The 70349-nt window shown below is 42.8% G+C and overlaps 6 protein-coding genes across 15 annotated transcripts in view; 5 read left to right on the forward strand and 1 right to left on the reverse strand.

Moving 5' to 3' along the window:
- Positions 1-8094: 8094 nt before the first annotated feature.
- crygmxl2 (crystallin, gamma MX, like 2) lies at positions 8095-13034 on the forward strand. 2 transcript variants are annotated; one of them, XM_090202076.1, is made up of 3 exons: positions 8095-8306; positions 12035-12277; positions 12707-13034. In XM_090202076.1, exons 2-3 carry the CDS (start codon positions 12233-12235, stop codon positions 12980-12982), a joined length of 321 nt encoding a protein of 106 aa, XP_090058202.1. In that variant the 5' UTR covers positions 8095-8306; positions 12035-12232; the 3' UTR covers positions 12983-13034. The 2 variants fall into 2 exon arrangements, with proteins under 2 accessions (XP_090058202.1, XP_021423029.1); XM_021567354.3 differs by lacking the exon at positions 8095-8306 and adding an exon at positions 11146-11228.
- A 792-nt stretch (positions 13035-13826) lies between these two features.
- Positions 13827-18364, forward strand: LOC110491464 (gamma-crystallin M2). Of its 2 annotated transcripts, none has more exons than XM_021564934.3 (3): positions 13827-13950; positions 17169-17411; positions 17742-18364. In XM_021564934.3, exons 1-3 carry the CDS (start codon positions 13942-13944, stop codon positions 18015-18017), a joined length of 528 nt encoding a protein of 175 aa, XP_021420609.1. In that variant the 5' UTR covers positions 13827-13941; the 3' UTR covers positions 18018-18364. The 2 variants fall into 2 exon arrangements, with proteins under 2 accessions (XP_021420609.1, XP_021420608.1); XM_021564933.3 differs by having other exon boundaries at positions 13914-14232.
- A 1614-nt stretch (positions 18365-19978) lies between these two features.
- LOC110491465 (delta-1-pyrroline-5-carboxylate synthase) lies at positions 19979-35487 on the reverse strand. 7 transcript variants are annotated; one of them, XM_090202078.1, is made up of 18 exons: positions 35346-35487; positions 35019-35153; positions 33577-33728; positions 33256-33405; positions 32970-33074; positions 32712-32864; positions 32071-32161; positions 31389-31513; positions 28721-28865; positions 27857-27930; positions 26985-27084; positions 26520-26740; positions 24703-24840; positions 24278-24473; positions 23308-23429; positions 22133-22319; positions 21396-21491; positions 19979-21305 (listed from the first exon to the last, which is right to left on the reverse strand). In XM_090202078.1, exons 2-18 carry the CDS (start codon positions 35116-35118, stop codon positions 21100-21102), a joined length of 2361 nt encoding a protein of 786 aa, XP_090058204.1. In that variant the 5' UTR covers positions 35119-35153; positions 35346-35487; the 3' UTR covers positions 19979-21099. The 7 variants fall into 7 exon arrangements, with proteins under 7 accessions (XP_090058204.1, XP_090058203.1, XP_036802240.2 ...); XM_090202077.1 differs by having other exon boundaries at positions 32706-32864; positions 35346-35465; XM_036946345.2 differs by having other exon boundaries at positions 32658-32864; positions 35338-35456.
- A 12819-nt stretch (positions 35488-48306) lies between these two features.
- Positions 48307-60401, forward strand: LOC110491467 (progranulin). Of its 2 annotated transcripts, none has more exons than XM_090202081.1 (15): positions 48307-48689; positions 48892-48951; positions 49802-49942; positions 50091-50228; positions 50408-50521; positions 52570-52705; positions 52922-53031; positions 53548-53677; positions 55268-55365; positions 55633-55884; positions 56196-56417; positions 56728-56997; positions 57807-58040; positions 58169-58426; positions 58812-60401. In XM_090202081.1, the coding sequence occupies exons 2-15, from the start codon at positions 48949-48951 to the stop codon at positions 58959-58961; spliced, it is 2256 nt and encodes a 751-aa protein (XP_090058207.1). In that variant the 5' UTR covers positions 48307-48689; positions 48892-48948; the 3' UTR covers positions 58962-60401. The 2 variants fall into 2 exon arrangements, with proteins under 2 accessions (XP_090058207.1, XP_090058206.1); XM_090202080.1 differs by having other exon boundaries at positions 48381-48689; positions 52919-53031.
- Positions 60402-62091: 1690 nt separating this feature from the next.
- Positions 62092-69196, forward strand: LOC110491468 (mitogen-activated protein kinase kinase kinase 14). Its single transcript, XM_021564938.3, has 13 exons — positions 62092-62491; positions 63656-63928; positions 64565-64640; positions 64889-65846; positions 65954-66088; positions 66257-66515; positions 66812-66916; positions 67020-67186; positions 67272-67422; positions 67598-68119; positions 68232-68474; positions 68571-68671; positions 68772-69196. Exons 2-13 carry the CDS (start codon positions 63685-63687, stop codon positions 68934-68936), a joined length of 3126 nt encoding a protein of 1041 aa, XP_021420613.3. The 5' UTR covers positions 62092-62491; positions 63656-63684; the 3' UTR covers positions 68937-69196.
- A 336-nt stretch (positions 69197-69532) lies between these two features.
- The window catches only part of LOC110491469 (ADP-ribosylation factor 1), a 5106-nt gene continuing 4289 nt past the window's right edge, over positions 69533-70349 (forward strand). The window contains exon 1 of the mRNA XM_021564941.3: positions 69533-69652. The gene's annotated coding sequence lies outside the window, so the exon portion shown is untranslated. The remainder of the gene's footprint in view (positions 69653-70349) is intronic.

Genomic DNA, 70349 nt, shown 5'->3' on the forward strand with positions numbered 1-70349 from the left:
AAATTGCCAAGTAAGAGTAAGTTCTCAGGAAGTTGTCAGACTATTCAACAACAGCCGTCTACATATTGTACGTTGTACCACTGGCAATGAGGGGTCTTACAGTAGTTATGCTGTCTCTGGATTGAGCCCAGACAGCCCCTCCTCTCCTCCTCAGCACTGATGGGGCTCAAGGCCCCCCCTGTCATCTCTGACACTCCAACGTAGCTCCCACATTATGTTTACATGTACATCCATCCCCCATGATGTCTATAAAGAGGCTCTGTGTCTTCATCTGCCTGGACCGGCTGACAGGGACAACTTGTTCACCACTAAATCCCCAGCAAACGCCTGATTTAATTCTCAGGGCTGATGTTGGTTGGACTCCCCTCACAGTACAGAACACGTGTAAAGCGTGGGGAGATGGGATGATGTGGCTTAGCTTGACAAGATCAGCAGCACTGGCAAGACTTGATGCAGAAGCAATCATCCAGTCCTTAGCTAGCATTATTCATGCCATACAACCTACCCACTCCACTATTTAATCAAACAACTCCCCAACCAATAAACATGTATGTGTCTATGCCCACTGGTCACAAACGCATACACTATTTAATCTGCCACAATAGCGCGTTCTATTTATGGTTAATGTCCAATTCGCTATGAAATGTTCATTCTAAAAGGTATTTTAAAGTGTACATGGAAGTCTGCTTTGAATGGAATATTATGTCATGTTTTTATTATGAGAATGCCAGTTACATTTGTATAATTTGCCCGTTTTGGTTGCTACACGTGGCCATCCTTGTTGGTATGTTCCAGGGAGTGTCCTCTGGTATGAGCCTGATTTAGGTGAGCAATGTAAATAGATATGGACACTTCTGCACCGGAACCTTCTGCCTCCTGCTGAATCTCTGCCCTTACAAAATTACAATGCATGGCTGTCTTTGGGTGACTTTCTCTATCTTTTTGTAGACAAGTATATATTGAGCAATCAAGTTATGCTTGTTGTTTTGGCCCTCAATTCAATTGTCCAATAATACAAAAATAAAGACCATTGATTGATTATTTCTTAGCATGGGTAAAGTGTCCATCATCATGTTCCTTGAAACTAGCCTTATATTTCTGTTTCCTAGTAACAGCTTTACATCCACAGCCCTTATCAAACTATTCAGCAGTCGCTCATTCTGACTTTAGCTCATATCTACAAAACGAGGTGACTCACTGGGCACGGATGTCATTTCAACGTCTAGTTTTGATTTACATTTTGTTGAGTTGTCAACTAACATGAAATGAGCTGAAATCAAAAAATAATTTCACCATGTCATTGGATTTAGGTAAACATTTGGGTGACAAAAATACGAAACTCCCTTAATTAACATTGAATATTTTTTTGCAAATCCAAACCGTTTTCCACTTAAATATCTACCATTCCTATAAGCAACTCTTGCTGAGATCCGCTTGTGTCCTGGTGAGAGAGCTTCCAAGCAGTATACCATCAAACCAATACTAGATGAACGAAGGGGGGAAATATCAAGTGTATTTCTTAGTCTGCCTGCCTGCCTGCCTTAAGTTTAATCTAATTTGGTCTTTATTGAGCAATGTGTAAGAGCTGTTTTGTTTTATTCAGGCCTATGTGTGTTTTTTCCACCTCTGCTTTTTCCTTTGTTGCTTTTCCCTCAGCTGCCTCTGACAAAGACAGCTAGCCTGCCAAGCCTGGTGCTGCTCTGGGACAAACCTGTCAATCACTCCTGACAACATGTATGTTAAAAATTCAAATGTGACTCAAAGCCGGTGCGTGACAGTCGAGCCTTTGAAAGTGGCTGCAGCGCTTGGCGACAGCCAGAGGAGTAGGAGTGGAAAACAAACTAAGAAAACAACACTGCGGTGAGTTAGAGAGAGAGAGGGAGAGAGAGAGAGAGAGAGAGAGAGAGAGAGAGAGAGAGAGAGAGAGAGAGAGAGAGAGAGTTATAAGCATAAGAGGGGGGATGTGGGTCTTGATGGGAATTGGCATTGGATTCTCTCTCGTTGTTGCATTGCTTTTCTAATTTGGTTGAATGTCCCTAGTGAGTGAGTGGAGTGGTGGGTCTTCCAGGGATTGTGTTGAGGACCTCTATCCGCTGTAGGGATGGGAAGCGCTACTTTTAACTCCTCTGAGACCTCTCTCTCGCATGATATAATCAGGCTTCTCACGCATCTCACTACCATATCCACCGACACAAAATAACTGCACACAAAAATGTTAATAGCAAACTGCTTGATTCCATCTAGCTTTCTTAAGGCACAACAATTGATTCCCACCTGAAAACACATGCAAATATCAATTTAATGTGCCTCTTTTTTAGGGGATGTACAGAAAACGCTATACAAGAGAACAGAGATGTGCATTTTCAATACATCATAAGGGAACATGGAAGACTTCATTCAGATTCATCATGCGGTCCTAAATGACTATCACCCCGTAGCACTCACTTCTGTCATCATGAAGTGCTTTGAGAGGCTAGTTAATGATCATATCACCTCCACCTTACCTAACACTCTAGACCCACTACAATTTGCATACCGCCCCAACAGATCCACGGATTACGCAATCGCCATATCCCATCTGGACAAGAGGAATAGTGTTAATCTGATCTTCATCTAAGTCACAACAATAGACAAACATAGTGTGCTTAAACTAATAGCACACAAATTATTGTGTTTTTCTTGTCTGTATTGAATACATCATTTAAACATTCACAGTGTAGGTTGGAAAAAGTATGTGAATAGGAGAGAGATGTTGTTTAGAGCATTCTTGCCCTTTAAAATACACTCACGAAATTTGAGTTTGCTATTCACAAGAAGCATTGCCTGATGTGTTACGTTCTGACCTTAGTTCTGTTATTATATCTTTGTTTTATTATGGTCAGGGCGTGAGTTGGGTGGGCATTCTATGTTTGTTTTTCTATGTTGGTTGTTGAGTTCGGCCTAGTATGGTTCTCAATCAGAGTCTAGGATAAGTAAAACACTAAACAAGAATGGTGTTCATGGGAGGACACCACGGAAGAAGGCACTGCTGTCCATAAAAAACATTGCTGCACGTCTGAAGTTTGCAAAAGTGCACCTGGATGTTCCACAGCGCTACAGGCAAAGTATTCTGTGGACAGATGAAACTACAGTTGAGTTGTTTGGAAGGTACACACACAGCACACCAACATCAAAACCTCATCCCAACTGTAAAGTATGGTGGAGGGAGCATCATGGTTTGGGACTGCTTTGCTGCCTCAGGGCCTGGACAGCTTGCTATCATCGACGGAAAAATGAATTTGCAATTTTATCAAGACATTTTTCAGGAGAGTGTTAGGTTATCTGTCCACCAATTGAAGCTCAACAGAAGTTGGGTGATGCAACAGGACAACAACCCAAAACACAGAAGTAAATCTACAACAGAATGGCTTCAACAGAATATAATACACCTTCTGGAGTGGCCCAGTCAGAGTCCTGACCTCAACCCAATTGAGATGCTGTGGTATGACCTCAAGAGACCAGTTCACACCAGACATCCCAAGAATATTGCTGAATATAAACAGTTTTGTGAAGAAGAATGGTCAAAAATTCCTCCTGACCGCTGTGCAGGTCTGATCCACAACTACAGAAAACATTTGGTTGAGGTTATCGCTGTCAAAGGAGGGTCAACCTGTTATTAAATCCAAGGGTTCACATACTTTTCCCACCCTGCACTGTGAATGTTTACACGGTGTGTTCAATAAAGACATGAACAATTATAATTGTTTGTGTGTTATTAGTTTAAGCAGACTGTGTTTGTCTATTGTTGTGACCTAGATGAAGATCAAGTCAAATTTTATGAACAATTTATGCAGAAATCCAGGTATTTCCAAAGGGTTCACATACTTTTTCTTGCCAATGTATGTGTACACAACCAATAACATTTTATTTCATTTGAATGAGGTAGTAGAGTATACTAGCTACCCAGCTATTCCACATAAAACAAATTGATTGAAAGCATATGGCACACAGTTTAAATGGCATGCTATGAGGACAGATAGACTGGTTTGAGGACATACTTTTGAATGATCAATTGGTCACACTGGTGCATTTGAGAGAGCAAAGCTAAATGAATAGAGTGACTGGTCAACAGAACAAAAGACCTGGACAGAGCCCCTCCCAATGGGAGAACTGGCATCTCTGCAGTCCTGCAGGTATTCCACTCATCTCTCAGTCAGCATCCACATCCACTGAGCTACAAACTGGTACAAAGCCAACTGCCCATTGTTGTGTGTGTGTGTGTGTGTGTGTGTGTGCGTGCGTGTGTGCGTGCGTGCGTGTGTGTGTGTGTGCTTGTGTGTGTGTGTGCGTGCGTGTGTCACAATGGTATGTCAATGTAGATATGTGAGCATGTACCATAGATAAACTCATTCTCGTGGCAGCCTGTTTGACATCAGCAGTACATGTATGTTTGTTATATTCTGTGTGACCGGTCACCTCTCTCTCAGTGGCTGCTTAAACGACTTGGTGCCGCCTCCACTGGGCAAAACCCTGTGTCTGCACACACTGATAGGATTCAGTGCAGAGAGAGGGACCACAGATCCAGTAAACACAGATCTGTGCTGTGTGCCCCTGCATCTCCCCCTCAGCAAATATACATCTGTGACTGTGTCCCAAAGTCTCACTCTCTCTCAATAAACCTCCTCAGAGATACAGCATAAAGGCAGGAGACAGATTATCTGAGAAAGGCCTATGTTTTGGGTTCTAGCGCCCTCTGGCGGTAAAGATTCGCCGTTCTAACACGTTGGAGCCACAGACGTACAACAAAGCATTGGAGTCTTGATAACACATAGATCCCAAATGCATAATGTCATTGAATTCTATCTACAAGGAGCAATAAAACGTTGACCAAAGCACTTCATTATTTTCAACTCATAAAAGAGCAGGTTGCATACAGATGCAGTCGGTAGTGTTTTTACTTAGTGCTGAGTACTGATTGAAACACGTGGTCTGGCTCATCCTTCATGTTCACAAAAAAAAGATAAATCCCAAAAAGCAATGTTATTACAGTATTCACTCGTCCATATAAACGGTTCCTGCTCGACAAATGATAGGAAAAAAAGCAATGAGAGAAAGTGATGCCCACATCACATGGACTTTGAATTATTTAATTGGAGTCTATTCGAATTCAAGAGATTGAATAAATCTCATTAGTAGGAGGGCAATAGGGTCATGGCAAGAAGCGATCCAGCTTGTCAAATTAACGTCAAAAGTTTTTTTTAATACATTTTAGGTAACCCTAACCTTTTTCCTAACCTTAATCTAATTATCCTAACCTGCTACGTTAATTATCCTAATCTGCTACGTTAATTCTCCTAACCTGTTACGATAAATCCCATCTGACAAAAACTGTATCCTTCTAGTAAAAAAACGGTCATCAGCAAGGTAAGAGAATCATCATTATGAAATCCACCTCTATTAAAAGTGATTGTAGCCTATCCTACATATTCAATGTTCCTCTTAAAATGAGACAACAAAAGCATTCTAAATGTTTATGGCGCTTTAAGAGAAAAAGTCTTCATCTAAAGAGACCTTTTTAATATCCTGTGCAATCAGACAATATTAAACTACATTATCGAAACATAAATATCATATTTTGACAGGGCCTATGAAACATATTACTAAATCAATTATAGTAAATTAGCCTATTTGTCTAAAATAATAGTGTGAATTAAAAAGAAACAGGTTTATAATAATAAACCCCAAAATTAAGTCTGTTTGCAACGTTTTCAAGTTTACCTCTTATCAAAACATGACACCTATAGGCCTATACTTATGCTACTATTAGGCTATGTCTATAACGTAGCCTGACTACATTTACTATACTAATATTAGATATAATACAATACAACACAATTCAGTACAATAGTTTATCTGTTCAGCTCACTATGCTACCTGAACTCAAACCTGTGTTCGCAAAAGTTAAAAAAAATGTCTCTCTCTTGGGTTCTGACTATTAAAAACGTGTCTGAAATGATGGCCTCGCTGTAATTAGAACATTTTGAGATAAAAGATTCGTCAGACGAGTAAATCTGGTGTAGTATTTCAGGCTTTTGTTTTTGACGGTTTCTATGAGGAAGAGATCTGAGACTGTTGTTTATAGCACATCCTCGTAAGCACCCGAGTGAGTCTGGACGCAGAATATGCGCACTGTTAATATGCTCTCTATCGTGTATTATTAATGCGGTACACGGGACGGGTTTTCAAACACACTTTCTAAAATAACGTATCAAGGTGGCATGGAGATGTTGCCTACTAAAAAGACAACCCGATGCTCCTGCGGAAATGTAACTTGTTTTCCACTCCCGGATGCACCAATATTATTTATTTCTCGCACATGTTCAAATGTGTTTACCCCCATTAAATTATAGCAACCTATTACTAGAATTCCGTTGTGAGTAACTTTTTTTAATGGAAAGCATTTTCCTTTCATTTCTAATATCGTAGAATCGTTTTCTTGTGACACTGCTCGTTATTTCCCTCCTCTCTTTGTCTAGCTGCTGGTTACGCTACTCAACTTATTTGTAACGGATAGCCTAATTTATTAGGCCTGGGCTACTGTATTCAAAGTAAACGATTAATAATAATTCAAATTCAAATTTAAACAAAATTGAAGGATGAATTGTCACGTGGTATTTCCCGCACATATGGGTCTGTTGGAAATCAGGACATGAGTCCGAAATGAACTATAAATAAAGTCCAAGCTATAGGCCTAAATGACAAACACTAACGCTTGGTTGGCCTATGGATTTTTATCAAGGTAATGTGGATATTCCTTTGAGGCTTTTCAGAATTTGAGCCCAAAATACACCCTTGCATATTACCAATGTGATCTAAATCAGTCTAATATGGATGTTTCCTCTTAACCATGCTTGTGTGTGTGCATGTGTGGCCTATGGGGGAGGGGGAGACACGTCAAAGCTATGATTATCTTGAGTGGCTTGGCCCAGTATTGTTACCTGCTGGGACAGCGACACAGCCCCTCTAAATAAATTGCAAGTGGCCTTGGGCAATAAAGGCCCTCCTTTGATCAGCCACACTAGCAAACGAGAAAAATGTGCAGTCAGTCAATCAAACTCACAAGCCTTCACACAACAATGGGGCCGACCTTGGTTTCTTTTTTTGTTTTTAAATTCATGTATTTCATTAGCCTATAACAATACGTCTGCTGGTTGGTCGGGCGCGACGCGATCAATAATTGATAGCAAGCGCAACGGCTGATTTCCCGCCTCTCCTTTGGCGCGCTTGTCACTTACTGTTGTCAGAACACATTTGCTTTGGTGACACATTTGAGGAAGTAAGAAATGGCATCACATGTGATTATAAATTTACGGATTGGTGAAAGTTAGAGCTCCTTCAAACTGAATTTCCCGTTTGTTCAGGGGCCTCAATTGAAGTCATCTACCGGGCTCTAAATGCACAAGCACGGCTGAGGTGAGGTGTAGCCTATCCTTGTAAGAGGAGATATGAAGAGGATTTGAACTTTTTTTGTCATGTGTCAGTAAACAGAATGAATTGTTTAAAAGGTGCGTGGATCACAGGGTGAAAAGTTGCTCTTTATACTGAAACCTTTGGGGCATGGGAGACATAGAGTTTAAAGATGGGGAAACACTTTGAGACCAAGATCCGTTTCAGATCTAGGCTACTCCCACATGTGAAATTGATGTGAATGTTTGGATAAGAAGAAGTGGGTTTACTATTTAGTAAGTTTAGTTCATGGTGCAAGGTTCAGGCTATGTGTTTAGATTGTGGACTATGGTCTTTTCAAGTAGGCTAAATAGCAGGGTTATTTAATGAAAAATGCCTATAGGCAATTTAGGCATATAGGCTGAATAGGCCTAAACGTAACCTCTGAAAAAGCATATTGGCTAAAATGTCCACCTGTGTGTTGTATGCTGCATTCCTTGTGGGAGGGTGAGGGATTTGTACAAAATTCTAAGGTGAGAAAAGTTTTAAGCAAAGTCACAAATGAGGGAAAAACAACATGTATGAACGGCTTAAAATAAATGACAGCTGCATCATTTGCCCCCCCCCCCCCCCCCCCCCCCTCCATCTCCTCCTCCGTTCTGTTCTTCCAGCACCATTTCCTCTTTTAATTATCCCCAAGCAAAAAGATGGAGCACATCAGACGCATCGCGGTAAATCCCAGCCCTGGCATGAGCTCATAGCAGTTCCCGCGTCTGCGTCTGGCAAACCCGATATAGAGCGCGCGCTGGCAGCGACAGAGAGAGAGGCCGCCTGGAGATTTTTAATGGAAGAATGGGGAGGATGATCTCTGAGCAAAACAGGTATTCACTCTATTCACGTGAGAGGCTTTGGCGAGCACAGAGCGATCACGCCGCGTTTTCAACACCAGATTAGCCAATTCTGAAGAGAAGCCTCCATCGAATTAATATATATATCTATATATATATATATATATATATATATATACATACAAACCCCTTGTTTACACCCCAGAAGAGTCAGCAAGATAGTGTTCTTTAAATGACTGCTTATAATGGGGAACATTGGAGGCCTACTTGGTCCTATCTCTCTGCCTGCAATATTTTGGGGATATATTGTGATGGTTTTTGACAGTGAGTTTAAAGACATGGTTTGGAATTTAAAGCCATTTTCAGTTTTAGTGCAATTCAATGTCTCTTTGTTTTGACTGAAATCTGTTTGCAGGATGTTATAGGCTCAGTTTAATTAGGTAGCCTATCAAATATGTGGTATGCCTCTTTCTTTCCCAAGTGTGTAAAATTTAAAAAAGGTTGAGCGTTTCATCATTTCCTATGTGATTAGCCTACACATATTGCAGGATTGGGTAGGTTACTTTCTAAATGTAATTGGTTACCTATTCGAAATTGTAATCAGTACTGTAACTTTTGGATTACCTAAACTCAGAAACGTAATCTGATTACTCTCAGTTACTATGACACAGAAAGGTGTCATATTGTATTTTTTCCCCCGGCAAACATCCTTTCTGAATTTAGAAGAGTATCCAATAAGTATTTTTTTCTGGCAAACATCCTTTCTAAATTTAAAAGTGATCCAAGAAGTAATCATCTAGTTTTTCCAAAGTATATGTAATCTGATTACAATATTTTTTCTGGTGACATACTGTACGTAACTGATTATAGTTCATTTTTGTAAACAGATTACATGTAACTCCCCTGCACTATGTGTTCCTTGGATGACACAGAGATGGCTGCAATGTACCCCCCCTTTACATTCTCTCTCCCTCGCTCCATCTTTCTCATTCTAAGATGAAGAGTGGAATGCTCCACAGTGGCTGCTTTATTTCTCCTCTGGGGGGGACCAGAGATAACAGGCAGGGGCGTCTGTGATGTTGCTTTCCCTACAGGATGGGAAGGAGATGTCTTGTAGCACTGCTAAAGATGATAATTTGAGAGTTCTGAAATAAGGTTCTCCTTTGCAAAACACAGGGGCACACAGATGCTGCGATCAGATTTAATGAGTGGAAAGGTTGGAAACCATCCCAGAGGGTTAAAATGATGACAACAAAGATGGAGGTTGACTATGCTGTTATGATGAGTATGATAATAAAGATTCAGAACTAGAGTTTCAGCAAAGAACCTGAGATAATGATGAGGAGGAGGATGATGATAATTATGATGATGATGATGAGGAGGAGGATTATGGTGATGATGAGGATGAGGAGGATGATTATGGTGATGATGAGGATGAGGATAGTGGTGTTAATGACAACGATGAATATGCAGTCCAAAAGCTTTAGCAAAAAAAAATAAGATGAGTGCAACTAGAATGATGAAGAGTCTAACGAAGAGTCTGATGAAGACTGAATCCTATTATACACCCAATACCTCAATGTGGTCACATTTTCTACCCCCAAAAAATTCTCACAAGAACCTTTACAGAAGCAGACATCTGATAATTCAGATACAATTATACACTGCACAATGTGATAAAAGGATATCAATTATCTACTTATGTCACCGAAAAGAGAGCTGCTTAAAGAACAGTTGATAAGCTTTCATTTTTTGATAATGGTTGCCTTGAAATTCCCCTAGGCTTCTTTAGGTTTCATGTTTTAACTCACTCTGATAATGAGTCACATTTGGTTAGAAACGTTGCCAGAGTAGCAGGTTTTTGCCCAGGAACAGAATGGCTATTGTGTTTCAGAAGATATAGTCTTTCTACAGACTTGAAGCAGCAAAATGCAGAAGTAGAGAGAGGGAATGGGCTCTTATCCTCATGAAAGGCTAAAGGATGAGACTGAACTTTCTGGCATCAGCTGGGCTTTGGGAACAGAACACACAAGGGCAACTCTTTCTGGCCTTTTCCCTTCCGCTCTGGGGTATGTTTACAAGCCAAAGCACTATTACTTTTCAGATAGACTCAGACACAACTATGCCCTCCCTTTGACACACACACACACACACACACACACACACACACACACACACACACACACACACACACACACACACACACACACACACACACACACACACACACAGTTGTCTGTACATGACATCAGAGTAGGTCTGCAGGCTATGGAAGCAAAAAGAGACCAGATCACTCTAGATTACATCAACACAAGGGCTTGATTCAATCAATAACATCAGAATCACTTACACACACACACACACACACAGGTCTACGAAGGGAACACAACCACGATTCTGTGACCTGAGATCAGAGAGAGGGAAAATATGAACCCACACTGAAATAAACTATGATAATCCGTTTAACATTTTCATAACTTTTTCACATCAAATTTCAATCATTTTTTTTCACATCAACCCCAAGTAGTTGTAGAATATTTGACTTTGTTTCGTTTACTAGAGAGTGCACGAACAGTCTAACCTCCTGCAAACGTTAAAAGCTCGGTTGTTCACACTACATACAGTACCTAAAGGCCTTTTGTGTGATGTTTCAATGGGCGCATCACCATGTCATGGCTGAACAAGGGTCGGTGTAAAGAACACAGAATGAGGTAGGCATATGGGGTGGAGGGGGAGGTTTTGTATTTGTATAGGTAAACTCCAGCACTTGCGGGTAAAGAGTAGCCTATGGTTTCAGAGACAATTGGAATGGTCCCTGACGTCTAAAAAGGTCACTTCTAGTCACTACAATGTAGACACAGGTCTATTTTACTGTCAGTAGAAGAGTATAAAAAAGGGCCTGAGAGTCTGCTGAGGGCTACGGTGCAGACATCAAGCCCTCCAACCATGGGAAAGGTATGAGCTAACAGGTTTAGCTTACTTGTTCGATGATTGCTGATGTAATTAGGGAGATCACCAGATGCTGTTAAGCTTAAGGTATTGGGAAGCTTTTTGGCAAAGTAAGCTAGGCATACAATTTATGAAGCTATGTCAAAGACTTCAGTTGTAAAACTACACTGAGCAGGAATATGAACGCAACATGCAACAATTTCTAGAATTGTACTGAGTTACAGCTCATATAAGGAAAATCTGTCAATTGAAATAAACAAATTAGGCCCTAATCTATGGATTTCACATGACTGGGAATACAGATATGCATTTGAGTTGGTCACAGATACCAAAAAAAAAAAAAAATCGGGGTGTGGATCAGAAAATCAGTCAGTATCTGGGGTGACCACCATTTGTCTCATGCAGCGTTACACATCTCCTTAGAGTTGATCAGGCTGTTGATTGTGGGAGATATCTGGGGTGTGCAGCGACCCTTTACAGACCAAATCAAGCATACATAGGCTTAGGCAGAATGCTTCTTAAGCTTGACCTAGCTTGAGGGAGCTAGCTTGTCGAGGGAGCTAGCTTGTCGAGGGACCTAGCTTGTCGAGGGAGCTAGCTTGTCAAGGGAGCTAGCTTGCCAAGGGAGCTAGCTTCGCCGAGGGAGCTAGCTTGTCGAGGGAGCTAGCTTGTCGAGGGAGCTAGCTTGTTGAGGATCAACACTACGTCCATGAGTACGGCTTTCAGTCAAAAGTCATTTTACTATCATCATCGCCGACTCAGTGTAAATTACTTTCCACATAAACTATTTTATACATTTCTGTTCTTTGTAGATAATCTTTTACGAAGGCCACAACTTCCAGGGTCGACACTATGAGTGCAACAGTGACTGTGCTGACACGTTCAGACACTTCAACTGCTGTAACTCTATCAGGGTGACCGGCGGTCACTGGGTGGCCTACGAGAAGCCCAACTTCAACGGCTACCAGTACATCCTGAACCAGGGAGAGTACCCTGACCACCACCACTGGATGGGCTTCAACAACTGCATCCGTTCCTGCCAGATGTTCCCCCCCGTAAGTCAGTCAAACTGATGGATAGGGTTACTCCTGCCACACATCAAACGACACTTTAGAAATCAGCGTCAATCACCAGCCTTTTGATGTCATTTATAGATACAGAGAGGAGTCAAAGCATCAAAGTCCACAAGGAGATCCAGTCATTTTTTAAAGGAATAGGAACGCACCCCAAAGACTTACCTTCTTCATTTTCATTCTATTCATCATCACTCAGTGTTTTTGGCAGTATTATACTTCTGCTTTGAGAGGTTTCCTCATTTGACTGAATATCTATTTCTAAAGGAAGCAAGTCTCTGGTATTAATCGACGTGTAGAAATTCTTAGATCGCCCAGTGTATAAAACTCTACTGTGACCTCTGTGATCATTTCGCCCCTAATCACTTCTTGTCCTCCCTATTCCCTCCTCTCTGTCTCTTCTACCAACAGTACAGAGGAGCCTACAGAATGAGAATCTACAACAGGCCTGAGATGTCTGGTCACATGATGGAGTTCATGGACGACTGCCCCAACGTGTATGAGCGTTTCCGCCACCGTGACATCTTCTCCTCCAACGTCATGGAAGGCTACTGGGTGTTCTACGAGCACCCCAACTACAGGGGTCGTCAGTACTTCCTCCGCCCCGGGGAGTACAGGGCCTGCAACGACTGGGCCTGCCACAACCCCATGGTGGGCTCCTTCAGGAGAATGAGAAGTGGCCTGTAAGCTTCTCACATCTGGACTGTAACAAAGTGATTAAAGGTGCTGGTTTTTCAAATGTGGCTTCTCTGTGTGATTTTTTTTCCCCCATCTCAAATCAATGGCAAAACAATAGCAAAGCTTTTGTGTAAATAATTAAGTTCCAGCAATTAAGGGAAAGGGAAAGGGGGATACCTAGTCAGTTGTACAACGGAATGCCTTCAACTGAAATGTGTCTTCCGCATTTAACCCAACCCCTCTGAATTAGAGAGGTGCGGGGGGCTGCCTTAATCGACATCCACGTCTTCGGCGCCCGGGGGCATTAGTGTATGGTTATTAGACAGGAGAATTGCTGTGTACAGTATGTATACTATACCATAATCAACCCTAAAAGTTGTCTGCACCCTCGTTAATGATTTATCCAGCTGTATTTCTGTATTTTGAAAGTTATATATCTTGAAAACTTAATAGCTGAGTTTTTAAAGGCCCAAAGAGTTTGGTCTGCTTCCTGTTTTCATTTTTGCCAAGGAAAAAATATTGCTATACTGGTATGTCACAGCCTTAACATTAAGAATATTATTGATTAACTAACTGATTGAATGAATGACCTGCAAATCAGAAACTCATTGCAACAAGTTCAATTCATTATAAAGCTGTTAAGGATGGCTTAGTATTTTTCTCTCTCTCTGGTAGTCTGTCTATACATTGCTAGCCTCAATGCCAATAAAGGCAGAGGTTGCAACTCTTATTGTGTGACTTCGGAAAGTGCCGTTGTACAGTATTTCCCATAGAGATAGAGAGCTTTTGACCGAGACAAAGAGCTGCTGCTGTGGGCCAGCCCTATAGTTTTCTGTAGCCCGTAGAGCACATTGTGCTGACACGACAAAGCTTTGTGTCACATTTACAAAGGCCTGATCCCTGCAGGGTCTATAAAGAGGTCCAGTACCGCTCACTACCCGGTCCGGTCCGAACTAAACACAGTCACAATGAGCAAGGTAAGCATGAACACACCATGAGTTTCATGGGGAAATACAGGAAAGAGGCTCATTTAACAATTGTCTGTGATAAACCGTGATACATCTTTCGTATTTGGATTCACTGGATAGTATTATAAATAACGAAATAGCTTGCAATTTACCTAGAAATGATTGGCCAGTAATGATATTGGAGGGGATTTTAGGAGATGGTGAATAGAATGCGTTAAAGGCTCAAAGCTAATGTGCAAGTATGAATGGACTGGACGGAGAGGAGGGCAGCACCAATGCATAGTCTCAAAGGTAGGTTCTTTTAGCAACACGGGTGTATTTGTTATCTAAAGCAGGGGCATTGGAGCCTGCTGGTTTTCTATTCTACCTTATAATTAATTGGACACACCTGGTGTCCCAGGTCTAAATCAGTCCCTGATTAGAGGAGAACAATTAAAAAAATGCAGTGGAACTGGCCTTGAGCTCGAGTTGAGTTTGAGGGATCTAAAGGATTGTATTATTAAACAGACTAAATAAAAGTCCCCCACAAGTTGTTCCTTTTTTGCCCACATATGGCGCACGTGCAGGACTTTTATTTTGACATGAGGTAAGCAGAGAGGAAGTGGGTCTACAACAGACTCATGTATGAAAAGTCTGTTTAATAATACGATCCTTTAGATATTTTTGTCTCAAATTCACTCTGTATTGGCCTAGGCCTACTACCCACCTTCTGTTCTACTCTCACCCTGGCAACCTCAACCTGTCTCTCTCGTACCGGGCACTTCTGATCCTCAGCAACATGAGCACACTCACAATTGACACAACACATTCCTTTGTCCCATGCCCTAAAGCAGGTATTCCCAAACTGTGGTATGCGCAATGCCGTAGGGGGTACGCCAAATATAAATGTGATTCACATTCTTCACATTTAAAAAATAAAAAAAAAGCCACGGGAGTTTTTTGAGCGAGAATTAAGACGACTTTCGAGTAGTAAGCAACAGATACCATTAATAAGAAGGGGCTAGATCGTCTGATATGGTGAGCTACCGAGTGGCTAAGACAGACAAGTCCATACTATTGTGGAGGACTTAATTCTTCCTGTTGCCGCGGATATGGCTGGGACAATGCTGGGGGAAAAGGCCCAAAAACTATACAGACAATTCCTTCATCAAACAACACTTGACGCATCATTGACATGGCAGGAGATGTTTTGAAACAAATACTGCTTCGCATACAAGCCAGTGAATTATATGTGTTACAGCTGGATGAGTCAACAGACGTGGCGGGCCTGGCACAGCTACTGGTATATGTCCATTACGTTTCTGGGGGGTCTGTTAAGGAAGACATCCTCTTCTGCAAACCACTGGAAACCAGGACAACAGGAGAGGATATTTTGAAAGTACTGGACAATTTTTGTGACATCAAATGGACTTTGATGGTCAAGATGTGTTGGTATCTATACTGATGGCGCAAAAGCCATGACATGGAGACAGTGGAGTGGTAACACGCGTGCAAGCAGTTGCTCCAGACGCCACTTGGGTACACTGCAGCATCCACTGAGAGGCTCTTGCTGCCAAGGGAATGCCTGACAGCTAGAAAGACGTTTTGGACACTACAGTCAAAATGGTTAACTTTGTTAAAGCAAGGCCCCTGAACTCTTGTGTATTTTCTGCAGTATGCAATGATATGGGCAGCGACCATGTAACTCTTTTACAATGTACAGAAGTGCGCTGGTTATCATGGGGCAAAGTATTGACACTTTTTTTTAAAATTGAGAGACAAGCTTAAAGTTTTCTTTACTGACCATCATTTTCACTTGTCTGACCACTTGCATGATGACGAGTTTCTCACACGACTGGCCTATCTGGGTGATGTTTTTTCTTGCCTGAGTGATCTGAATCTAGGATTACAGGGACTCTCTGCAACTATATTCAATGTGCGGGACACGATTGAGGCTATGATTAAGAAGTTGGAGCTCTTCTCTGTCTGCATTAACAAGGACAACACGCAGGTCTTTCCATTATTGTATGATTCTTTTGTGTGCAAATGAACTCAAGCTTACAGACAATGTCAAATGTGATATAGCGAAGCACTTGAGTGAGTTGGGTGCGCAATTATGCAGGTACTTTCCCGAAAAAGATAACACAAATAACTGGATTCTTTATTCCTTTCATGCCCTGCCACCAGTCCACTTACCGATATCTGAACAAGAGAGCCTCATCGAAATTGCAACAAGCGGTTCTGTGAAAATGTAATTTAATCAGAAGCCACTGCCAGGTTTCTGAGTATCCTGCCTTGGCAAATCGCGCTGTTAAGACAATGATGCCCTTTGCAACCACATACCTATGTGAAAGTGGATTTTCGGCCCTCACTAGCATGAAAACTAAATACAGGCACACACTGTGTGTGGAAAATGATTTAAGACTGAGACTCTCTCCAATACAACCCAACATTGCAGAGTTATGTGCATCCTTTCAAGCATACCCTTCTCATTAACCTGTGGTGAGTTATTCACCATTTTTGATCAACAAATAAAGTGTTATATGTAAGATGGCTGGTTGTGCCCTGGTCCTACAAGAGCTCTTTGTCACTTCCCATGAGCCGGGTTGTGACAAAAACTCACACTCATTCTTACGTTTAATAAATGTGTGTGTGGCAGGCTTACAATGATGGCAAAAAAACAACATTTGAGAGTGTGCTGACCTTAGTGCTAGAGGGGGTATGCAGCTGGAGGTTGAATATTTGACAGGGTACTGGACTATAAAAGGTGTAGGAACCACTGCCCTAAAGGATGTGCATGTACCTCAGTGCGGTTTCTGGGATGTGAAAATGAGCCGTGGATCATTTCTTATTGTTCCAATGACACTCTCTTCTTCGACACATGTACTAAAAGTATATATTATAGGTAGGCTTGGCCTATTTCAATTCCATGTCATAAATGGTGTACGTTGGATTGCAGTTCCTGATAATGAAAATGTAATTGTGTTTTTCATTCTGTGCTAGGTTATTTACATTTTTCAGAAGACAGCCAAAACTTTTCCCCAATATCTGTGTTATCATGTGTGCACCCACCCTTAGCGGTGTTGCCAACAACAGGATGCATCTGGCTTTCAGGGATACAGTTCCTTCAACCTAGCTTCCGCTGGAAAGCGGATGTGGAAACTCTGCTCGGGTGTTTCATTTACGTCTGCTACGTTAGCTTATCGTGTGTATCATTTTGATTTGAACTTTCCATCTCTCTTTTCTAGATTATATTCTACGAGGACAAGAACTTCCAGGGCCGTCATTATGAGTGCAGCAGCGACTTTGCTGAGATGCACAACCACTTCAGCCGCTGTAACTCCATAAAGGTGGACAATGGCTGCTGGGTGGCCTACGAGAAACCCAACTACACTGGCTACCAGTACATGCTGAACAAGGGCGAGTACCCCGACTACCAGCGTTGGGCTGGCTTCAACGACTGTATCCGCTCCTGCCGTATGGTGCCCCCTGTGAGTGTACCACATCGTGTGTCCTCAGTCCCACATTGTTTTCAGTCCCTTGAGCTGAGGGCTTCAGTGTCTACTGTTTTTTTTTCTTTCTTAGCATTTATTGTAATTACTTGGCTAGATTCTTACTGACATTTGGCTGAGGCTATGACAAATAGATTCACAAATGCCAACCAACACCTTTTTTTAACACGGTCAATTTCTTCTTCACAAATGTCATGGTTCAAGTTATATTTCATTCTCCTAATAGTACACTTACATTAACGCCTATATACTGTCTGTGTATCATTTAATATATCCATTGTCCATTTTGTCTGTCTTCTTCTTTCCCAGTATCGAGGAAACTACAGGATGAAGATCTACGGGCGCTCTGACTTCAGGGGTCAGAACATGGAGATGATGGAGGACTGCCCCGACCTGCACGAGAGCTTCCACAGCCGCGACATCTCCTCCGCCAACGTCATGGAGGGTTACTGGATCCTCCACGAGCACCCCCACTACAGGGGTCGTCAGTACTTCCTTCGCCCTGGCGAGTACAGGAGGCACAGCGAGTGGGGAAGCTCCAGCCCCACCATCGGCTCCCTGAGACGTGTCACAGAGACCCCCTGAAGGTCAATCGAGACCCCCCTCTTCCTCCCCTAATGCAGCCCAATTCTAAATTCTGTATTGAAGCCCTACCCTCTATTGCTAGCACTGTTTGACTATTGTGTGTCTACTGTGGTCATCTGACCCTGAAATCACATGAATGTGATTGGGGGTTTTGTTCCATTTGGTGTTGGGTCTTCGCTGCTTTGCTTAGACTGGGAAAGTAGACCTCGGTGCTCAGGCGATGCTCGTATGGTAACGGTGATGGTCTCTCTAGCTTTGGTTGCTGCAGAGCAAAATGATGTGCTTTGCCAGTCCCCAACCCCCTGTCCTATAGGAACCAAAATAAATGAAAAGTTGATAAAAGTCAACCAAGGAGCCTTTTGTTTTTATTAACTACTGTCATTATCAAAATAGGTTACGGGAACAGTCTTGTTTTGCGTACTTTTATTAAAGTTCATTATTTGGCATTTTAAACATAAGCCATGGAGTTGGATAGCCATAGACACATACACATCAAGGTCCAACTCTGCAGACTGTTGTGACATCATCATCATCCCCCGATACACAAAGAAAAATGAACACGGAAACATTATTATTTGAAGCCGGTAATTAAAGAACAAAAAAAGGGTATCTGAGGATGGGCATGTAGGAGTCTTTATGAGATCACATGGTGCCGAGCAGGGGCTTTGGGTCCATGAAAGAAGCCCGTATTAGACCCACATCACAGGGCTAGCGCCAACTCAAAGGGGAAGAGTCAATGTGTCCTGGTACTAGCCCCGAGCATCAAGCTCTCTCAGAACAAAAAAACTAAACCAAGTCTGCTTCCCTGCTCATGCATTTTTCAGCAGCCAGTGTGATAAGGAACCCTTTCAGAAATAAACATCAATTATTGAAATTGTTAATTAGAAGCCCATAATTGGTGAAGATACACATGAATAAATAACTTTGACAATTAATTATTGATTAAAAAAATTGAAGCCCAGCTGGGAACACTTTTGAGTCTCTTTAGATCAAACAAAACAAAAAATATAAGTTTTGGCCTTGAGTAATGTTCAATTAAAGAACGGTCGACTTTGCTGTAAAAGTCCAGTGACCTGCCCTGCGTCCTCTGATATATGTGGACTCCAATCCCCACGGTCGTCAGTGAGTCAACAGGGTGAAACATGGGATCTGGCTCTGCCTAAACAGGGAAACGTTCCACAAAAGATTCACAGGGTGCTTGGCGTCTGTCGTAAATGGAAGTTAATGCAGGGGGTCCTGACATGATTCAAATCTAGTATCAACCATGTACGTTATGTTTGTGTGTCTCAGTATGTTTACCTCTGTACACGCTACATGCAGAGAACATGCATACTACAGCGCCCTACTTGGCCGGCCAAAAGCTGCATGATCCCTCATCAATAGACTATTCTAGAACAGCAAAATACCCATGTATCAGACTCTCTACCTCTGCAAGTCATTAATACAATACTTTCCATTACAAATATTAAGCTTCTTCCATAGAAGTACCAAAACAGTGAGATCTGACAATATCCTGTCTTTTCTTCATTTATTCTTCATCAATGTACCCTTTGGACTTGTGGAGGGCTGATTGAAGGGTAAGTAGTGCGTTTTGGAGGCTGAATTCTTTAGCTGAGAGAAGAAGAACCACAGAAGAGCATACTCTGTGATTCCATTATTAGTCTCAGTTCTCTCCCTCTTTCGTTTCATTTCTGATAGCTGGATAATTAAACCTCTGTAGTATTGTCTTCCATCTTCCATGCCCCACTTACGGAAAAGCCTTATTCCCAGATGAGAACCATTAAAAAGTCCCTTTTTTGACGTCTGTTTTCAGATCAGTATTCCTTCTTTGGTGCTAATTTGTTATTTGTGTTAGTAGAAAAGAGCGGTGGAAGGACAGAGACGAACATACATGTAAAGTCATTGGCATTCTTGAGTTATTCATCTCCTAATCAAAGGACCAGAGAAAAATGAAAATCCCATTGTTATTCACCAAAAACTTTTATTCTACAATATGGTCTACAAATTACAACAAAAAAAAACCAAAACTGATCTGTAGTGTGCGTCGCTTGACATCAGATATAAAGCTCATAAGCTGGAATGTAACAGCAGCGCTGTATCTTAAGGCAGTAGTCCCCTGAAGGAGACGGAAAGCAGCTCTTGTATCTGACAGAGGCTCTGGGCACTGTAAAGTCGACGTAAATAGACCGTGTGGGAAAAAAAAGCAAAAGCAGGAGAATAAAGCATTTGCATTCAAAAGGACATAAAAAGTTTTGAGGAAAAGAGGAAAAAAAAAAAAAGGACGTGTTTTCTTCTAGAATTAAATCTAACTTGAATGCTTATGAATAAGATTGGGTCAATAAATGTTTTATTCATCCATATCTATGACAAAACACATTTAAGGTTATTAAATATTGTTTATCCAATGGTTCATCACTGGTCATTTAACTGCATATAAATAAGGATTGTGTTGGTAGAACTGCAAAACGATGCAGTATTAATGTTAATAGCAATTCATACAATTTGTGGCCTTGAGGACCTACAATTCAAGCCCAATTTAAATGACACACCAGTAACTTTCCTAACTTAGGTTGAGCTTTAAACCTAGCATCAACACTGTTTGGTTGTGCATTCATATCACCGAACCAATACTTTGAGGGTAAGGGTCTCATCTGATAGAGCACAGCACAACAGACCAATCAATAGGAACTAAAACCAAGAGGGGAGCCTCTTGATAGAGATAATAACACAGATGTAAACTAGCTTAAGCAAAAATTCCCTTTAAGTGTGGGTCCTGGAGAGCATATTTACCAAACTCATCACTACTGCGCATAAGATCTAGACCAATTCATGTCTAGACCAATGGTGTGAGACCTTCTACAGTCTAACAGGGTCAATGTAACCAATCATGAGTTGATTCACTGAATACTGAGTGAGCTAATCACTGCAATAAAACTTTTGAGAGCTGGTGTAGAATTAATGAAACTCTGATCCAGATCGAATGAATATGACAATGGGATTGTTTCTTTGGTACCAGGGGAAAGCTTTTCTCTCATGAAGTGGTTAAGTGTGTTTAGGTGTGTCTCTAGTTGGAGATCCTCTGTCATTCCTCACTCTGGGCAGCTATCTGTCTGGGCTGTGGCTGTGTGACTGGCAAATTCTCGTGGAGGTACTCCATGGTGCCCTGTTCAGAGAAGTCTGCAGCAGTGTGGCCGTCTCCTCTCAGGACCCACTTAGTGGTGAGGAGACCCTCCAGGCCCACGGGGCCCCGGGCATGGATACGAGCTGTGCTGATGCCCACCTCAGCACCTAGAGGAAGGAGGGAGACAGAATGAGTGAGTGAGTAGGGTAGTTGAACAGTAAGTGAGGTGATAAAAAAAGTAAATAATGAATGCATACCCAGTCCGAAGCGGTATCCGTCTGCGAATCGCGAACTGACGTTCCAGAACACACAAGCACTGTCCAGCTGCTGCAGGAACCGCTCCGCTGTGTCCTCTGTAAGAATCATCATCATCATCCTCATCATCACAACAACTACCATCATCTTCATAGTCAAGTACCATCATTGTCACTGTCATCATCATTATACATCAACATCTCTCTTCAGCTGTATACAGTACATTTCTTCTATTACACAAAATGGAGAAATCAATGTGGTTCTACGTGTTGTACAATCTGTGGCCACTAGATGGTAGAACTGAGGCATAAATGCTCTGTCTGAAGGGAACCGACTAAAAAAACATCTATAACCCAACCTATATTGGATATTGTCAGCAAAGTACTCAATCAAAATGAATTATCAAACTTGAGGGGACATTAACATTTAAGATGACGATAAATCATATAACTAAATATAAATTAATAACACTGTTCCCTTAGCAAAACCTGTTCTACATTCAAATCAGTTCTGTCCCCTTCAAAGTAGTCTCATAGGGAGGTTGTACACTGAGGCAAAAAGTCCTGTCATCACTTTGAGAAAGAAGTGGTAGGAAGATTGAAGGACAGGTCTCTCTTGAAAGAGAGATGTGGTCTCTCTCACCCAGACTAATCTGGGTGAATCAACGTGATAAAAAAAAAATGTAAAAAGATGAAAAAAAGAAACGTCTCACAACAATTACATAGACAGACAGCCCTACCGTTTTCAGTCACAATGACGTCGGTGTGGGAGCTGCCATATCTGTGGATATGGTCTATCGCTTCCTGCATACTGTCCACCACCTCGATGCAGCACTCCAGATCCCCGTACTCTGTCCTCAGAGACTTGACCTCTGATGGGCTGAAGGTCAGGTTGGAGGCAAACCTGGGGCCAGCGTGAATCTTCACCTAGTGGGGGTCACACATGGGAGGGGTCATCATTACATAAAACGAGCGGTCAATTAATCAATCAATCGGGGAGTTAAGATTGACTGATTGCTAAACTGGTTGAGTCAGACAACTTGCTTGGATCTAGGGTTACAAAGGGAGGGTATATTACCAGTAACTTTCAAAGTTTACCAGTAAACTGCTGGAACTTTTTTGAAACATTCAAGGATTTGATGGAATTTTCCTAACATGTAAAATATATAAAACTAATAAAATAAGATTATTCCATTTTTTCCCCTAAATAGAATAACATAGCTGTTCAACATTATGCTAAATATAGCCCATCAACTTTAATACGAGTGTTTCAGCATGGAATGTTCTTTATATGTTTTTACACACATGCATTTATTTTACTATGTCAATATGTCTTACATTACACCAAACTGGTGGCAGTTGTGAAAAAAAGACAGTAGGTTGAAGAGTTGCAGAAATAATTCCAAATTATGTCATTGTTGATTAGATAAATTGTTCCTGTAAAAAAAATATATATATATTTAAAGTTGAAGTATAAAAGACCAAAGTTTCCATAGAGTGCAATAGATTGATCTGCTATTGTGAAACACAACCTAACTTTTAGTGATACTTGGTAGTCTTGTCTTCTTATTATGGTTATCATCAACTGCATAGTAAGCTGTTAAGTGTTCATTTTTGTGAATTTGGTTTTAGGAGCATAAATCATCAACAATGAGACATGATTAATGTGGTTAATCAGCACGTGTAAACCCATCCACCTCACCCCAACACCAGGGAAAGAAAAGGAATATTTGATAATGAGTTGTAGTAAAATGTAACAAACCACATCACCAAACAACCAGTCAGTTAGTCATGATCTTATTTAACCAAGCCTTTGAGTGTTTTCAACCTGTATTTTAGTTGGAGAAAATTAGAATAATATCACTTTATGTCAGTGTGTCTGTACCTGTGTATTTGTTTGTGTGTGTGGTCTTACCTGTTCGGTGCGGAGCATGTCTATGATCTGGTCAAACAGAGGAGTCCTGAGTATGTCCCTGTGAACCAACAGTGTTTCCATAGCATTGCAGGCCGCAGGATAGTCACATTTAGAGTCTCTGACTGGAGAGAGAAAATGTCAATCAATCACTTCCTTCTCCTTCATTGGTAGTAAAACAACCATTCAATTATGTGGGCGTGTCTGTGTCAGACCTGGGTTTAAATACCAGTTAAAAGGTAGTTCAATTACTTTCAAATACATTACATTAAGTATTTAGATATTTTTTCTTAGAAAATACATCAGGTAGTTTAATATTTGGAAAGGTATTGGCATCTCTTTGAAAATACAGACAGGTGTCACGACTTCCGCCGAAGTTGGTCCCTCTCCTTGTTCGGGCGGCATTCGGCGGTCGACGTCACCGGTTTTCTAGCCGCCACCGATCCACTTTCATTTTCCATTTGTTTTGTCTTCATTGTACACACCTGGTTTCCATTCCCATAATTATGTTCCTTATTTAACCCTCTGGTTCCCCCCATGGTTTTGTGCATGTTTGTTCTGTGTTAAGTGGTCGCTTATATTTGTGAGCTGGTATATTTTCCCTGCGTGGAATATTTTGCTGTTTTGTTGAGTAAAGTCCGTTTTTACTCATTCTCTGTGTCCTGCGCCTGACTCCGTCCCACCTGCTGCACATTGACTCTTAACAACAAGTATATTTTCTAATACAAATATTTAAATACTCCCATACATTTGAACCAGGTCTGTTTAGTCATAGGGATACTTGAAATATACTCAAAAACAGTTTCAAATAGTATTTTTTTAAATACTTCGAAGTGGTAGCTGATTTGGCTACTTTATTTGAAAATACTAAAATACGCAGAAAATATATGTTTTTAAAATACAAATAATTAAATAAGCATGTATTCGAATCCAGGTCTGGCCTATGTGCGTCTGTGTGTGTTGTCCCACTGACCGATCTTGATGGCCTTGTCGATGGCGGCCTCCGAGTCGATGTAGACGTGGCAGATGCCTTCACTGTGGCCCAGAACTGGGATGCCCTTGGCTGCGCTCTGAATGTTCTTGACCAGCTGGGACGAGCCTCGAGGGATGATCAGGTCTATCATCTCATCTAGTCTACACAGGTCCTCCACCTCCTCACGGGTACTCACCTGGAACACACATAGAATATGTACACACAGTTACACACACAAAATGTGTATGCATTCCAGAATCACTCACCTTAGTAAATGAGGAATGAAAGGTTGCTTTTGCATGATGTCTGATTGTATTTACTACCGGCAGAATAACACAGAACTCAGATTTTAGCAAAGATTATGTTATTTAAATAACTTCCATGCTGTTTTTCTTAAATGGGATGTTTTTCCAGCTGATACTTACCAGCTGTACAGCCTCTTTGACCCAGTGGATATCCAGTGCTTCCTGAGTCAGCTCATGTAAGATGCGGTTGGTGTTGGCTGCTTCCTTGCCCCCCTTCGCCAGCAGAGCATTGCCGCTGGCTATGGCTAAAGCTGATACCTACACGCAAATGAGAGCAACAGCCTTTTAGCCACAGAATTACAGTAACAGTCAAAAGTTTGGACACACCTACTCATTCAAGAGTTTCTTTATTTGTACTGTTTTCAACATTGTAGAATAACAGCGAAGACATCAAAACTATGAAATAACACACATGGAATCATGTAGTAACCAAAAAAGTGTTAAACAAATCTAAATGTATTCTATATTTGAGATTCTTCAAAGTAGCCACCCTTTGCCTTGTTGACAGCTTTGCACACACTTGGCATTCTCTCAACCAGCTTCATGAGGTAGTCACCTGGAATACATTTCAATTAGCAGGTGTGCCTTGTTAAAAGTTAATTTGTGGAATTTATTTCCTTCTTAAATGCGTTTGAGCCAATCAGTTGTGTTGTGACAAGGTAGGGGTGGTATACAGAAGATAGCCCTATTTGGTAAAATACCAAGTCCATATAATGGCAAGAACAGCTCAAATAAGCAAAGACAAATGGCAGTCCATCATTACTTTAAGACATGAAGGTCAGTCAATCTGGAAAATGTCAAGAACTATAAATGTTCTTCAAGAGCAGTCGCAAAAACCATCAAGCGCTATGATGAAACTGTCTCTCATGAGGACCACCACAGGAAAGGAAGACCCAGAGTTTCCTCTGCTGCAGACGATAAATTCACAAGATTACCAGCCTCAGAATTTGCAGCCCAAATAAATGCTTCACGGTGTTCAAGTAATAGACACATCTCAATGTCAACTGTTCAGATGAGACTGCGTGAATCAGGCCTTCACGGTTGAATTGCTGCAGAGAAACCACTACTAAAGGACACCAATAATAAGAAGAGACTTGCTTGGGCCAAGAAACACAAGCAATAGACAATAGACCGGTGGAAATCTGTCCTTTGGTCTGATGAGTCCAAATTTGATATTTTTGGTTCCAAACGCCGTGTCTTTGTGAGCCGCAGAGTAAGTGAACGGTTGATCTCTGCATGTGTGGTTCCCACCGTGAAACATGGAGGAGGTGTGATGGTGACCAGCATGACTACCACAGCATTCTGCACCCATCTGGTTTGCGCTTAATGGGACTATCATTTGTTTTTCAACAGGACAATGACCCAACACACCTCCAGGCTGTGTAAGGGCTATTTGACCAAGAAGGAGAGTGATGGAGAGCTGCATCAGATGACCTGGCCTCCACAATCACCTGACCTCAACCCAATTGAGATGGCTTGGGATGAGTTGAACCGCAGAGTGAAGGAAAAGCAGCCAACACGTGCTCAGCATATGTCGGAACTCCTTCAAGCCTGTTGGAAAAGCATTCCAGGTGAAGCTGGTTGAGAAAATGCCAAGAGTGTGCAAAGCTGTCATTAAGGCAAAGAAAGGGTGGCTATTTCGAAGAATCTAAAATATATTTTGATTTGTTTAACACTTTTTTGGTTACTACATGATTCCAAGTGTTATTTCATAGTTTTGATATCTTCACTATTATTCTACAATGTAGAAAATAGCAAAACTAAAGAAAAACCCTTAGTAGGTGTGTAAAAAACATTCACAGGTACTGAACATATAGCATGACCCCCAGCACGAACACCCCATCTTACCAAAAAAGGATCAGCAGTGCACAAACAGAACCCCAAACTCTCTCTCAAACACAGATGAGCCCAAACACACAGAAACGCACACAAATTACCTGTGGCAAGCAGTCGGGGCGGGCCTCGAAGATGACCAGCAGTACTCCTATGGGGACAGTGATCTGCTCTAGCTCTAAATTGTGGGCTACTCTGGTCCTACGCAGCACTCTGCCCACGCTGTCCCGAGAGGCCAGGGCTATCTGTCTCAGGCCTATAGCCAGGCTATTCAGCTTGGCCGGGGACAGGCTCAGACGGTTCAGCAAGGCTGACGACAACTGACCTGATAGGGGATGGAGACCACAAAGAATCCAATCCAGCAGAAAACACCGGACGATCACTTTGACTACTCAGTTAGAGCAGCTCGTATATACAGAACGTTTAAATGCAACCACACCCTCTAATTATCCACATCCTCACATAGTCACACAATGGGATGTTGTCAAGTAAATGTCCCTACAAGTATGAGCTGGTTTAACAAATACCATGAACCCATTCAGAGAGATAGACAAGATAGGAATAGTTACCTGCATTGACTGCTATGTCCATGTCCATCTTGTTAGCAGCAAGGATCTCCTCCTTCTTCTCAACCAGCAGGTTTGCCAGGTGACGGATGATCTCACCTCTCTGGGGTGGAGACAATTCAATAAAATTAAACTAACCGCAGTAAGAATAGTGCTACTGACACGCCTGGGATCAGGTATACTGTATACTGTAGAACTGTGTATGAGGGTCTGACTGTATACTGTAGAACTGTGTATGAGGGTCTGACTGTATACTGTAGAACTGTGTATGAGGGTCTGACTGTATACTGTAGAACTGTGTATGAGGGTCTGACTGTATACTGTAGAACTGTGTATAAGGGTCTGACTGTATACTGTAGAACTGTGTATGAGGGCCTGACTGTATACTGTAGAACTGTGTATGAGGGTCTGACTGTATACTGTAGAACTGTGTATGAGGGTCTGACTGTATACTGTAGAACTGTGTATGAGGGTCTGACTGTATACTGTAGAACTGTGTATAAGGGTCTGACTGTATACTGTAGAACTGTGTATGAGGGCCTGACTGTATACTGTAGAACTGTGTATGAGGGTCTGACTGTATACTGTAGAACTGTGTATGAGGGTCTGACTGTATACTGTAGAACTGTGTATGAGGGTCTGACTGTATACTGTAGAACTGTGTATGAGGGTCTGACTGTATACTGTAGAACTGTGTATGAGGGTCTGACTGTATACTGTAGAACTGTGTATGAGGGTCTGACTGTATACTGTAGAACTGTGTATGAGGGTCTGACTGTATACTGTAGAACTGTGTATAAGGGTCTGACTGTATACTGTAGAACTGTGTATGAGGGTCTGACTGTATACTGTAGAACTGTGTATGAGGGTCTGACCTGTTCTGGATGAAGGGCTGCCAGGGTCCTGCCAGAGTTCCGGGCCATCTCAGTCTGCTGCTCCACGGTGGGGCCTGGAGATAGACACTACAGTGATGAACACAGGCAACACAAACCAACAACAAAAGGGACCAACATTCGCATGCATCATCATAACCATAGTCACGTGTAGCCATAGTCTGGATAATGTCGTGCTAGCCCAAACGACTAGAACGGTCGGCTGGATTCCAGAGGATCGGCTACATTTTGATTGGATGTTACATTTCAAGAACCCTCCCCGCACATGCCTATAGAAGGGCAGCACGTGTGTTATGTTCGTCACTGTTTTCCAAGTCGATGAAGGCAATGCTACTCTTCTGCTTGATCACTCAAAAGACATTATCCCATATATACCTGCAGGATATGGTAAATGTTTAGCGTATCAAGTGTGGCCGACTGTCTGCCATTTATTGAAATTAAAAGCCGCGACAAACCCGGCATATATCAACATATTTCGATGGGGTTTTAATCTGCGATTTCCCAGCCATCTTCACACACTTTTGAGCTCCACTCAAGCAAGGCATTTGATTGGTTTGACGCGTTGCGAGGCGTCACTGGTTTCCACCCCTTTGTAGCTACTTTCTGCCATAGACTTCACCAGGCTTTACCGATTAGGGAAGCCTGGTTCTCGATGAGGCTACGGTGACCATAATTATCATCATCATTTAGAATAACAAACATCTTCTTCATCATAAGAACCACCATACTCATCATTGTGATCCTCACCATAATCACTATGCTCATTGTTGTCATGGTGATCATCATCAATCTAATAACCTTCATCATCAGTGTCTGTCACACAGAGATGACCCGGGGTGAACTCACCGGCAGGTTTGACCTCGGAGAAGAAGGTGCCCACTTTCTTGCCCTCCACGATGTCAGTGATGACGTGGCCCGTCACCTTGGGGTGGGTGCCGTTGGCAATGACTACCGACGTGCCCCCCTGTAGGGCCCACAGGGCCGCCTTTACCTGGAAGTAGAGGGGGGGGGAACACTTTGACAATTTTCTATTCCCCACTTGTTTCTCCAATGGCCCCCAATGTAAAGACTTGATTAACAGTGGGTTGAAGCCAAATCTCAGTCTGACACACATTGACTTCAGAAGACTTTCACAAAACCTTATTACAGAGATGTAGACCTAGACACTCTGTAGTCCTCCACTCTTACATGTTTTGATCGACACACTTTCCTATTCTAATCTTCAGGTAACTGCAAAAATAATGGTAACACTTTAGTAAATGATGGATACAAAGTATATTGAAAACAGGTGCTTCCATAAAGGTGTGATTCCTGGGTTAATTAAGCAATTGACATCCCATCATGCTTAGGGTCAATGTATCAAAATGCTGGGCAAGCCACTATTTTGGCTACCATGGCTATCAATGCCCCTATCCACAGGGCACGAGGGGGTCACTGAATGATGAGCATGAAAACGATGGAAACCATATGTCATGACCGTCAAAGTCACCAGATCTCAACCCAATTGAACACTTATGGAAGATTCGGGAGCAGCGCCTGAGGCAGTGTTTTCCACCATCATCAACAAAACACAAAATGATGGAATTATGGACTTAGCATAGATTCTACAAGTTCCATAATAAGGTGCTTGAAGCTGTTCTGGTGGCTCGTTGGTATTTCTGGTGGCTCGTTGGTGTTTCTGGTGGCTCGTTGGTGTTTCTGGTGGCTCGTTGGTGTTTCTGGTGGCTCGTTGGTGTTTCTGGTGGCTCCTTGGTGTTTCTGGTGGCTCCTTGGTGTTTCTGGTGGCTCCTTGGTGTTTCTGGTGGCTCCTTGGTGTTTCTGGTGGCTCCTTGGTGTTTCTGGTGGCTCCTTGGTGTTTCTGGTGGCTCCTTGGTGTTTCTGGTGGCTCGTTGGTGTTTCTGGTGGCTCCTTGGTGTTTCTGGTGGCTCCTTGGTGTTTCTGGTGGCTCCTTGGTGTTTCTGGTGGCTCCTTGGTGTTTCTGGTGGCTCCTTGGTGTTTCTGGTGGCTCCTTGGTGTTTATTTTATTTATAAGGCTACGTATGTTTGCGCACATGGAATTCAGTGATTTATGTTTACTTAGGTTAATGCGGCAATACAAATATGATGTCGTGTCTTTACTATCATTAAATTAAGACTTAGTTTTTATCAGATGACTCTCTGTAATTATTATTATGCAAATTAAACTGATTAATCATGTAACTGTAATTAACTAGGAAGTCAAGAGCACCAAGGAAACTATTCAGATTACAAAGTTATAATTTTCCTAATATAACTTTTCAGATATTTTCATATCTGATTAATAGTCTTCTGATTAATTAATTATTCTTTACCTCACGTTAGTCTCATTCCAAACGTCGTAAATTGTTGGTTATCTGCACGAACCCAGTCTTCACTATGAGTCATCCATACATCAATTGTCTTAAAATCATTTATTTACTAACTAAGTAATATACAGAAATGCATAAACAAACAGTAGATAGTTACAAGGAAATTATAACGGAGTTTCCCCAGTGGGATAAACCGGCATCGCGGCTTGGTGTACAAAAGGGAAGTGGGGGTCGACTGAGTCAAGACAACACACAGTTGATAATTATAACAATTGAAATGCTAATCCTTTGCACATGAACGCTCACTCATTCGGGAACAATTGCAATCAATATATATATTTACGCTCAGTGTGTCGTCGGGGTCACTGTTTAAAAGTTTGTTTCTGTTGGAGAGTTTGTCCGCCCTCTCTGTCGTGGTTAGAATGGATAGTTATGAGTGACATTCATTCATGTCGTTATGGATAGATATTTTGGCGGTTGTCGGTCTTCGCGTTCAATGATACCGAATTCCTAGCTGCAGACTAGTAATTAATATAGTTAATACAGACTAGTAATTAATATCAAAGACTTCTTATTCTGTCGGTATCGATAGTCTAAGAGTTTAACCACATGGGATGGTGAAAGGATTCAGCAGTCTGGTCTCAAACCTTGACCCTCTCGTTATCGAGGTAAGCTGGCCTGCAACCTTTGTCCTCTCGTAATTGAGAGCAATATGGTCTGGTGATAGAAAACCCAGGTGGGGTTTTATTCGGAACATCGAAAAGGGCTGTCTCAACAGTATCATCCTCACTCAATCATCTTATACAAGAATTAGATGTAAACCTCATATCTGAGGCTATTATATAAACTGCGTTATATAATCTTTTATACCTTCTCAGGAACATAAATGTTGTTCAGACCTGTGAAGTGGAAGAAATTCCTTTGTTCTCTATGAAAATTCACTGTCTCTATACTGTGGCCGTGAGGAGATAATCTCCTCCAGGAATGTATGACCTCTCTCTGACCACAGCAGCCTGGGTGTAGGAGACAGGGAGAGGGGGATGGGGCTTGCTGTACCCAAAGAGGGCAACGTCATGACAATGATGTGACTAAAATGAAAGGGTATTTAGTTGACTAAAATGGCCCACTATTTTCATCATTTTGAGAACAACTAGACTAAATCTAAACATTGACATCTGTGTACATACCTTGGCCTCCATGCCTCCTATCCCCACCCTGGATTTTGTGCCGTAGGTGATCGACAGCTGGTCACCAGGGTAGAAGATGTCAATGAGTTTGGCGTCATCCGTTCCAGGAGGGCTGTCGTACAGACCTACGAGAGATGGGAGGTAACTATGGTTACGTGATTGTTTACTTGCACAAAGATTACCTTCCAGTCCAATCCATCAGTGATATTTCAAAATACAACCAGGGTTGTGTTAATTAGGGCACGCAACGGAAAACGTTTTAAAACATTTTGCAATGGAAAATGTTTGTTTCCTATTGTACAAGTCCAGGTGGTCACTTCCTGTTTCAGTCTGTTTTCTTCCATTCTGTGCCTGACAAACACAACCGAAATACCTGTAGTTCTCCCTCTTACATGAATTCTCCTAAATGAGCGTGTGTGGTTTTGACCCAGAGTGCTGGTAGATGGCGTGCTGCCTAACGGCAGGTAGCCTAGTGGTTAGAGCTTTGGGCCATTAACCAAAAGGTTGCTAGATCGAATCCCCGAGCTGATAAGGTAAAAATCTGTTGTTCTGCCCCTGAACACGGCAGTTAACACACTGTTTCTAGGCCGTCATTGTAAATAAGAATTTGTTCTTAACCGACTTGCCAAGTTAAATAAAATGTTAAAAAAATAATAAATGTGTTGCTGTGTTAGCAGCGTACCTTCTACGTCAGAGAGAGCAATGAGGAGGTCTGCCTTCATCTCCACGGCCAGGCGTGCCGCCAGGCTGTCATTGTCCTTTATACTGATGACCTGCAGGGGAGGGAAAAAATGAGTTTATTGGGTCAAGGGTCAATGACCAGACTGTTTCTGATGTTTGTTATCCGTTGAAATTGAGGTCAGTGTATAAGAAAATACAAAGCATTTCATGTTAAGCTATCGTTGATATTAGCTTGTCTACTGTGTGGTTTAGCAAAGCCACTGATACTACAATGTTTAGTCGTTTATTACTAGTAGTAGTGTGTTTTCAGCAGCAGAAGAACTTGTTAGTTCCGCCTGGGCTTGTGAACGGAGTATAGAAACGTGCTTCTACCTCCATTAGTCACCCCCAGACAGCCACACTTCTAGGCCCAGTCCGCCACCATCCAGAAGGTGTGCATGCACCCCTCCCATCTCCTCTAACCCTCCCTGCATGCACATCTTTTTGGGGGAAAGGAGGGGTAGCGGGCGGGTAGAGCAAGGTGAGGCGGTGAAACATAATAGCTGTATGCTAGTATGCTAGCAGCTAACACTACTCCGCTATACACACCTCTCGCCCCTGTTCTTGCCCCTCCGTTCCCCCCGTGCCCTTACCCACGTTTACCCCCTGGAGGTCGCTGTTGGGCTCGGGCGGGGGCACCACGGCATCGTTGGTGTTGATAATGGGTACGATGTTCATGCGGAGCAGCTCCTGCAGCGTGCTGTTCAGGTTCCACCGCTTCTGGTCGTCATGGAAGTCCAGGTTGGTGACCAGGACCTGGGATTACATCAGAGCAAATCCTGTTTCGATAAAACTTTATTGAGAGGTAATTGTGCTGGGTAACACAGTGTGATTTCAAATACATAGAGATAGCGTAGGTACCTGTGCAGTGCATGTGCTGTACTGGGTGAACATGGCCTCATACAGGGCCATCAGACCACTCTGTCCGGCTGCCGCACAGGCCCGCGCCTCGAAAACTGGTACTGACTGAAACCGACAGAGAGAGAGAGAGAGAGAGAAAGAGAGAAAGATTGAGAGAGGGAGGAATGTTTTGAGTTGATTTTATAATAAGTGATATCACCATGTTTTTTTTGCAGGTTGTATAAGACCTGGACTCATTATGTCTTTGCGCTGGTAAGGTTCTATAAGAACTGGACTGTTGTCTCACCATGTCTTTGATCTGGTTCTGTCCAGAGTGCAGGGCCTGTCTGACACTCTGGGACAGCAGGATCTCGTGCCTCAGTCTCTGCTTCCCGAAGGCCACCGCTCCACTGGTGACGATCATCATCTCTCTCCCCTGGTTCTGTAGCATGGCCACCTGCAACACAACACAACAAACGTTCTACCTCATTGAGCCACATCTAAAGCCTTTTAAGTATTCTTGCAACAATGAATAAACTACAATAAGCAGACAGTTGTTAAAAACACAAGCTTCAAGACATCTTGTGTGGAGGTCTTGTTATCCCGTCAGCCTTATGACCTTCCTCACCTGCTCTACTACCGAGGCCAGCCTGCCCAGCGCCAGGCCGCACTCATCACCCCGGGTGACTACGGCGCTGCCCAGCTTGACCACAATCCTCTTGGCCTTGCGGAGCTCCCCGCGGTGGGTGAAGGAGTTACTTTTGGCACGCACCAGGCCCACTGTGAGAAAGAATACACAATTTGGTGCTTTATAGTGTGAGTCTGAAGTGGAGCCGGGCGATATGGGCAAAAATCTATATTGCGCTAAATTACCTGAATTGATGCGATAACGATAAATAGAACGACCATTTACAACATGAATGTGCACCACAGTTGTTTTTCTGATGATCCTTTAAACTACTACTACTAGTTTGATGGTGGTAGCCATCAATTGTCCCGTTAACAATCACGCAGCAAACGTATGACATTTTCAAACGTCACATTTCTCTAGTATAGGCTACTTATCGCAATGAACGACATCAGCAGAATGCTTACGATAAATGATTGGTATGGTCGCTGTCGAGCATTTCTGGTTTATCGTCCTAGCTCTAGTCGGAAGCCCTGTTCAAATGCTTTATATATTATATATTGCCTCCCTCCCTTATTTGGATGAAAGATGAATTAAAGCAAAGCCTAAATGGAGGAAGGAAGATATCAGATAACAGATCAGCTTCATGCACATTTCACATATGCTTACATTGTGCTGTGCACACACACCATGTTAGCTTGAGACAATGTTCATAAACACTGTGCCTAACCAGCACACAACAGTACATCTCCTACCAGTAAGTGTGTGTGTGCTGGGTTCTGTTTTGGTCCATCACTGATTATATAAAGTGTTAGGCTAAGAGCAGCCAGGAACCCCCTTCACCACCCCCCCCCCCTCCTAAATTCCCTGGTATCCATGGAGATGGAAAATGACAGGGTGCAAACTGCCACATCAGCATGGCAACCTCCAAAAGCCAGCGCTGACTGCACACATCTCTCCACTAAAGAGCAGTCAACCGCATGAGCGAGACAGGGAGAGAGGGAGATAGAAACAGAGATGGGAGCAGAAAAAGACTGGGGTGCAGGGGTGAGGGGTAATAACAGAATCAGAGAGATAGATTGAGATGGACAAAAATGGATAGGCCTCCATTATCTTAAAGCTATCAATCTCATGTTAAGAATGGCCCAGGAGGATAAACAAGTATACACAAGTGTGCAAGATGATATCATTGAATGATCTGGACTTGATGAATTTAGGGAACTAGGCTATCCTTCTTGCTTGGGGAAATTATCATGTTATTACTAAAAACTCAAGCTACTGAAATCATTGAAATTGTAATTACTGGAACAATAGCCTAGTATTTTCAACATTTATCCTACAGAGACATCTATACATCTCTTCACTTACTGATGCACGTAGGCCTGCCTATATTATGTGTGCGGGTATGTGAATGTATGTATACGTTTGACCCTCCCACTTGCCTTGTGTCAGTGCTTTGGCTAGACGAGGGAAGATGGTGGTGCGTTGAGTCCTGGGGCTCGGAGGGAGCCCGGCACGAAGAGACAGCCTCTGTAACAGCATGGTCAACTGACCCGAACTTTCAGCCGCTACAACAGCTAGAGGAGAGAGGTACATTAAATCACTGTCAAATCTTCAATGTTCTATCTCCCTTTTCATTTCTTGAACTTGCAGAATTCACATCACAGCTAAACACTTAAAAAAAGTCACAGAAGTTAGTATTCCACGTTTTATTGAATGACATAGTCTTTCGGCACTTGGATAAAGGAAAGAAAAACTCACGGTGATACCTGCTTAGCATCCAAGTCCTGTTTGTGTCTGTTATCCAGCCACGTCTATCAAGCCCATCTCCTTTGAAATGGGCTACTGTCCAACATTCCAGACAGTAAAAACAAGAACTGCCCTCAACCAATGGCAGAGTCGAAGCCGGCCTAAATCACAGAAACTCCTCCCCCTCATGTGTTTATATGAGGTAGCTGATGAAACTGTCCCTACTTGCAGGATCACTTATTACGTGCCCTTTCTTGATTAAAAAAAGCTGCTAATGTTCTCACACGGGCACAGTTTAACCTCTGCAAGTTTAAGCAGTGAGAAGGTTCTACTACACTCTAAAAAGTTAAGGTTCCTTGAGGTATCCTTTAAGGGTTCTTGAAATTGAAACTGTGCAGGGAACCCCTAAAAGTTATTAGAAGAACCCTTGTCTATATTCATTCCATGGACTTGATTAATTTCTGAGAAGATCTGAAAAGATCATTTGCACACATTTGTATGCTAATAGATGTCAGTTTGTATTGACTGCTATGTAGGTTAAATGTACACTTCAAATGCAGCATTTAACCTACCAGTGACTTTAACAGTGACCTTTCTACTAAATTTCAAAGATGGTGGTAAAAAACACTGGTTGGTTTCTTCATTGTATTTTCTTCTACCATATCTATTGTGTTATATTCTCCTACATTCAATTCACATTTACACAAACTTCAAAGCGTTTCTTTTTAAATGGTACCAAGAATATGCATATCCTTGCTTCAGGGTCTGAACTACAGGCAGTTAGATTTGTGTATGTCATTTAGGTGAAGGGGGCTATCCCTAATAAAGAAACATAAACATATTTTTTTAGAAATTTTTTGTAATGTTTAAGAAAATAATGATAATATACAAATAATATCACACAATAACAGAAAAACATCACAGAAAGTTCAGTTTGTTAACAATCATTAAATAATCAAATTCAGATATTTGCATAATAAGATAAAATGACAATAAATCAAATAAAAAAAGACAAATAACATAAACAGATATTGGAAAGCTGCAACATTTAGTCCACTTTTTATGGAAAGTTTTCCAGGTGATACCGTCGCCTGGAACTCAAGCCTAACCTAGTCCTGACAGGCAACGCAGATATAATTGTCACGCCCTGATTTGTTTCACCTGTCCCTGTGATTGTCTTCACCCCCTCCAGGTGTCACTTATTTTCCCGACTGTATTTATCCCTGTGTTTCCTGTCTCTTTGTGCCACTTCATCTTGTATGTTTAGTGAAGTCAACCAGCGTGGTTTTCCCCGTACTCCTTTTCTATTCTCTTTTGCTAGTTCTCCTGGTTCTGACCCCTGCTTGACTCTGGACTACTTTCCTGCCTGCCTGATCATCCTGCCTGCCCTGACCTTGAATCTGCATGCCCTTCAGTTCCTATTGGACTCTGAACTAGTCTTGACCCTTTTGCCTCTACACAACCATTCTCTTGCCTACCCCTTTTTGGATGAATAAACATTGTAAGACTCCAACCATCTGCCTCCTGTGTCTGCGTCTGGGTCTCGCCTTGTGTCTGTTACGACTGTCGGTGGAAGAAGGTGAGGACCAAAGTGCAGCGTGGAAATTGTTCATATTTAATGTTCACAACAACAAGAAAAACACTCAAACAAAATGACAAACGGCGAAAGCGCACAGTTCTGTCAGGGAAACAACCTAAACAGAAAACAATCACCCACCAAACACAGGTGGGAAAAGGCTACCTAAGTATGATTCTCAATCAGAGACAACGAACAACACCTGCCTCTGATTGAGAACCATACCAGACCAAACACAAAACCACAACATAGAAAAAATAACAGACTACCCACCCCAACTCACACCCTGACCAAACTAAAACAAAGACATAACAAAGGAACTAAGGTCAGAACGTGACAGTAGCATGATAATAATCCTCTATTGATGGGATGGTTTTCATACAGGACTGGTGGAACCATCGTGGGCAGCGGTCACAACCAACCTGAAATGTATGATGAAAATTGTTAATATATTTAAAACATTAATTACATTTTCTTGAATTACAATTATTTCATTATCAGACAAAGCGGATGATCCTACCTCTAGAAATATTACTGCCAATACAAATTCGTACTCCTAAAAATTCCTTTAGAAGTGAACAAGCAATTACCCTCATTACTGTCACAGTGGCACAGTTGGCTCAGGTCATCCAGTAAAACATAATGTCACGTAGTCAATATCTTTACATGTATTTTTCTCAGCAAACAGGGAACAAGGGGATAGTATAGGTTTCTTGTAACATAATTATTTAAATACATGTGTTTTAGTGGTCATCTAGTCAGAAGTTGGATCAAAGATAACCTTGAAAGAGCCATATAAATGTGTTTTTTTTAATCTACAATTATATTAAATTAGAAGTTGAATATACCAGTGTTTTGGAGGAGAGTGATTGCTATTTCTTCTCTCATGGTGTTAACAGCTTTGTTCGTATTTGAAAAGACTATCGACTCCTCCTTCAGAACATTAAAAAAAATTGATGAGTATTTCAGTTTTCCGCATACTCTCATACTTACTTTCAAGGCAAAGACCCCACAAGAAGTAACATCTTGTTGGCATGGGTGAGGAAGAGTACCACATGGCCACCTGGAGATACTACACCCCTTCTCTCTCAGGAATGATCTGAACATAAACTAAGGCAAAAAAAGAAACGTCCTCTCACTGTCAACTGCGTTTATTTTCAGCAAACTTAACATGTGTAAATATTTGTATGAACACAATATTCAACAACTGAGACATAAGCGGAACAAGTTCCACAGACATGTGACTAATGAAAATTGAATAATGTGTCCCGGGGGGGGGGGGGGGGGTAACAGTCAGTATCTGATGTGGCTACCAGCTGCATTAAGTACTGCAGTGCATCTTCTCCTCATGGACTGCACCAGATTTGACAGTTCTTGCTGTCAGATGTTACCCCACTCTTCCATCAAGGCACCTGCAAGTTCCCGGACATTTCTGGGGGGAATGGCCTTAGCCCTCACCCTCCGATCCAACAGGTCCCAGATGTACTCAATGATGTACATTGAGATCCGGGCTCTTTGCTGTCCATGGCAGAACACTGACATTCCTGTCTTGCAGGAAATCATGGACACAACGAGAAGTATGGCTGGTGGCATTGACATGCTGGAGGGACATGTCAGGATGAGCCTGCAGGAAGGGTACCACATTAGGGAGGAGGATGTCTTCCCTGTAACGCACAGCGTTGAGATTGCCTGCAATGACAACAAGCTCAGTCCGATGATGCTGTGACACACCGCCACAGACCAAGATGGACCCTCCACCTCCAAATCGATCCCGCTCCAGAGTACAGGCCTCGGTGTAACGCTCATTCCTTCGACGATAAACACGAATCCGACCATCACTTTTTGCCAGTCCTGTCTGGTCCAGCAACGGTAGATTTGTGCCCATAGGCGGCGTTGTTGCCGGTGATGTCTGGTGAGGACCTGCTTTACAACAGGCCTACAAGCCCTCAGTCTAGCATCTCTCAGCCTATTGCGGACAGTCTGAGAACTAATGGAGGGATTGTGCATTCCTGGTGTAACTGGGGCAGTTATTGTTGACATCCTGTACCTGTCCCGCAGGTGTGATGTTCGGATGTACCGATCCTGTGCAGGTGTTGTTACACGTGGTCGGCCACTGTGAGGATGATCAGCTGTCTGTCCTATCTCCCTGTAGCGCCCGCTGTCTTAGGCGTCTCACAGTACAGAAATGGCAATTTATTGCCCTGGCCACATCTGTAGTCCTCAAGCCTCCTTGCAGCATGCCTAAGGCAAGTTCACACAGATGAACAGGGAACCTGGGCATCTTTCTTTTGGTGTTTTTCAGAGTCAGTAGAAAGGCCTCTTTAGTGTCCTAAGTTTTCATAACTGTGACCTTAATTGTCTACCGTCTGTAAGCTGTTAGTGTTTTAACGACCGTTCCACAGGTGCATGTTGATTAATTGTTTATGGTGCATTTAGCAAGCATGGGAAACAGTGTTTAAACCCTTTACAGGGAAGATCTGTGAAGTTATTAGGATTTTAATGAATTATCTTTGAAAGACAGGGTCATGAAAAAGGGACGTTTCTGAGAATGCAGGGATTCCAGCAGGGTGTGAGTTGAAGTAGTCAAATCTGGAGCTGACAAGGGCCGGAATGTAAATGACATGTGATCATCTCGGATTATCTAACATCTGAGAATGGGCAGGCATTCCCTCGGATGAAGAGCATCTCCGTCTTGCTGATTATGTGCTGTCATCCACGTGGAAATGTCACCTGCATATCTGATGTAGGAAAGGAGATAGGAGATAAGTTGAGTTTCCTGTGAATATGTTTATGTATATGTACTGTACATGTGTGTGTATGTGTATGTATATCTTGGTATATATATATTTTATTTTCTATTATTATTATCATTATTGTGTTTTGTGGTTGAGGGGTGGGGGGTGGGGGCGGGGGGAGGTTGATGGGGGTGTCCTATTGAGGGCGATGGGACCTATTGGGGAGAGGATTCTTCATGGAGGCACATTCAGTCATAGTTTTGTTTGTTATATTATTATGCATTTTTTCTTATTTTGTTTCTATTATTATAACAGTTTTCTGTGATTATGGATATGCACTCATGTTGACTTATATATTTTAACTTTCTTTTTCGCCCAGAGTACACATTTTTGGATTTATTACTGTTAATATTATTGTTATTATTACTAATGTACCTACATTCTTAAAAGCTAAATCAGAAAAAGTTAAAAAAAAATGTAGGAAAAGCCATGAGGGAAAAGCACGATGGGATGGGGGATTGAGGAATGGGTAGAGAGAACAGTAGAGGGCTCTGAAAACGATTATTGTTGAAATAACCACTTCCTTTTGTGATTAGAGTCTAATACCTCCTGTGGCACACATCAGAGGGCATGATAGGTCACCAAAAACTATTCTGAAGTGTGCCAGGCCCTGCAATTCCAAGAGAGAAGGGGGTGGGGTGGGGGGTGGGGGGGTCAGCAGGCAAGAAAATAGCCTTGCCGAAATCCTCCCCCCTTCAAATTTCCTCAATTTTGAGTCAAAAACTTTGTGGCACACACTACTGGTCAACATGAGCTACCAAAATGATTCTGAAGTGTGCAATTCCAAGGCCTGGCACAGGCCCCCACCTGTGAACCCCACCTCCTAAGAAGTTCTTTGAAGAACCTTTTGGGGCTGTTTTTCATTGCCAAGAACCCTAAGGTTCTTCGGGGATCTTTGAGGATCTTAGAAGAACTCCAGTTGAACCCCTAATTTTTAGAGTGTAGCTAACATATGACATTATTTTAAGATGGTTGGGTCATTTAGCTATTTGATTTTGAATTGTAGGACTCCTTTAGGTACTGTATATACATTTTTGGGGATAATATTTCAATTTAGCCCATAGAAACGCATTGAATAACCCATTCATAAATGGAGAAAAAAAGACAGTCAAAATGAAAAAGGTTTTGAAGTGTCTGTCTTATATCTAGGATATACACTGCTCAAAAAATAAAGGGAACACTTAAACAACACAATGTAACTCCAAGTCAATCACACTTCTGTGAAATCAAACTGTCCACTTAGGAAGCAACACTGATTGACAATAAATTTCACATGCTGTTATGCAAATGGTAGAGACATCAGGTGGAAATTATAGGCAATTAGCAAGACACCCCCAATAAAGGAGTGGTTCTGCAGGTGGTGACCACAGACCACTTCTCAGTTCCTATGCTTCCTGGCTGATGTTTTGGTCACTTTTGAATGCTGGCGGTGCTTTCACTCTAGTGGTAGTATGAGACGGAGTCTACAACCCACACAAGTGGCTCAGGTAGTGCAGCTCATCCAGGATGGCACATCAATGCGAGCTGTGGCAAGAAGGTTTGCTGTGTCTGTCAGCGTAGTGTCCAGAGCATGGAGGTGCTACCAGGAGACAGGCCAGTACATCAGGAGACGTGGAGGAGGTCGTAGGAGGGCAACAACCCAGCAGCAGGACCGCTACCTCCGCCTTTGTGCAAGGAGGAGCAGGAGGAGCACTGCCAGAGCCCTGCAAAATGACCTCCAGCAGGCCACAAATGTGCATTTGTCTGCTCAAACGGTCAGAAACAGACTCCATGAGGGTGGTATGAGGGCCCTACGTCCACAGGTGGGGGTTGTGCTTACAGCCCAACACCGTGCAGGACATTTGGCATTTGCCAGAGAACACCAAGATCGGCAAATTCGCCACTGTGCTCTTCACAGATGAAAGCAGGTTCACACTAAGCACATGTGACAGACGTGACAGAGTCTGGAGACGCCGTGGAGAACGTTCTGCTGCCTGCAACATCGTCCAGCATGACCGGTTTGGCGGTGGGTCAGTCATGGTGTGGGGTGGCATTTCTTTGGGGGGCCGCACAGCCCTCCACGTGCTCGCCAGAGGTAGCCTGACTGCCATTAGGTACTGAGATGAGATCCTCAGACCCCTTGTGAGACCATATGCTGGTGCGGTTGGCCTTGGGTTCCTCCTAATGTAAGACAATGCTAGACCTCATGTGGCTGGAGTGTGTCAGCAGTTCCTGCAAGAGGAAGGCATTGATTGCTATGGACTGGCCCGCCCGTTCCCCAGACCTGAATCCAATTGAGCACATCTGGGACATCATGTCTCGCTCCATCCACCAACGCCACGTTGCACCACAGACTGTCCAGGAGTCGGCGGATGCTTTAATCCAGGTCTGGGAGGAGATCCTTCAGGAGACCATCCGCCACCTCATCAGGAGCATGCCCAGGCGTTGTAGGGAGGTCATACAGGCACGTGGAGGCAACACACACTACTGAGCCTCATTTTGACTTGTGTTAAGGACATTACATCAAAGTTGGATCTGCCTGTAGTATGGTTTTCCACTTTAATTTTGAGTGTGACTCCAAATCCAGACCTCCATGGGTTGATAAATTTGATTTCCATTGATATTTTTTGTGTGATTTTGTTGTCAGCACATTCAACTATGTAAAGAAAAAAGTATTTAATAAGAATATTTCATTCATTCAGATCTAGGATGTGTTATTTTAGTGTTCCCTTTATTTTTTTGAGCAGTGCATAAGAACGCTCATGGTCAAAACATATAGATTCAATGGTTGTAAAGATGGGTAGAGGTCTGTCCGTAATAAAGAGATGGTCTGATTTTTTTACCCCACAATCGAAAAAGCAAGTTCTGAGAGGCTCTAGTTTTGTCTTATCTTGATTATTATCCAGTCGTGTGGCCGAGTGCTGCAAGGAAAGACCTGGTTAAGCTTCAGCTGGCCCAGAACAGAGCGGCATGTCTTGCTCTTCATTGTAATCAGATGGCTGATATAAATACTATGCATGCCAGTCTCTCTTGGCTAAGAGTTGAGGAGAGACTGACTGCATCACTTCTTCTTTTTATAAGAAATATTAATGTGTTGAAAATCTCAAATTGTTTGCATAGTCAACTTACACACAGCTCTGACACACACACTTACCCCACCAGACATGCCACCAGGGGTCTTTTCACAGTCCCCAAATTCAAGAAAGCGTGCAGTATTATATAGAGCTATTGTTGCATGGAACTCCGTTCCATCTCATATTGCTCAAATAAACAGCAAACCTGTTTCAAAAAACAGATAAAGCAACACCTCACGGCACAGCACCTCTCCCCTAATTGACCTAGATAGTTTGTGTGCAGTGGTGTAAAGTACTACTTCAGTTGTTTTTTGGGGTATCTGTACTTCAACTATTTATATTTTTCACAACGTTTACTTTTACTTCACTACATTCCTAAAGAAAATAATGTACTTTTTACATTTTCCCGACACCCAAAAGTACTCGTTACATTTTGAATGCTTAGCAGGACAGGAAAATGGTCCGATTCACACACTTGTCAAAACAACATGCCTGGTCATCCCTACTGCCTCTAATCTGGTGGAGTCACTAAACATAAATGCCTTCTTTTGTAAATTATGTTTGAGTGTTGAAGTGTGCCCCTGGCAAGAAAATGGTTTGCTTAATATTAAGAATTTTAAATGATTTATACTTTAAAAAATTTTAAACGTAACCTTTATTTAACTAGGCAAGTCAGTTAAGAACAAATTCTTATTTACAATGACAGGAGAACAGTGGGTTAACTGTCTTGTTCAGGGGCTGAACGACAGATGTTTTGTCAGCTCCAGGATTCAATCCAGCAACCTTTCGGTTACTGGCCCAACGCTCTAGCCACTACTACTTACGTATATTTTTGCAATTACATTTATTATATTTCAAATTATATTTAAAACCAAATACTTTTAGACTTTTACTCAAGTAGTATTTTACTGAGTGACTTTCACTTTTACTTGAGTAATTTTCTATTACGGTATCTCCACTTTTACTCAAGTATGAGAATTGGTTACTTTTTTCACCACTGTTTGTGTGTATGTATTTATATGGAGGCTATGTGTGCCTTTAAAAAAATGCATGTAGTTCTGTCCTTGAGCTGTTCTTGTCTGTTAATGTTCTGTATTATGTAATGTTTCATGTTTTGTGTGGATCCCAGGAAGAGTAGCTGCTGCTTTTGCAACAGCTAACGGGATCTTAATAAAATACCAAATAGCAATAAATAGGTGTGGTTTACTATGTAACTCTTTTCGTTGGCACAAAACTACCTCCATCCTTCCATTCATTTGTATGGGTTACCTCAGAGACTAGTGAGAATTAAACCATGACATTGTGTGTTGGGCGGTTCTCGGTTTAAACAGCTGTTAGAAGCTTTGTAAAACTATTTTGGGTGTTTTAGGTTCTCTTTCAGGCCGGCACGAGGGAAGGGCTTCAATAGCGGAGCGGAAACGGAAATCAGCTGTCGGCGAAGAATGGGCGCGTTCCAGGTCATCTTAATTTTAGCTGTGTCACGAAAGATTATCACCAAATAAATAAATAACCCAAAATAGTTAATCTATGTCGTTTTCAATGAAAGCTAATTAAAATAAAGCATGGTGGGCAGAACAAGCAAGGAGGGGGGCAGAGCCAAGCATGAGCTAGCGAGATCCTATTGGCGCATTCTAGTATGTATATTTCCGCTAGGGAATGCCTTCTCTGTGAAGTGCACTTGCGCAATATCTCACTTCGCCCTTGCACTCCTTGTAAACAACGCCATTTTAAGAAACTTTGGCAAAGGGTCACGTCTCTGTGCCGGCAGCTAGCTACTGTACCTAGCCAGCTAGCTACTGTACCTAGCCAGCTAGCTATTGGCTAGACAGGTGGCTACAGGTGCGTTCACTCATCACCTGAATTCGTAACAAATTCTTGCAAACTCCGCCTGCCTCAACACACACACGTTACGCTCAGTGGTTTATTTTATTGAAATGCGAGCTGTTAGAAGCTTTTTAAAACTATTTTGGGTGTTCTCGATTCTGTATGGTTCGTTACTTCCGTTTCCGCTCCGATAGCGGAGCGGAAACGGAAGTAACGAACCATACACCTAACCAGTGATTGGTCAGAAATCAGCTGTAGGCGAAGACTGGGCGCGTTCCAGGTCATCTTCATTTTAGCCCTGTTTTGAAAGATTATCACATAACTAACCCAAAATAGTTAATCTATTTTGTTTTCAATGGGAGCAAATGAAGCATAGTGGGCAGAACAAGCAAGGAGGTTGAAAGAGCCAAGCATGAGCTAGCGAGATCCTATTGGCACATTCTAGCATTTATTTTTCCATTAAGAAACACCTTCTCTATGATGTGCACTTGCATTGCGCAAGCTCATTTTGCCCTTGCGCTCCTTTTTATTGAATTTTTTATTTAACCAGGTAAGTTGACTGAGAACACATTGTCATTTGCAGCAACGACCTGGGGAATAGTTACAGGGGAGAGGGATGAATGAGCCAATTGTAAATTATTAGGTGACGGTTTGAGGGCCAGAGTGGGAATTTAGCCAGGACACCAGGATTAACACCCCTACTCTTATGATAAGTGCCATGGGATCTTTAATGACCTCAGAGAGTCAAGACACCCGTTTAACATCCCATCCGAATGACGGCACCCTATACAGGGCAGTTTCCCCAAGCACTGCCCTGGGATATTGGGATATTTTTTAGACCAGAGGAAAGAGTGCCTCCTACTGACCCTCCAACACCACTTCCAGCAGCATCTGGTCTCCCATCCAGGAAATGACCAGGACCAACCCTGCTTAGCTTCAAAGCAAGCCAGCAGTGGTATGCAGGGTGGTATGCTGCTGGCTCTTGGTAAACAATGCAATTTTCAGAAACTTTGACAAAGGGTCATGCCTACATAACTTAGTGCACTATGTTCATAACAGATTATAGTTGTGGGAAGTGAAAACTGTATTGATATTGGGCTTTTCTTCAATTCAATTTTTTTGGATTCGATTTTTATTAGGATCCCCATTACAATTGACATACATTTTAAAACATTGACATGTAGTGTGTGTATTTGCATCTATCAGTTACACATACATTGTCAGTACCAAAATACACACAAAAAGTAGGACACATTGGGGAGATGCCTTGTGCCATGAGGTGTTACTTTATTTGTTTTTTGAAACCAGTTTTGCTGTTCACTTGTGCTATATGATATGGAAGGGAGTTCCATGAAATCATGGCTCTGTATAATACTGTACATTTCCATAAATGTGTGTGTCAGTGCTGTGTGTAAGTAAACCATTTGGAATTTCCAAAACATTCATGTTTCTTAGAAAAACAAGAAGCGATACAGTAGTCAGTCTTTCCTCAACTCTTAGCTAAGAGAGACTGGCATGCATATTATTGATATTAGCCCTCTGATTACAATGAAGAGCAAAACATGCCACTCTGTTTTGGGCCAGCTGCAACTTTACTAGGTCCTTCTTTGCAGCTCTTGACCATATGACTGGATAATAATTAAGATAAGATAAAACTAGAACCTGCAGGACTTGCTTTGTGGAGCGTGGTGTCAAAAAAGCAGAGCATCTCTTTATCACGGACAGACCTCTCCCCATCTTTACAACCATTGAATCAATATGTTTTGACAATGACAGCTTACTATCTTAGGTAACACCAAGTAATTTAGTCTCCTAAACTGGGTCAACAGCCACACCAGATTCAGCGGAGGTCTAGAACTTAGGGAATTATTTGTACCAAATAAAATGCTCTTAGTTTTAGAGATGTTCAGGACCAGTTTGTTACTGGCCACCCATTCTAAAACTGACTGCAACACTTTGTTAAGGGTTGTAGTGATTTCACTAGCTGTCTTTCATCCCAATTACACTCAATCCAATTTGCCTACTGTGCCTCCAGGGGTGTTGATGATGCGTTACTGGTGATGCAGAACAATATCTACGAACATTTAGAAAAGGCAAATAGCCTAGTGAAAATTGTATTCATTGACTTCAGTAGCGCGTTTAAGATCATCCAACCACGCCTACTGGTGGATAAGCTGGTAAATTTGGGTGTCAACGCTCTACTGATCAAGTGGATTAATCGTTACCTTGTGAACTGTACTCAACAAGTGAAGTTTAACTCCACAATCTCTACATCTAGATCGGTGAATAAGGGAGCCCCTCAAGGTTGGGTACTTTCACCGATACTGTACACACTGTATACAAATGATTGTCAAGCCTTTGACGCAGCCCACACATTTTTTAATATGCAGATGACACAGCTGTTGTGGATTTTCTCCACCCAGACCAAGTCTCTCTTCAAGGTTTTGACATAGAAATGGTCAAATTCATCCAGTGGTGTGTTTGTCCAGTGGTAGATAACTTTCTTGAAATAAACGCTGAGAAAACAAAAGAGATGGAAATGGATTTCAGAAGGAACAGCACCACTAACCCCTACGAAGATCAATAGGGAATCCGCCATTAGAGTGACCACATATAAGTACCTGGTAATCTAAATAGAAAATAAACTGAAATTCAATGATTGTGCCTTTGCAAAGATAAAGAAATTGCAACAGAGAATGTTTTTTTTTAATGTCGACCGCCACATCTTACAAATGTTCTATAAAGCTGTCCTGCAGAGTGTACTGTCCTTTGGTCTGATATGCGTGTTTGGAAACATATGAGTGCAAGACCAAGTCAAGCTTCAGCACTTGATTAAGACGACTGGAAGGATAATTGGTATAGATCAAGAATCAGCCACCAACATGTACACAAAACTCATCCTCCTAAAACTTAAAATCATTTTACAGGACAGTACTCATCCCGTGCACTCAAAACTCAGTCACAGCAGCAGCCGGACAAGGGGAAAGAGACTTCTTCAAAAGACAATTAAAACAGATAGATATGGGGACTGTTTTATTTCAACAGCCATTAGGCTGTATTAATACATAGTCTGTTGGTCCCTTGAGTATACACCATAATGCACGTTCACTTTAAGTGTGTAGCTGTGGCACTTTGATTGAATTTTGTTGTGTAGTTTCTGTGTTTTCATGGTTTATGTGCTGTCTTCTTGAGCACATTACCCAATGAATTTTCCCCTGGTGGAATAATAAAATTGATCTGAATCTGTGGTTGCTGGCACGTATAGGGTTGAATCATCAGCATACCTTGACACACAGGCTTGTTTAATGCCAGTGGCAGGTCATTGGTAAATAGAAAAGAGTAGAGGGCCAAGAGAGCTGTCCTGCGATACACCACACTTTACATGTTTAACATTAGAGAAGCTTCCATAAAATAAAATCTTCTGTTTCCTATTAGATAGATAGCTCTGAATCCACGATATGACAGAGGTTAAAAAGTCATAACACATTAAATCTGTAGAACGTCGGCCCAGTTCCATCTCGCTCCAAACTCTCTCACTGCCAGTCACTGGGCTTCCTCTCCTCACTATATTTGGTGGGGAATGGACATCCCAAACTGATGCTTCAGATTTATACATGTGGTGAAACGTGTCTTTCTATCTGTGTTATTCCTGTACCAATTTGGTACGGTTTTATCAACGCTTGGTTAGTTACAGTATTGACCAATACATTTAACAATAATGTATTATATTGATGTAGTTCCTTGCAGAGAAGTCAGTGCTACAGATTCTCCAACTTTGAGAGAAAAATATGACAGTTAATGGGCGGTTCCGATGCTTTGACGTTGCTGACGCCTAACAGATCTTACAACGCCTGGATAGGTATTTTAACTGTCAGCTAACCACATCATATGTCGTAGCCATTTGTCAGTCGATGACACAGTCAACGTTGGTTGCTGCGTCGCCTCGCTCCCCAGCAGGGCGACCGATAACGATTTGGAACCAGGCCCATGGTCACACGGTGCGCGTATCTTGTTTTCAGAAAAAAGCCGAAGTCACCCCAGATCGCAAAATACTCCCAACTTCGCTTCGAATGAATGATAATTTAACAAGTCTGAACTTGTACATCGCACACGAAGGTAGATAACACATTTCATACATTTTTGTCGGGTGTTACGCCTGACCAATTGAGTTTGCTTAACTTGCTAGCTAATATGCTACTAGCCACTACCAGCTATCTAACGTTCTAACGCTAGCGACGACTGTCAGCGCTGTCATTCATTGCTGTTGTGATCGTCTGATAATGGCGTAATGTTACTCTTGTTTTCTTTCATCTTTTAGAAGGCTAACTTATATGACGATATTCCCTCATAAGCCCTCTTCTCAGACTCTCTGGCAATGGTAAGATATTCCACTCTAACCCGTTGTTGAGACTAAATTAAAAGCGTTGTAGTAGTATTCAAATCAAATGTTTTATTATTCACGTGCGCCGAATACAACAGGTGAAATGCTTACTTACGAGCCCCTAACCAACAATTAAGTTTAAATGAAAAAAATAAAATAATAATAATAAATCAATTTAACAAGTAATTATATAGCTGCAGTAAAATAACAATAGCGAGACTATATACAGGGGGGGTTACCGGTACAGAGGCAATGTGCCGGTAGTCGAGGTAATATGTCATTTGTGTTATTTCTTGATTAAATGAGTTTACTGCAGGACATATTGACGGTCCAGCAGACCCCGCTTTGAGCACCATAGTATTAAATAAGTATTGTAGCTTAGTTAGTTAGCAAGCTACAGTACTTATTTGGAATGAGTTGGATGTGCTAAAAGTCCATTCTGATAACATTTTAGCAATCATGTTTCTCGAAATGGCTGACTAGGCTACAGTGAGTGAGTGAAGTAGTCCATCAGGTTCATAAGTCCCCAGATGACATACTATCTATTGCGGTTTTGTGTAGATAAAGACTTAAATATTGTAGTTTTAAATGTTCTAGTGTGATCCAGCACACACACAGATTTGCCTAGAAAGGACGTGAACCTCAGAGCAAATGTATGGAGTTAAGCACAGACTTCTGCATTCCTAATGTGGGTGAACCCAGTAGGCTTACAGCTGAAACATTGATCACCCTGCGCTCAACGTTATTCACCACCACCCACCTATTGACATAGCATCATCAAACAAATGAAGAAACATCTCAAACACACACAAGCACACAGTCTCAGCTTTTCTTAATCTCTCCTCAGACTGTGCAGATAGGGGTGGCGTGTCTGGCTCTGCTAGGCCTGACCTCAGCCCTGATTTGTCCCGATGGTGGGATGTGTGCAGAGGGGAACACCTGCTGCAAGACACCCAGCGGTGGATATGGCTGCTGTCCACTACCGAATGTAAGTGACTAGTCTCTGGTCTAAAGTTTGTTTGTGTGATTGCTTGATTAAATGAGGTTACTGCAGGACATATTGACAGTCCAGCAGACCCCGCTTTGAATCGTACCCATAGTGTGAAACATGACGCTGTTTTAAATCCCGTCTCTAGGCGGAGTGCTGCTCGGACCACCTGCATTGCTGTTATGAGGGGACAGTGTGTGATTTAGTGCACTCCAAGTGCCTTAATAAAACTGTCTCTCTGCCGTGGGTCAGAAGAGTTCCTGCCAAACGCCTAATCGGCCCCCTGGTAAAGGAAATACAACCATATCCATATATCTGTGTATTTCTGTCTATTATAATCTATTGTCTGTTTTGTCTTCATTTTATCAAGCCTATTCATTCATGGTAATTAACTTTGTTGCCTGAATAAATGTAACACATGTTTCAAACTCACTCATTGATATGCGTTGCCTTTCACTCCTTTAGATGCTGGAGGGAGTGAAGGCAGTCATCTGTCCCGACGGCGAGGCCGAGTGTCCAGACGACACTACCTGCTGTGAACTCCCAGGCGGTACCTGGGGCTGCTGTCCCCTGGCTAAGGTACGTTACATACTTTTCCATAAGGCCTATTCCATATTTGGAAGTTCTCATTGGGTGACATTTTGAGAGTATAAAATTGCATTGATCAAAAATCTGTAGGTGAATAATACTGTAGTGTTTTGCATATTTGAGTGCTGTCAAAATGAGGCCCCTTGCGTTTAACTGCTGCCTCAGGACCATTCTTTCTTCCTGTGGTCGTACAATATACACCTGGAACAACCACTGTAATGTGTTGAAACAATGTTTCAGTTGATTCTGCAACTTTCAACACTGCACACTAAAATACCATAGGGACCTTTATTGAAATAATTGATTAATCCGCACATTCTAAGTTCCTCTGGTCTTCTTGAGCATGATAATAAAATGGTAAGCTTGGCTTCAGCTATTAACAGAGTAAGCCTTTGTTTAGAAAGTGACTTGACCTGACTTCTAGGCAGCAGACTAGACCTAGTTAATGAAGCTAGTCCCCTTGACGGCTGTTTTTTTTTTTTTTCACTAATCAGAAGCAAGGAGCTGGTTACAATACGTGAAAATTGAATATGTTTTTTTACTTCCTTTTTATATAGTATTTGCAAACGTGCGCACACTGACCCTTGCCTTGTGAAATACTCCCTTGGTCTCTGAATTTTGCTGGTAAATATTTGATTGTAATGGTTAACACTCCAGAATAGGGGGCAAAATGCTACTTCAGCCTAGGGTATTAATACTTTGAAACCGTGCTTGTGCCAGTTGGCAAGTGTATTTGAGTTGACTTTGTGACCCTATGTCAACTTGCCCCCACGTTTCTTAGGCAGGGCGCCCTGGAATGGGTTCGTCTGAGAGAGGGGCCCAAGCCCTGGATCACTTTTTGAGGATGATCCAGTGTTTCAATACAATGGGTTTGATGTGACCCGCACATAGTCTGTACTCCATACCCACATGTGGGGCTGTTTTGTTCTTGTTTCAATTAGTGCCAGTCAATGGGCTTTGACTTTGTCTCTCTAGCATGGGTATTTGTCTGTTCAACGACACTCTTATCATACACGCGTTGCTGGAACCTGGTGCGCATATCATTAGCTTTGTGCTCGAAATCTATGTCTTTACTACAGTTATGTAGGAGTCTTAGGAATTGACCCACCGTTATGTTCCACTAAAGGTGTACTGGATGGTTACTGGTTGCATGTAAAAGTTTATTCCTACTCTACCATCTCCCCCAAGAAGCAAACTCCAACTTGTTTTCTTTATTTTTGTGAATTGTAAGATCCAAGAAGTCTATTTTCTACCGACTTCTTCTCTCTGCTGTAAATTTGAAATTGAGGTCCGATAAGTTAATATAAGAAATTAAGGAGAACATCAGTACCGCTCCATACCAGTAGGATGTCGTCTATGTATCTTTTCCAAAGGGCGACGTTCTGAAAATATGGGTTAAATTAAGGTCTCGTTGTCGTAACCGGCCGCGACCGGGAGGTTCGTGGGGCGACGCACAATTGGCCTAGCGTCGTCCGGGTTAGGGAGGGATTGGTCGGTCGGTAGGGATGTCCTTGTCTCATCGTGCACCAGCGACTCCTGTGGCGGGCCGGGCGCAGTGCGCGCTAACCAAGGTTGACAGGTAAACAGTGTTTCCTCCGACACATTGGTGCAGCTGGCTTCCGGGTTGGATGCGCACTGTGTTAAGAAGCAGTGCGGCTTGGTTGGATTGTGTATCGGAGGACGCATGACTTTGAACCTTCGTCTCTCCCGAGCCCGTACGGGAGTTGTAGCGATGAGACAAGATAGTAGCTACTACAACAATTGGATACCATGAAATTGGGGAGAAAAAGGGCTAAAAATAAAAATATATATATATATATATATATAAATTAAGGTTTCGTTCCAGTGTACCATAATACATTCACATAGTGAATGCAGCTCACATCGTTGTACCCCGAATCTGTTGGTGGAAACTGCCAGCCTATTGGAAGTAATTTGTGAGGGCAAGCCCTTTTTGTAATTGTTAAGCTCCTTTCCTTAGTTTGCTGAAGCGTGAATGCCCACCTGAACGAATTCTAAACCTTGTCTTCTCTCTCAAGGCGGTGTGCTGTGAGGACAAGATGCACTGCTGTCCAGAGAGCACCAAATGTGACCTAGCCCACTCCAAGTGTGTGTCGCCCACCCTGGACACATTCCCAATGAGGGAGAAAGTACCTGCAAGAAAGAGTCAGTCAGGTACTGAAGGGACAGACCGAAATAAACGACAAGATCACCAGGAAGTTGTTTTTGAGTTATGTTCCAGGGTTGTGTTCATTAGGGCACACAAAGGAAAACGTAAAAATCAATATTCTGTTTCTTAATGGGAAAAGTCCACAGTCCCTTCCTTTTTCTGTTTTCTTCAATTTGGTGCCCAATGAACACAACACAGTTCTCTTCCTGGTGTCTCAGTAGCTGTGGTTGGACGAGCAGTGACCTGCCCAGGTGGTAAGAGCTTGTGCCCAGACGGAACCACATGCTGCCTGCTGGCCAGTGGAGACTTCGGCTGCTGCCCCTACCCTGAGGTGAGTGGAGCTGGTGCTGGGGTCATTTAAACATGAGGAGGTGTGGTATATGGTAATATAGTAATATTATATGGTAATATACCACAGCTAAGGCTCGTTCTTATGCACGACGCAACGCTGAGTGCCTGGATACAGCCCTTAGCCATGGTATATTGGCGATATACCACAAACCCCCAAAGTGCCGTAATGCTAGTATAAACTGGTTACCAATGTAATTAGAGCAGTAGAAATAAATGTTCTGATATACGATGGCTGTCAGCCAATCAGCATCCAGGGCTCAAACCACCCAGTTTATAATTCATAGTAGATCCTGGGTCACACAATCTTAAGCCATTTTGTTCAGCTGTGTGTTGCACAATGTGTGTTACACACAGGCGGATGTGTAGTAATTGTCAGTCACATATGTCTTAGTCTAATAAAAAGTGTTTCAATGTGAGGAAAGTGAAGCTAAAGGGAGATGTAGAGATCGAACTTTTCAAAACTGATGTACTGTCTTAAATCGTGTGTTCTGTACAGGCTGTGTGCTGTTTTGACAAACTCCACTGTTGCCCTGGCAACACAACCTGTGACCTGGAGCATGAGATGTGCACTTCCCCCAATACACAGACTCCATTGGCCAAGAAGATCCCTGCAATCCCCAACGATGGTGAGGCACCAACCACTTCTCACCCTAATCCCTGGCTACTGGGATGTTACTAATTGAGTTTGTAGTGTAAGCGTGTAACTTTCCAGTGGAATGAGGGGTTACAGTGCATTTGGAAAATATTCACTTTTTTTTTTTTTTCACTTTTTCCACATTTTGTTACGTTACAGCATTCTAAAATTGATTAAATAAAAAATCCTCGTCAATCTACACACAATAATAACCCATAATGAAAAAGCGAAAATAGGTTTTTAATTTTTTGGGGGCAAATTTAATACAAATTACAAACATAAATACTTTATTTACATAATTATTCAGAACCTTTGTTAGGGGCGGCAGGGTAGCCTAGTGGTTAGAGCGTTGGACTAGCAACCGAAAGGTTGCAAGTTCGAATACCCGAGCTGACAAGGTTCAAATCTGTCGTTCTGCCCCTGAACAGGCAGTTAACCCACTGTTCCTAGGCCGTCATTGAAAATAAGAATTTGTTCTTAACTGAGATAAATAAAGATAGATAAATAAAGGTAAAATAAAAAAAATTATGAGACTCGAAATTGAGCTCAGGTGCATCCTGTTTTCCTTGATGTTTCTACAACTTGATTGAAGTCCACCTGTGGTAAATTCAATTGATTGGACATGATTTTGAAAGGCACACAGGCAACAGGTCTCACTGTTGACAGTGCATGTCAGAGCAAAAATGAAGCCATGAGGGCGAAGGAATTGTCCGTAGAGCTCCGAGACAGGATTGTGTCGCCACAGATCTGGGGAAGGGTACTCAAAACATTTATGCAGCGTTGAAGGTCATCATTTTTTAAAAGGAAGAAGTTTGGAGACTCTTCCTAGAGCCGGCCGCCCGGCCAAACTGAGCAATCAGGGGAGAACGGCCTTGGTCAGGGAGGTGACCAAGAACCTGATAGTCACTCTGACAGAGCTTCAGAGTTGCTCTGTTCAGATGGGAGAACCTTCCAAAAGGACAGCCATCTCCACAGCACTCCACCAATCAGGCCTTTATGGTAGAGTGGCCGGACGGAAGCCACTCCTAAGTAAAAAGGCACATGACAGCTTGCTTGGAGTTTGCCAAAAGGCATCTAAAGGACGCAGACCATGAGAGACAAGATTCTCTGGACTGATGAAATCAAGATTGAACTCGTTTGCCTGAAAGCCAAGCGTCACGTCTGGAGGAAACCTGGCACCATCCCTATGGTGAGGCATGGTGGTGGTGGCAGCATCATGCTGTGGGGATGTTTTTCACTGGCAGGGACTGGGAGATTAGTCGGGATCGAGGGAAAGATGAACGGAGCAAAGTACAGAGATATCCTTGCTGGAAACCTGCTCAGGACCTCAGACTGGGGCAAAGGTTCACCTTCCAACAGGACAACGATCCAACAGGCTGTAACGTAACACAATCAATCAAACATTAGCACGTGATGTTAACATCAATTTGCAACTGACTATAAAAGTCGGGCTATTTAAGATAGACGGCTGCATAGTGACCAACGGAAGGAAAGTTTATATTTGGGCAGATCTGTTGCTATTCTGCATCTCGCCAGAGGTGTCAAATCCATACGTTAACATGTGAAGGTCTGTGTCCTCCAGTCAATGCTGTGCCCTGCAACGACTCTGTGGCTTGTGCTGATGGGAGTACATGCTGTAAATCACTAGATGGAGAATGGGTCTGCTGCCCCCTGCCCAAGGTACTGTGTGTGTATATGTGTGTGAGAGAGTCAGTCTGTTATAATTCCTATCACACTTGACAGTAGAGCTCAGCCCTTGAGACTCACGTGATTATGAAATCTTGCGTTATTCCCTTTATTCATGTTGCAAGTGTTGCCATTCTTTTACGGTCGGTGATGTTAAATTTGTCTTGTAACGTTAAAGATATGCAAACAGAAACACTATATAAACTGTGGACTCTTCTGAACCAGCGAACCCCACACTGATTCCTTTGAGCTCCCCCATAGGCTGTGTGTTGTGATGACCATCTCCACTGCTGCCCCCACGGGACCATCTGTAACCTGGCAGAGAGTACGTGTGATGACCCCTCCTCGGGCTCTGCCCTGGTTCCCATGCTGGACAAGGTGCCCGCCTTCAGCTACGTGTCGGAGGAGAAGCCGCTGCCCAACACCAAATGTGACGAGTCCACATCGTGTCCAGGCCAATCCACGTGCTGCGAGACCACCACGGGAAACTGGGCCTGCTGCCCCCTGCCCAATGTACGGCCATTTCCACATATACCCCCATTGACTTGTTCCTTGCTAAGTTAAGGGTCTAACCTTTAGGCAACTTTACCTTAGGTTGAATCTGATTTGAATGATGTCAATGTTAAATTCTACTCTGTAAGTAACTAGACATGAAATTGAATTTTCTCGACTCTAATTGAAAACCACAACTGTCCCTGTACATGAGTAGTCTTTTATTCCAGTCATCTCAGTAAGTAATTTAATTAAATTAGAGGCAAATAAGCATCGCATTTTAGCCTAACTTATCTCCGTGATAACAAGCCTGTGCGTTCTGTGTCCTTCAGGCGATGTGTTGCAACGACCACCTCCACTGCTGCCCCCACGGCACCGTGTGTAACCTGGAGGCCAGTACCTGTGATGATCCCTCAGGCTTCACCATGCCGTGGGTCGCCAAGGTGCCAGCCCTCACCACCCAGACACCACTGGCCACTGAGACCATGTGCCCCAGGGGCACCACCTGCTGCAGGCAGAACTCAGGACAGTCAGCATGCTGTCCTCTACCTCATGTGAGTTTAACTTTCCCATTCAATGACTCCCTTCATAGAGACTGAGATGAATTGAAGACTTGTGTATAATTCTGGAGAAACGTTGTTTTTCGACTTCGGGCCCAGGGTGTGTGTTACAGAAGTGTCCTAAGCTGCCATATCTTATGTTTTCTCACTTTAAGATACTAGATACTGTAGATTAGGGCCAATATTCATAGTGTCTCAACATGCCTACTCTTTATGAATACCGGCGCAGATTTGTTGTGGTTACAAAACAAGGTGCTCTTAAGTAGAAGTTCCGCATTGCAATAATGTTATTGTTGCCCCTAAGGCGGTGTGCTGCGACGACCACGAGCACTGCTGTCCTAAAGGCTACACATGTAACGTGGCCGAACAGACCTGTGACAAGCCCGGGCTCCTCAGCCTGCCCTGGGTCCCCAAGCTGCCAGGCCTGCCACTGCACAGAGGGCTTCCCCAGGCCAGTGCCCCCTCCGTCCACCCAGTCAAGAACATGTGTGACCCCCACACCAGCTGCCCCAAAGATACCACCTGCTGCTTCATGAAAAAGGCTGGCAAGTGGGGGTGCTGCCCCTTACCCAAGGTAAGGAGTTTACTATGGATCCTTTACCTGTGGCAACCTCGGCAACCTTTTCAAAATATTATTATTTATGATGAACAAGGCAATTGGAAGTTGTCGCTATTTTACATAACAGAAAATTACCACCAAGTTGAAGTTATGAAAATAGTATTTGGGGTTACTCACTCATCTTTACTCCTTGTGGAGCGTACGGCCCAGTACATCACTGGGGCCAAGCTTCCTGCCATCCAGGACCTATATATTAGAGGAAAGGAGGAAAGCTAAAAAAATTGTCAGACTCCAGTCACCCAAGTCATGACCTGTTTTCTCTGCTACCGCACGGCAAGCGGTACCGGAGTGCCAAGTCTAGGACCAAAATGCTCCTTAACAGCTTTTACTACCAAACCATAAGACTGCTGAACAATTAATCAAATGATCACTGGACTATTTACATTGACACCGCCCCCATTTGTTTTTACACTGCTGCTACTCACTTTATTATCTATGCATAGTCACTTCACCCCTACCTACATGTACAAATGACCTCAACTAACCTGTACCCATTGACTCGGTACCGCTACCCCCTATAAATAGCCTCGTTGTTATTTTGTTACTTTTTATCATTTTTAACTTTTGTTTATTTGGTAAATATTTTATTAACTCTTCTTGAACTGCACTGTTGGTTACGGGCTTGTAAGTAAGCATTTCAAGCTAAGGTCTACACTTGTATTCGGCACATGTGACAAAGTTTGATTTGAAATGATGTGGTTAAATGGTGATTATACGGTAGTAATCTCTGTATAACCTCAGTGTAAGGTTCTTCTCCTCCCCAGGCGGTGTGCTGTGCCGACGGAGACCACTGCTGCCCCAGCGGCTACAGCTGTGACGACCAAAAGACCTGCTGCACTAAGGGCCGCCTGACCATCCCCTGGTACCGCAAGGAGAAGGCCCTGACTGTGGGAGCCATGTTGAAAGACGTCAAGTGTGACAACAAGAGCAGCTGTGCCTCTGGGACCACCTGCTGCAAGCTGCCCACAGAAGAATGGGGCTGCTGTCCTCTGGTCAAGGTGCGTCTCCATTGACTTTCTGTGATAATGGGTTGGATTTATATAGTACACACACTTTGTATAATTGGGACACTTTCCTTCTCTCTCTCTTTCTTTTTCTCTCTCTCTTTATTTCCCTCTATCCACAGGCTGTTTGCTGTACAGACCACGAGCACTGCTGCCCACAGGGCTACAGCTGCAACATGCAGACTGGGACCTGTGAGAAACCGGTAGAGGGTGTTCTCCCCCATACGATTCCCCAGACAAAGGCGGCAGAGTCCCAGCAGAGAGCAGTGGAGACGGGGATAGATGTGAAGTGTGACGGTGCTGGAGAGTACAGCTGTCCCAAACTGCAGACATGCTGCAAGACCTCCCCCACAGAATGGTCCTGCTGCCCCGAACCAAAGGTAGCGAGCGACATGGCGTCTTTGAATATTAACTTGACATATGTAACTTTGGATTTTGACCGTAAAGTGCCATTCAACTTTTTATACAACGTTCTGCCCATTTAGGCGGTAACATGCCCGTCAATTCAAGTGAATAGGCCTCCAATATGTGGGCGGTAAATGCATAAAAGAAACAAAAACAACATGCTTACATGCCCCCATCACTTCCATTGATTGTTAGTTTGTTGTGGATAAAGTATGCTGACGTTTGTGGTGGTTGTTTAAAGAGACCCTACCATGGATTACAGTTTCTCCCGACCCATAGACTACTTTCAGGGTGAGGAACCATCTAACATCAAGTTGAAAAATCTTGAACTACTCCTTTAAACTCGCTTTCTCTTCACAGGCAGTATGCTGCGCAGACGCCAAGCACTGCTGCCCCATGGGATACACATGCAACCTAGGGCAGGGAGGCTGCTCCCAGCAGGCTGAGTTGACCTGGGATATTTTCTTCACTCGCAACAAAAAGAGAGACTTTGTTCCTTTTGGACTCTGAGCCAATCAGGAGCAGCACTGATCTGATGTTCCTCCCTCCAGCATACTTACCTACCTGCAGAACATGCCATAGGAGGAACACGACCTTATGGACAAGGGACTGAAGATTTTGTATTTTTCTATCCATCTTCTTTTCTTTCTTTTTTTACCTGATTTTTATTTGGTTTTCAATTGGGGTAGAACCAGGAAATAGAAATGTTTGAAAATTCAGCATCTCCACCCAATGTCCATCCAGAAGTGTTTTTATTTTTGTTATGCAGCTAGCTTCTCCGTTTATCCTTAATGTCTTTTAGATTTACGTTTAGTTACTACTGCCCCAGATCATGCCATTTTCTCTATGCATATGAGAAACATGAATGTATTATAGCCTCTTGTTGGAACTATCACTCTCCAGAATAAGCCTGCTTTGAGACGCATCAAAATTTAATTTGTATACCAAACTCTTTTAAGAACACAGTTACATAGTATAAGGAAGCTGATTTTCATGTTTTGTTGATGCTGGGCACAACCTAGCATTAGTAAGTGACTGTTAGTTTATCACCTGGAAGTACTTATATAGCCATTGATCAGCCGACAGTGTTAATGTAATTTTTTTTTATATTTGCGATTTTATGTATGTTTTGGCTGCTGGTTCTTTACTTTCTGTGAAGTGAGGATCGAGATGGATGGTCCAACCTCTGACAGTTTTCTGTCATTTTAAAGTTAGAATGCTGTCACTCAAACCCGTCAAGTCATAGACATTTTCTTAAATGTGTAATTTCCATCGATCGATCTATATACATCTTTATAATCATATTGTTGGAATACATTACAATCAGTTGCATACAATGTATTTAAAGCAAAAAATGACTGATTAAAAAGTGTTCTTGATGTCATAATACTTATTGTTGATCACTATTGTGATCAATACAAATGATCATAAATCACTTTATTTAAACAGGATTGTGCCCATAGAGATCTTCTTAAATTATTCTAATTCCTAATTCTATGGTTGTGCCTTTTTTAGATTTTCAGTATAGGAATTACTGGTAAACCCCAGTTAAATGATTTCCTCATGAAATTGGTGGTGCTTTTACAAAGGTGATAGACGTCCCTATTTCATAGTACGTCTAGTTCATAGGAATTATGTATGATTGTTTTGCACAATGTTAGTTGATATCAAAATGTACACAAATCTACACCAAACATTCTCTTCTTATTTCTTTTTAATAAAAAAAAGAAATGTATTCTAAAAGACATTGAAGAGAGGGTGAATTTACATCACTGATAAGTGTATGCAAACTGAGGTGAAATATCTTTAATATATTTCATCTTTTTCGTTTGAAAAACAACCATTTTGGATGTATTTGTGGCATTGTAGGGCGGTGCACATTTGGCCCAGCGTCGTCCGGGTTTGGCCGGTGTAGGCCGTCATTGTAAATAAAAATTTGTTCTTAACTGACATGCCTAGTTTATTTGTGTTTTTTTATTATTGTGATTTTGTACTATATATATAACTCCATTGGGGACTAGTCCTTTTCCAGTCATTCATGTGTGAATGGATTATCTGACATTCTTTACATTTGTGTGCTTGAATTTAGACGTCATATTTCCTGAGCTGTACTGTAGGACAATTGCATTTTAGTGCTTTAGCAGATGCCTTTATCCAGAGTGACTTACAGGAGCAATTAGGGTTAAGTGCCTTGCTCAAGGGCACATCAAATGATTTTTCACCTAGTCAGCTCAAGGATTTTAAACATCGACCTTTCGCTACTGGCCCAACGCACTTAACCGCTAGGCTACCTACACTCAATGTATGAGTCATATTTTTGCCTGAACCTTGGAGGGTATGGTTCATAGAGATTCCCAAGGAAAGGACACCTCACTTCCTATGCACTTCTCCCCTCTCCCTTTACACAGAGATCTGTATATAATGACAAGATGTTCATGTCTCCGCTCTAACAATGGGAATCGTCCCGAAGGCGAAAAGGCAGGTGACAAGCTTAGGTCCAAAATAAGCCCATAGAAACGCATTATGTTTATTTGCTTTCCCCCTTACCCTTTTCTCCTTAGAAGTTGTTATGACGACCAATGAAAACAAGAGGTGTGAGTACCAAGCAGAGGCATGAAGAGTAACAGAAGCCTTGACCCTGCCCTGGCATATCACAGCTGGTGAGATGTGTCCCAGTTACCAGTGGACACAGCCAGGCTTGGCTCTGGTGCTCTCTGCTGGCAGCTAAGAGCCATGGACTAATCAGCCTCAGTGGAGAGCACGGGTAGAGAGAACGAGGTTTAACTCCAATGAGGCACGTCTGCACTATAATGCTCTGGCCCATGGCCCCTTTGGCTTTTTACAACCCTTTGTTGTATTTGCCCAATGGACACGATTGTAAAAGGGCCACAAGTCCAAGGTTTCCAGTCATTTCAATTCATGATTGAAGAATACGATTCATACATTTTGTACCGTAATTAGACAAAAGTACAACTGTACCACTTTGTCATGAATGGTTAGAAACAGAATTGAATTTGAGCACCACTCTGAGACGGAGTTCTGATAATGGACCTTTTCCAAGTCTATGTATAGATAGATCCCAGGGCACTCGACCAGTACACGGATGAAACTCGCTGACCTGCCTATGTGTACTCCTGCTGAGTGCCTCACCATTGGTTTGTCCCTTCGCCATTCAGATGTTGCCAGGGAAAATGGCTCATGGGTTGTATGTGTTTTTTGCTGACACCCCCTCCTCTGGCATGTTGCTACTTCCCATGGGAATGTGCAAATTCTGCCGATCCGAATTTGGGACAGGGCAGCACACAGGTGTTGGATGGGAAGGAATAACTGAACCAGTGCCAACTACCAGACTTGTATGAAAAGTTTGACTTGACGCTGCAATAACTTTTACCAGCGTCACTTTGATTAAATCTGTTACTAAATTGCACTTTTAAAAAAAAATCAGTCTCAATACTGATATTCTACATACATTGAGTTACACTTCTTTGCACTTGTGGTTCTTACCTTTCTTTTGTTGCTTATTTATTGACTTTATATCCATGTTATACCAATGCATTTCATTCTCTAGGACTGCCATAGCTATCAATACAAACTTGAACGTATGTTTGAAGGTGATTGTACAAAAGAATGAGACGAGGACAGAGACTGGGAGCACAGTTTCATGAGGGGAGGTGGATGTATGTGTTTGTTTATTTAATTAACAATGACTACATCGTTAGTCAAAAGACACATTGAAAGGGGAAAAAATGGATAGACTCAAGACAGTGCCCGAGTCTCGATTCAGTAACAGTAATGTGTGCCGGGGGTCGGGGGTGAACGTTGTCTCATAACTCTCACATATGGCCCACCAATCAGCACGGCCTGTCAGCAGAAAGCCGGTGGGTTACACTTGGAGACAGCACATACAGACATACACAGACACCCACACGCATTGACAGAACAGAAGCAAGTAGCTTAGTCCAACTGGCTGAAGTACTCTGTACTTCTACTAATACAAAGATAACTTCTCACAGAAAAGGAGCAACTGTTTCGCCTTCACGGTATGTTGGATTACTACCTATTGATGTTTTATTGTCATTCAAACCAATGTATTTTCTTGGTTTGAATGTTTTATTTCTACTAGGGCTAGGAAGGGGATGTGATTGTAGGTGTTGGCAGACAACGAAGATAACAGGAAGTAATGGGAAAGGTGGGCCATTATTTTCCCTTAGGTGAACAGAAGACTTAGATATAAAGGTTCTCATGCAGTAAGATTTGAGGGTTGAGGGTGTTGGTTGAATGCCAACTTCACGGGGAATGGGAACTTTACAGTGGTGCATGTTCAAGAATCAGGATTGCAATCTAAACTTCCGACAACTTTGCCGTGGAACCACACACACACACACACACACATAACAATGAACAAAGATGTAATGAAGAACCTTTAGAAATACTACTTATTATTGTTTCCCAAAACATGGACTAAGAAACATAGGAAATACTTGAACTAAGTTAAGTTAGTGGATAAGTTAGTCCAAGTTGCAAATGCAGTTATGAGAGGACAAGGACACATAACCTGTGTAGCATTGTCTGTGTGTAAGTTGACAAAGGATTGTTTTGATTCCTGGCCTTCCCTGTCAATATGGTGGGCGCTAAGAAAGAGAGACTTTGACAGCTGAGCAGCCCAGTGGAAGGCATGTAACTAGTTCAGAGCATGCTGAAAGTCTGCATGCTATTTATACATGTTCGCTTGGATCACTAGCCATCTCAGTTCATTCACACCGACCATACCAAATGCCATCACATTAAAATACCTGCCAAATGCATAGCTAACGTCAGCATATCCGCACAGTGAATAAGCCTGTTGAGTTATGTACATTTTCCCTCCCTTAGGGGTCAAGAACTCTCTTATGACATGGTGAGAATTATTTTGCCGTATATTATAAGACAATTTGGTTAATTTACATAATGCTTCTTGTTCGGTGTTTGGTAGCCCTTTACATTTCCTAGAGCTCTTCAAATGACATTCTACTACTAACTACCACATAGCCTTAGCTCTTGAGCATCAGTGCTTATTGCCACAAAGATCTCCTTGAAGAAGACCTTGAGGAGAGGGTTTGTCACCATTCTCACTATTCCCAAAAGCAAACTTACCCCATTTCTCTCCAGTAGCATGTTAGCACTCATTTGACTTTTTATTTATCACGTCTTTGATTTTATCTCAGTTTCTCTAAGGGTGCCAAGTGCAAGAGGAATGGCCATACCCAGGATGTTCAACTCAAACCCGCCATTCATTGATGTGAAGGGGGCGTCACTGTTGTTTTCTTTGGGGAAGGAAAACATCATGGAGGGTGAAGAGAACAAGGACCCGTTGGTGCGGACCGTCCTTCCTACCCTGAGCCTGGTGATGGAGCAGGGCACTGCCAAGCAGGTGGGCACAGGGGGGCATGATGACAGTTACCAAGTCCCATGTGTCTCCATCATCGCCCAGGCAGAGGGTAAGCCAGTAACTAATGGAGAACTCTTATTTTCCAAAATGCATAGTAGTTACACAGTGACACATTTTTTTGGAAACATTTTGAATGAATTAGCCAATTGTAAGCTGGGGATGATTTGGTCACCATGATGGTATGAAGGCCAGATTTTGAATTTAGCCAGGACACGGGGGTTAACACTCCTACTCTTACAATAAGTGCCATGGGATATGTTAGTGACCACAGAGAGCCAGCACCCGTTTAACGTCGCGTCCGAAAGAGGGCACCCTACACAGGGCAAAGTTCCCAATCACTGCCCTGGGGCATTGGGATATTATTTTTAGACCAGAGGAAAGAGTGCCTCCTACTGGCCCTCCATCACCACTTCCATCAGCATCTCCACTCCAGGGACCAACCCTGCTTAACTTCTGAGGCACGCCAGCAGTGGGATGTAGGGTTGTATGCTGCTAAATGGCTAAGTAGCACTGAAATAGTTTTGCATCTGCATGCAGCCAGGAGGAGGGATGGGGGTTACATTCTAGAAAGTTGTTCCCTCTGTTCTGGCCTTATTTGCCCTATTGTTTAGGGCAGAAAGGAGGGAACAACAAGCCCATGTCATTTAGTGAGCCATCTTTGATCCAGAGTAAATCTGTGTCCCAGGTGAAGGCTCCCAAGAGTTCAGCCCTACAAGCACAGAATGTGTCTACTCCAGATCTCACCTGCTCAAAAGCCACAGGTACTTACCAGAGCATGACCATCTTTAGTCTCAAATTTTAAATTGAATTGGGACTAACTGTACTGCAGTTAGATGGTGTTTGCACTGTATCCTTAACAAGGCACAATAAATTGTTCGTAATAAAGTTAGTACATTTTAGGCTCATTACAATTAGCTGTTCATTTCCCCAAAAATATTATTCAGGGGTTACATGCCCCCAGACGCCTCTAGCAGTCTCGTCAACTCACTCAATGTCACTTAATTTGCAGGTCCATAGCCAAGAAAGCAACAACCGAGAGTGATACTGACGAAGATAACTATGTGGGTACTATCCTCACAGTTCCACACCACCACATTCGAAGGAAGCTTCGGCAAAAGCCACAGGAAGGAAGACAGAGGGAGGAAGGACAAGAGCCACCAGTCATCCAAGGTTTATGGGTGCAAGAGATCGACTGGTCTAAATCAACCAACAAGGACATGAGCTGGGCCTCAGAGGTAAACCAACTTCCTGTGGACCTCCCCAAACACACAGACTCTATCTCGGTACCTCATAGCCACGGAGGCTGCATTTTGGAGGGTTTGTTTGAAATTGTATCCCACTGCAGCTTGGAAGGTGTGTCAAAATGTACAGATGGCCTGTCAGACACGTACGAACTCATAGGTGTGTCCGACTTTTCTAGTGAAATAGGAGGAATGTCTGAGTCTCCATCCAGTCTGAAGAGTACATCTGATTCTGAATCCATTCGTACTCGTGAGAGCGAGTCAGACGCATCTTCTAGTTTTGGGGATGGGGGTCTGTCGGACTCAGTCTGCAGCCTGGTGGATGTGTCGGACTGTCTCTCCAGTGTGATGTGCGTGTCGGACAACGTCCTGGCGCCAGAGAGTGTGTCCGACTCTGACTCTTCTTGCAGTCTGATGGGCGTGTCTGACTCGGACTCTACCTGCAGCCGAGGATGGGAATCCGGATCCTCCTCCAGTGTGGAGAGTACGTCCAACTCCTTCTGCAGTCTGGTGGGTGTGTCTAACATCCCAGGGGATGTGTCTGGATTGTTGTGTAGCGTTGGGGGACTGTCTAGCTCTGAGGTAATGTTGGAGGAACTGCGCAGCAGAGTTACCCAGAAGCATCAGCGATTCGTCTCACCTTTTTTCAAAGCACTGGTCAAAGATGTCTCGGATGAGATGAAAGAGGTCACGGCACAGATCAACGAAGGCCTCATATTCCACAAGGTAGGGATCCTGTTAATTTATTTTCTCATCAATATTCAGTGTCCTTGTTTTATAAAGAATACATGAATAACCAGAATGTGCATTTATGTGTACTGTGTATCTTTCAGCAACTCCAGCCCAATAAGTTTGAATACAGGGAGGGAAAGGAATACAACATTCTATACCACATTCAGAATGGATCGTATGGTGATGTGTTCAGTGTTCAGGACAGAAGTACCGGGTTCGAGTGTGCTGCCAAAAAAGTACGTCCCAAATACAACAGAGTTGTCTGATGATCCTATACACTAAAAGCAGCAGCTTCAAAGTTGAATTCCCTCTGTAGAACAATAGGCCCAAACATTTCACTTGATGCAAGCGCCTAGTAAACATGGTCCATAATCTCATAAAATAATTAGTTTTACTCATTCCAGATCCCACTGAGTCATTTCAACTGTGAGGAGGTGAGCACGTGGAGTGCTTTGAACGCCCCTGGCATTGTGAAGCTCTTTGGGGCTGTGAGGGAGGGTCCGTACATCACACTCTTCATGGACCTGAAGACAGGTTGTTTGGCCCAGCTACTGAGGGAGAGGGGAAGTTTACCAGAGGAACTGGCCTTGCGCTACCTCTGTCAGCTCCTGGGAGCATTGGAACACCTGCATCACAGACACGTCCTGCATCTGGATGTTAAAGGCATGTTAACAACCCCTTTTGCCCTTCCCCCCTAGACACGTGTAAGATCTGAAAGAGTAGCATAGGTAAATTTGAGTGTAGTTTACTAGTGTGATACTTTGTAAAAGCAAAGTTATTTGTGGTTGTTGCACTCCCTCTAGTGTCAGAAGATAAGAAAGCACATCCTGTAGTTTCAGGATGTATAGTACTGTTACGTCTGGCAGAAAGCAGTTCCCTATTCGTCTCTAACTCGTTATTCCTCAGATTGCCTTCTAATTGTACATTTTGTTTACCCTTTTCTTCCTTTCTTGTTGCAGTTGACAATGTGTTGCTGTCTGAGGATGGGAGGGACACGTTCCTCTGTGACTTTGGTCTCTCTGAGACGCTGGACCCAAATGGACAGAGCACCAAAGCCTTTAGACGTCAGTGTATATGTGTGAATACAATGAAAAATCTTTGAGTTAGTATTCAATGGGATAAACAAAAACAAAACGATGCCCACACAACTATTTCCTAACATTTCAGAATCTGGGTGGCCCGCTGGCACAGAGACCCACATGGCGCCCGAGGTGGCACGAGGGGACCTCCACTGTGCCAAGGCAGACGTGTGGAGTAGCTGCTGCATGCTACTGCACATGCTCAACGGATGCCACCCCTGGATCCGCTACTACAACCACCCACTGTGCTTCAAGGTAAAAAACAACCCATGTTATCCAAGATCAGAGAAAAGTCCTTGCTACAAACATGTAGTTTAAAACATTTCCTTTCACTGGTCAGATTGTCAATGAGCCACCTCCTCTGAGGGAGGTGCCCCCCAACTGTAACCCCTACACTGCCGAGGTCTTGAGAGCTGGACTACAGAAGGACCCCACCAGTAGAGCCTCGGCCACAGCGCTAAGGCAGATGACCTCCAAGGCCCTGAGAGCAGGTAATCTATCTATGATTTGACAAACTTGAATGAGCTTTTTACAAGTGTGTATCTATGGTCGGAATTCAATCATTGTGATTTTGTGAAGATTTTCCCTCAGTACATGGGTGTTGGTGTGTGAGATGGCGCGAGTGTATGTTTTAGAATAATGAGAGTGCCCCTTTTTTCTCTTCAGTGGGAGGACTTTGTCACAGTTCTGGTCAAGGTGATTGTCAAAAACTGGTGAACAGCAAGACTGGGAATCATAAAAGACCCTACATTCCCTCTGCCCCTGCAAAGCCAGCAGCCACACAGTCAGCACCCAAAATGCATTGGGTGAGCCCCTGGAGAGCGTTGGCCGCTGGTGCGGACAGTAGTGATTCTGAGGAGGGCGGATCGGAATTGGAGAGAGATTCTGAATCAGTGACATACTCTCTGGAGGATAGGGACTGGGAATCTTATCAAAATTCCTTGGAGGAGAGCCATGTGGTGGAAGATTGGGAACCTGAGACAGATTCCGAGGTGGATATTTACTTGGGGGAGGATGGAGATCTGGAGAGGAAAGGTGACTGGGAATATGAAGGCGATTGGGAGGAAGAGGAGTCTTCCACAGAACTTTACCAAGCTCTCCACACCCACTTCCCCGTCCTGCGGAAAGGCCAGCCGGAGATTGACCAATCCTGGGGGTCAGAGCCTGAATTGGAATACTTAAGAGATGGTGAGTTAAGCGGCTACTGCTGCACAGACAGTCAGGCTTTATGCACATCTAAAAGATGCAGTGAGGTGTATATTCTTGAGACAGGAAAGTAAGGCGATCTGTCTCTCTCCAGGTGTTACCGTGGGCATTTTGGCCCAGACCCCCTCCCCTGAGCCAAGGGACCACCCTCCCTCCTGTATGAGCAGCACTGGTTCATCCCAGAAGGAGGATACAGACACAGACAAAGATTCTGATTGCTCGTCTGATGACCTCAGCTCTGGAGTCTTCTCCTACAACAGCCAGACAGATGGACAGAGCTTCAACTTGGAATGGCTGGTGGTATCCACCAACCAGCCACCATCTTACTGCTTTGAAGGTGAGAAAATGCTCTGGGTAGACTTGTCTGTAACCATTAGGGGAGAAGGGTATGATTGTTGATAAATTCACTGTTCTCTGTGCATTGCTGGTCTAGGCGTTGAGATATGGATCGAAAACATTGGCGGTGAGTGTTTGAGGATCCGTGAACAGCGTCAGGTCAAAGTGGGTCATGTTGCCATAGGGATAAGCGAGCAGGTAAGAAAGAGATCACTGTAGATCTGAGTAAGGTTGAACATACAATTAGCCTGTCTAATTGATGTACAGATAACATGAGAGTGTGCTGTGTCTCATTTAGATCACAGTGAAGGCCTTCAGTTTGGAGACTCTGGACAGGAAGCCTGTGTCCTTCCAACAGGAAATCCAGGAGTCCGGCTTGTGGCTTTGCTGTATTCCTTCCCCAGACTGTTGTCCACGATGGAGCTGGAGGATCAAAGAGGGAAAGCTTGAGATTCGGGAATGAGACAACTTTGAAGGTGTATACATGCAGCTATTTTCTAAATTGAGACTCAGGCACAACATTTTCACATTGTGATGATTTTTCTCTTTCTGTAATTATTAGCCTATGATGGTAGGTCTCTAGCTACTCATTAGAATAGATGGGGTGTGTCTCTCAACAATTCTACCTTTTATCAGTGTGATGATGCATAGGCCTACAATTCATGTTTGTTTTTTTAAACAATCCACCATGTTGAGAATAAATGAATCACGTGAACAAGTCGACCAACATCTGGTTTATTGAGTTTAATAGTTCTGAAAAGCTTGTGTTAAAACAAATATTCAATCAACAAGCTCTGTGGGCTTTAGAAAAAAGACACCCTGATCACTTCACTGGAGAGTCCACAATGAGTTGAATCACAGAATATTCTGCTACTGACTGCATTGATCCGAATCTACTATCTGCCACTTACATTGATAACTTGCGTTGCATTAATAATGTGATTCAAAAGTAATTGGCTAAAATGTGTACGTTCACTTCCTCGTTGTCTACAAATCATATCGGCCCCGTGATTGGATGAAATGGTATTACAGGCGGGGTCTTTAAGTACAATAGGTGATATGATTGGATAAGATTAACCGTGGGAAGTGCCTGTCCACACACCGGTGTCTACTGAGTTGCGCAAACGCCATTTTGGAGTGACTGAAAGAGAAGCAAGATCGAGAAGCAGTCTTTCTAAGGTGAATATATCATACATCACGTATGTTTAACATATAATAATGTATGTTCGAGTGAACAAGAATCTGACAAAAACGCTCAGTTTTTCCGTTGCCCGTTCTTCAAATGACGTCACAATTTTCCTCTACATCTGACGTTGCGGCATATATATGGCTAGCTAGTGATGCTAAGTTAGCGAACACAGTCTCTTCCTTCAGGCTGACTAGTTTTGTCATAAGATGAGTAGCAAATGCGTGTACAACAATATGTTCGGTAAACCTTTTAAATGCCTGAGATCCCCAGTTTGTTCGCTAACTTAACTAGCTAGTTAATAAGATAGCTAACTAGCTTGGGCGGATTCTTAGCATCATGCTAACTAGTTAGAGCTTTTTCTTTTCGCTTTAACGTTATAGTACCTAGCTAACGTTAGTTTGAAGAATGTCGGCCCTCAAGTTCACTATCTACCGGGTACGCATGTTGCCAATTAAATTCGGATATTAATTTTAGTTTCTAGATCCTGATGGGAAACATTCAGGCTTGCTTAGTTAGCCTTGCCCACGTTAAGGCAGGCCTAGCTAACTTGAACGTAGATTCATTCACAATTGCACAGTGTTTAGAAGCTAGGACTTAGGGGCAAGCACCAACTTGGCAAAATAAATACTATATTATGTTGATTATTTTGTCACAGAACACCAGCTACCGAAATCATAAACCTGACAT

This window comes from Oncorhynchus mykiss, chromosome 16 (genome assembly GCF_057628025.1).
Source record: "Oncorhynchus mykiss isolate SJ-2025 chromosome 16, ASM5762802v1, whole genome shotgun sequence".
Lineage (NCBI taxonomy): Eukaryota > Metazoa > Chordata > Actinopteri > Salmoniformes > Salmonidae > Oncorhynchus > Oncorhynchus mykiss.

What these genes read in the sequence shown, in the direction of transcription:
- crygmxl2 (XM_021567354.3), top strand. An exon ending in CCTGCCAGATGTTCCCCCCC is followed by an intron (nt 12,278 to 12,706) that starts GTAAGTCAGTCA and finishes TTCTACCAACAG; the next exon opens with TACAGAGGAGCCTACAGAAT.
- LOC110491464 (XM_021564933.3), top strand. Translation starts at nt 14,173, where the DNA reads ATGTGCAAGTATGAATGGACTGGACGGAGAGGAGGGCAGCACCAATGC. An exon ending in ACCAATGCATAGTCTCAAAG is followed by an intron (nt 14,233 to 17,168) that starts GTAGGTTCTTTT and finishes TCTCTTTTCTAG; the next exon opens with ATTATATTCTACGAGGACAA. An exon ending in CCTGCCGTATGGTGCCCCCT is followed by an intron (nt 17,412 to 17,741) that starts GTGAGTGTACCA and finishes CTTCTTTCCCAG; the next exon opens with TATCGAGGAAACTACAGGAT.
- LOC110491465 (XM_036946345.2), bottom strand. An exon ending in AGAACCAGATCAAAGACATG is followed by an intron (nt 33,075 to 33,255) that starts GTGAGACAACAG and finishes TGTCGGTTTCAG; the next exon opens with TCAGTACCAGTTTTCGAGGC. An exon ending in CAGCCCTTCATCCAGAACAG is followed by an intron (nt 27,085 to 27,856) that starts GTCAGACCCTCA and finishes TCTCCACCCCAG; the next exon opens with AGAGGTGAGATCATCCGTCA.
- LOC110491467 (XM_090202080.1), top strand. An exon ending in CCCTGCAATCCCCAACGATG is followed by an intron (nt 53,678 to 55,267) that starts GTGAGGCACCAA and finishes TGTGTCCTCCAG; the next exon opens with TCAATGCTGTGCCCTGCAAC. An exon ending in TCTGCTGCCCCCTGCCCAAG is followed by an intron (nt 55,366 to 55,632) that starts GTACTGTGTGTG and finishes GCTCCCCCATAG; the next exon opens with GCTGTGTGTTGTGATGACCA.
- LOC110491468 (XM_021564938.3), top strand. Translation starts at nt 63,685, where the DNA reads ATGGCCATACCCAGGATGTTCAACTCAAACCCGCCATTCATTGATGTG. An exon ending in CATCATCGCCCAGGCAGAGG is followed by an intron (nt 63,929 to 64,564) that starts GTAAGCCAGTAA and finishes TCTGTGTCCCAG; the next exon opens with GTGAAGGCTCCCAAGAGTTC. An exon ending in ACCATCTTACTGCTTTGAAG is followed by an intron (nt 68,475 to 68,570) that starts GTGAGAAAATGC and finishes TTGCTGGTCTAG; the next exon opens with GCGTTGAGATATGGATCGAA.